Consider the following 72089-nt stretch of genomic DNA (forward strand, 5'->3'; position numbering starts at 1 on the left):
GGTTAATTTTATGTTTTAGAGTACAATTAAAATGAAAAAAATGCAAAACATGCTAAAATTGATAAATTTTAACGTCAGGATAAAATTAAAAGGAGATGGAAGGTCGGAATTTTTAAGGCATTAAGTCATAATTTTTTGTTGTGCCATTTTTTTTATGGTTCCATACCATTTCTTTTCTTTTTTAGCTTTGATCATCGTTCTATAGTTTTTTAGAGTGTTAACGGATGGGATTTTGCATTGGTGATAATAGAATTTCAGACGATGTCCGATGAAATAATTTCTTAAGAGGTCGACTCTGAAATTATTCTGACTATATAGGATTGAACAACTAAATAAATTTTTTCTACTCTCATATGTAAATCTAATTAATTGAATCAATGAATAAAGTGGTCCACAGCATGTATAACAATTTATATACTTTTGATGGCACATTAATTTGTTTGGTATGATTTTAATTTTATATAATTTGGCATTAATCTCGCCTTAGTGTTGTTTTTTATTTTTATTTTTGACCTTCTTGGATTGCATACGTGCACACAAAAGTGCCACAATAAATCATGAATTAAGTAAGAATAATGAATAAAAATTAAAAGACTAGAAAATCCAATATATATACACAAAGAGTTTTTGATTAATGGGAAATTAAATAGCATGTTGATGATTTAATTTTAAACAGGACCCCTTACGTTTTAATGAAACCCATCACATCAATTTCTAACATTACTAACCCTACCTAACATACATAGCTGGCATGTGAGATAATTGCCACCTCCTCTTAAACTTGGAAATTTCATAAACTTCTGTCGATTGAATTTCATTTATGATTAGTCAAAATAATGAAAAATAATTTTTTAATTAAATAACCGGTTTGAATAAAAAAAAATCACTATATTTTGTCTTATGATAAAAAAATATTACTATAAGAATTCAGAAATCCTTATGTCATCATTTTATTTTAATTAAATATCACTAATTAAAATTATATTTATTAATTGCATATAATTTCATTATGCCGCATGTCACGCATTTAATAATGGTATACAATTATACGTGGAGAATTATTGTAGAGAAAAATTATTGTTTTTTTATCCCATAAAAAATTTAATATTAATTAAAAATAAAATTACAAAATTACCCTTGCAGTTTATCATATCAACATTAACTGAATTATAATTTTTATGTGTGGCATTTAAACATATAAAATTCTATTGGATAATATTTATATAGTGGTTTTAATTTTTATAAATTATTAATCGACATTGATTTAATTCAAACAATTAAAAAGAATTTTGAATTTCAATTATAAACAAACTATAAGTAATAAAAGAATATAACCTTATCAATATCTACGACTTTTTATAAGTTATCCAACAGTACTTTTAAAATTTATAAATCTATCATAATTTGATGATTTTACTGTAAATATGTCCACTTTCTTTTTAAATTTAGCGGTATAAATCTTTCATCACCTAAACTCCTAGTTTAAGTTTTAGACTAATTTTTTAATCAGCAGGAATTGTTTTTATAGAATTGTATAATCTAACTCTTAATCCAAAAAATACAAAAATTATAAAAAAGAGTTGATTTCAAAATCTTCATTTTCAAAAGTTAAAGAAATAAAAAGTTTGAATTTTAAAATGGACAGAAAACACAAATGAGTATTATACTAGAATGAGAAATTGACATAATTTAATCGACTGAAAAAAAGATTGGATAAAATTACAATGAACCTGATTTAATTATATAAATCTACAAACTTTAGAAGCTTAGAATAAAAAAATTTAAAAAATTGAGACAAATGTTAGACTTTTTAAATTAAACAATCACCACAAAGGTTATTTCATTAAATCTTATTTGATACGAAATTTGTTATTTTCTTCTCACAACATGAATAGAACACTTGTCTCTCTCTATAGAAACATTTTCTCTCTCTAATACGCTAACTAGATTTTCAGATTTTTTCAGTCAAGAAGCTATAAGTCTGATTTTACTATAGAATCAATGTTACAAAACCATTATAAAATTAAACAAGATGAATTTTACTACAGGTGTATACTGATATGAACAAAGGATCACTTTACCCCCCGAACTTGGCGCAAAGTATCAAAAACGTCCAAATTAGCGAAACCGGATCACTTTTACCCCGAACTTGGCAAAACCGTTTCAAAAACACCCCTATGCTGATGTGGCACCCTAATTGGAGAGTGAGATTCTAAATTTCAAATAATTAACCCTAATTAACTTAATCTAATTAAATATTTAATCTTAATTAATTTAAAATCCATCTTCTTCTACCTCTATCACCACTAGCCCCCACCTCCATCAACCACCACCAAAAATCTAAACACCACCGCCGGAACCCAAAACACCACCGCCGGAACCCAAAACACCACCGCCCGACATCTGAGCCGCCTTTCATCTGTGAGAGACGAAGAGTTCGTCTCTCACAGATGAGAGACGAACTCAGAGTTCGTCTCTCATCTGAGAGACGAACTGAGAGTTCGTCTCTCATCTGAGAGACGAACTGAGAGTTCGTCTCTCATCTGAGAGACGAACTCAGAGTTCGTCTCTCATCTGAGAGACGAACCCAGTTCGCCTCTCAGATGAGAGACGAACTGGGTTCGTCTCTCAGGACGAACCCAGATCTGGGTTCGTCCTGAGAGACGAACCCAGTTCGTCTCTCAGATGAGAGACGAACCTTCGTCTCTCAGATGAGAGATGAGGGTTCGTCTCTCATCTGAGAGACGAACAGAGACGAACTGAGTTCGTCTCGAACTCAGTTCGTCTCTGAAGATGAGCAGCTGCCGGAATCCGGCAGCTGCTCATCAAAATTTTAAAAAAAAAATTAATTTTTTTTATAAAAAGTGCAAAAAGGTTCCTTATGTTTTTAATTAATATAATTTTGATATGTAAAGTTTTAAAATTAAATTATTATTTCTAATTATTATGGACTAATTTATACAATGTTAAAAGAATTAGGATTATTTTAAACCTTTTACCATTAAAAACCACCTATGAGAAAAAAACCACCTCCAAAACCAGAGAGTGTGCCTCACTCTCTTAGGTGAGAGTGGGGAGGGGTGTTTTTGTACCAAATTTGACAAGTTCAGGGTAAAAGTGATCCCGTTTTGCTAATTTGGACGTTTTTGATACTTTGTGCCAAGTTCGGGGGGTAAAATGATCCTTTGTTCATACTGATATTGTTCGAGATATATTTTCGGTTATTTTGCACCGTCAAAATTTTCTTTTATAATCTTTGAATTATTTATTTATTTATTGTTCAGTATATCAAATGTTAGGTTTAATTTGGTGTTTTATATTTTTATACCTTTGATTTACATCAATGTATTTAATTTACCTTAATATAATTTAACTTTCGAAAAAAAGAGTTAAATTTTGACTTTCATTTCAATTTTTGTATATATGTTATATTTGGACCACTAAATTAAATAGAAAGAGTCCAAAATAAAACTAGTAATCAGATTAAATTGAGATGGGGAGGAGTGGTTTCAATTTGCTATTGGAAAATTACGAGCACAGAGTGAAGTAATGAATTGATAATGATACTAAAGATTGGAGTTTAATTGGAGGGCCAATTGCATTCCAAAATCAAAAGGCATGCAATAACTAATATAACATGATTGCTTTAAAGAGCATAGTTATTAATTACTCAATTTTACTCTCTTCTACCACTAGAAAAGCATCATGAAATAAAATAATTAGCTTGATAATTGGTTCAAATAAGTTTCTGAAATTTTATTTATCAAGAAATGTACTAGTATATCAGTAATAAAGTAATACTATATTTTATAAAATTAATTTATTTGCAATTATATATCATAGAAAAAAAATTACCTTTAACACTCTTAGATAGATCATTGAACAAAATTAAGTAAAAAATATTTGGTAAAAAAACAATAGCCCCAAGAAAAATTCTATTTAAGGGTATGACATTAATAGTTGTTAACTCCAGAACTCCAATGGTGAGAAATAGATTTAGTTATTAGAAGAAAAGTGAGAGTTGAAATTAATTTTGTTGTATATTCAAGCTCAATAATTTTATGATCTTTTATCACAACTGAAAAAAAAAGCTACGTTTAATATATTTCTACTACTAGACTATATGTGCAAACAATGGCGGAATCTAGATCTTAATACGGAGTTGAACGATACTTTTTTTAGCTATTTTTAATTTTTTTAAAAGGTCAAACGACATGTTGTTATGTCCAAAAAAAAAACTTGATTCCCTTCATTTTTTAAAATATCAATTTTATTAATTTTTATATAGTATAATTAATTAATTTATTAAATATCAACTCATGAATAATTTTTTTATGATTGAAACTATAACTTTTTGTGTTATTAAGTAGAAAAGATGATATATGTTTAAATTTAAGTGGATTAGATTAAAAATAATCAATAAGGATTCAAAAATACCAATTTAGGATTTTTAAGTTAGGTTTCTCATTTTAAGGGATGAGAAAAAAAATAGGAGCACCAAACTTATTGTTTAGCCAAGGAGCAAGGGAAGCTTGATGTGTGCTCCCTCTGCTAAGGCTAAAATGTCGTTGCTTTGGTTTTTTAACGTTGTTTTCTAGTACTAGTTTCGCATTACGTGGTATGCACGTGCCTCGTAACGTAACTCGTCAATGTACATAGTAAATTTATTATAATTATATCATTTTTTTTATTTATAATTAATATTAAATTAGTTAAGAATTTTTATAAAAGTAAATATAATATATTCGGTTATTAAATTTTTTTCCATACTGAATTTATTCTTTTTTTGGTTTTATAATAAGTATAATTAAATAATTAACTTAATTTTTTTAATAATATCAATAAAAATAGTAAGATAGAAATTTAAATAATAATATATTGATTAAATATAGTATTTTAATTTTGTAGTTAAATCAAACTAAAAGATAGGTATTCCTATTAATTTGGAGATAATTTAGTTGTTTTTTACATACTAAAAACTAAATTGGAGATAATTTAGCTACCTATTCTAATTAGGACTTTAATTACAATAGTAATTAATTAAATAACTAATTAGTAAATGACTATAAAACCTTTATTTAGTAGTGAATTGAAAAGGATTATTCAGTAAATTTGCCTGTCCCTCCCTCCGTGCTTTTATATATAGTATATAGAAGTATAGATAGATAGATATAGATTAATTAATTTATTTATTTTTTAAATCATTTTGGCTCATAATGTAGTTTTAAAAAGGCCAAATGTTGTAAAAAGGCCAAACCTTTTACAAAAATTTCACAAAAGTCCTCACCTTTCAATTTTGTTGATTTTGGCCAAAAATAGATTATTTGGTTTCACAAAAGTCCTGACTTTTCAATTTTATCGATTTTGGCCAAAAATGAATTATTTGGTTTCACAAAAGTCCTGACCTTTCAATATTTGGCATGCCACATAGGCGTCACATAGGTGTCACATAGGCAAATTGATATCAAATTGAGAGTTGGCCACAATTGAAACCAAATAATTTGTTTTTGGCCAAAATCGACAAAATTGAAAGGTCAGGACTTTTGTGAAACTTTTATGAAAGGTTTGTCCTTTTTACAACATTTGGCCTTTTAAAAATAGAACATAGATTTTTTAGGACTCCCCCGCCCCGCCCCACTATAATTGTTATCCTCTGTAGCTGCAAACTCCATCAATAGAAAGGACGACAGACAAAAGAAGTGGTTCGCTTCTGGCATGCAAAAACGAGATAATTTAATTTGAAATGTTAAGAAAATTGTCGATTTTTATAAGGCTTAATTATTTAAAAAAACTCCACCTTAAATTCTTTTTTCGTTTATACCCTGACCTTATAAAAAAATCATTTATACCCAATTTTGGGTTTTTAGGTTTCATCTCTACCCAAAAGTACTAAAATTGTCTCTTTTCACTTGATTTTTTTTTTTTTAAATAATCCTTTGATTTATGTTTATTTACTAACTAGACGTATGATATAACCTTTTATTTAATTGTTTTTAATTTTTCATCCTTTAATTCATTAAATTGTCAATTATATTTTTGTATTAGGTAAAGATGAAACCTAAAAACCCAAAATTGGGTACAAATGACTTTTTTATAAGGTCGGGATATAAACGGAAAAAAATTTAAGGTGGGGATTTTTTAAGTAATTAGGCCCTTTTTATAATGACAAGAATAGAAAACGTAAAATCTTGATTCTCAATTTTAACCCGAAGACATTGTCCTGTTTCCTTAGTGTGTGTTCATTGTGGAGATGAGGAATCGTTAACACATATGTTGTTTTTCTGCCCTTTTGTGCAAAGAGTTTGGTTCGTTTCTCCTTTAAACTTGTTAGCTGTGAATCTACCAACTCTTCCTTTTCCTCAACTTTGGAAACATATTATGCAGGAACTTGCTATTTTGGATAATACACATTATGCATTGGGCTTATGTTCTTATATTTGCTGGTCTCTATGGAAATGTCGTAATCTGCTCCTATTTGATCATGTGGCTCACGGTGAGCAGGAGGTTGTCTCTTTGGCTATTTCTGCATTTGAAGAGTTTTGTTCTTTGCCACCAACTAATCCTACTTCGTTATCAGTAAGCAGCTCAGATTCTATTCAGGTCAGTTGGATTGCTCCACCGTTGGGATTTATTAAGATTAACTTTGATGCTGCTACTTCCTCTTCGCATCATTGCGGTTTCATTGCAGCGGTGGCTAGGGATTCTTCTGGATGTGTTGTTAATAGGTTTCATGCTTGTTACCGACATATTTGGGATCCAGGAATTTTGGAATTCTTAGCATTACGTGAATCACTTAGCTGGGCGATTTCATGTGGTTGGTACCGAGTCATCTTTGAAGGAGACGCTCTTCAGGTTTCACAGGCTGCAAATTCGGGCACTGTTTCGGATTACAAGACTTGGGGAATCTGTCAAGATATTAGTCGACTCCGTCGCTCTTTTACTTCTTGTTCAATATGCTATGTCAGCAGACGTTTCAATATGATGGCTCATGAGTTAGCTAGTTCAACAAAAAGTTTGTATTTGTCACATTTGTAACTGCAATGTTTCTATCAATATACTAAATTATTTGACAAAAAAAAAAACTAAAGCAACATTAGTTATCATAACATCCATTAAAAAGAAATAAGTAAAACAATAAACAAACAAACAAATAATTTTGGCATTAATGATTAACCTCAAAATTCATTTAGCGTACTGAATCTTTATTTTGTTTTTTATTTCTTTTCTTTTTAGGTTCTAAATTTCAAAATTAACGGCTAGCTTATGTTTGTGATGGTGCTTGCTACAAGTCTCCGATGACATTTAGTGACCTTTTTAAATGGCCTTCGAATTAGGCTGCAATTATGACCTTTCACACAAAACTTTTCGATAATTACAAAACTTCGTTTTCAATAATTATGGAATTCCCATCCAATGTGGTAATAATAATAATATCAATAATAATGGGTGGAGATTTTCACACTAATAGCACTCCAATTTCATCTCTTTTACTAGTTGATAATGGCTTTATAACCCTTGATTTATTTTTTCTTTTAATGTTCCATAATTGTTTTCCTTTTAACACAATTTATAATTTTTTTTAACTTTTTAATTTACATAATTTTATTTAATGACCAATTAATAGTTTCAAAAAATTATATTCATCTTTTTCATTTATATTCATATTTTAATCTTATTAATCCATTTACTTTAAATTACCAATTTTATTTTATTTAAATAAATAAGGGTTAATTACATATAAAATCACCACATTTACACGAAACTTCAAAAATTACACGACTTTTTAAACGGACCACCTTTCATTTCTTTTAAAAAACATGGACACATTTTTAATGGCCTTTTTGCCGACGTAGCATCACACGTGACACTCCCATCGGGTGTCCAAGTCAGCAAAATTTTATCTAAAAATATACACCCATGTTTTTGAAATAAATAAAAGGTGATGCCTTGAATTGACACGTTTTAAAGGTCGTGTTATTTTTGTAATTTCGTGTAAAGGTTGTGATTTTATATGTAATTAACCCAATAAATAACTCAATAGTAATGTTTTTTTTTAATAAAAAGACTCATTTTTAGATTGTATACATAGCATCATATGTTTTTAAGATTAAAACAAGAGTTTTAAAAACAAAACCGGTAGCCAAACTGGTGTGGCCATCGATTCCCAATTCAACCGGTTCAACTGTCGACTTGTATGGTTTATGGTCCAACCACAATTCAACCGGTTCAACTGTTGATTCAGTATGTTGCTTTCAGTTCAATCCGGTTGGACCAAATTTCTAAGTCTTTGGATTTGTTGGACTGGACAATTGGACAATTTCCGGTTGAACCGGCACTCTGGTCCGGTTTTTTAATCACTGATTAAAATAAAGCCATCATGATCATGGTCCTACTTAATAATTTCACATTGATTAAATGCTTATCTTAGATAAGTCTTATACTGTCCTTAAGAAGGTCCACCAAGTCCATCACAATCAAAAATTGACCTTTCATTGAATTAGTCATTAATACATATCATATGGCCTGCTGTAGTTGATTAATCTAACTCATCCAATGTTACATTTTTGTTTAAAATCTCAATAATAATCAGATCATAATTGTAGGGTAAGAAATTGATGAGACGTGAAAAATGTCTTCTACAAAGACAATGTTTTTTTGATCTATCATGTGCTTTAATGTAATGGCATCAGAAACACTTACAGTTGCTATTTGAACACCATAGCAGATTCTGATAAGAAAATCTGTACAAAAAACAGCTTCGTCTCTGACACCGACAGCTTCGCATAAATTTATAGCAGCATATGATATGCATTGTCATGATGAGCACCACTTCTTCCCTACATCTTGTTCAGAATAACTACATTGTTGTCGTCGACCATACATTATCCGCGCTGCCTATTTAAAAAACTAAACCAAAAAATTGTGTTTTGATATGAAGAATACACCTGCAAATTGCGGCAGGGTTTGCTTTGAGTGAGCCAGAATCGTTCATTTATAATTCGGACAAACTAATTATATAATTTACCTGCTGATGCATCCCGATGGTCCCGATCTGAGATGCAAGAAATGCTTGGATTTCTGAGAGAGAGTTTGACTATATTGGTTGCATTAATCCAACTTCTTCGTATATAGACCTAAAAAGAACAGTGGGGATATATCTCTCACCAAAGCTCGGAAATATAACCTATTGCATTGAAAGATTAAGATGCCAGTCAGATATAATATCAAGTTGCAAAAAAAATAAAAATAACAAACATGTTTCACATTGCAAATAAACCAGCCATTACACTAAAACAGCCATATATTGATAATTTAACCATGTCTCATTAGAAGATAATTCCTCAAACTTCATATTGAACTCGATATACTTACTGCAATGAGCTTTCCGGTATTCTCAGGCCTTTTAGCTAAACTTATTGCAGCAGCTGCAGCAGCTCCTGACGAAATGCCAACCTAGACAAGAGTGGACGATAAATACATTAAAACAACGGAGTTGTATTGAATTATCATATTAAGATAGGGTCTAAAGCTCACCTGCAGACATATTGCAATAGCTAATACTGATTAAACACTATAGAAGTTTTTTTGGACAGAGGAAAGAGATGAATTTTAAAACGTGTTATAGATTTACTGTCATGTTAGGTCAGTCAGTGACTCAGTATTAAAGCTGAACTAATTCAAAAATGTTAGATGATTATTCAGCCTACATGAAATTTCTTAGCTCACACTTTAAATTGTAAACCATGAACACTCGGAGCTGAGGAAGGTATAAGAAAAATGAATTCAGAACTTAATGCCGTAAGAGCTTAGAAAATTACCAGTAAGCCTTCCTCCAATGCTAACTGCCTTGCCATTTCAACAGCCTCATCATTTGTGATCTACATTTAAGTACTGAATTTTTTCATTTTATCAAAAAACTCAAGAACTCGCTGAGCTAGTAATACTAAAGCATTTAGCCTTGGAAATCGTTTTCAAGCAAAACGGAATTCATTTTCATCACTGATCTTGATTTTTCTGATAGACAAGAATTAGGCAAATAAGATATTTTCGAATTTCTCACCTTGATAACCTCATCAAGCAATTTAACATCCAAGATGCTTGGTATACAACCTGCACCAAGATTCCATTAGCCGTTAAAATCAGGAAACGCAAATATCTGTCATTGGTAGCCAAAAAAAAGTGTAATTAAATGAAGACTAATAGAAGATTCCACCTGGCTTGTCTCCTGAGATCACACTCCTATCAGCAGGCTCCACCCCAACCACCTATATCGCCAAAAAATTAAACATTGAACATGATGTCATAAAAATAGCAGCAACACATTAGTTAAAGTACGGGTTATGAACAAATCCAACCAAATGAATCCCTTGAATTGACAGTTACAAACTGCATGTAATGTAAGACAATTGCCGAAACATGATCTTATTTTGACAATGCAAAATCAAAATGCTTGTCTCATAATGCCAAACGTTATAAACTGAGGACGGAGAGGTATAGTAATAAAAGCATCAAATTGTAAGGACATGTGACCCTTCACACGGACAAGATTGTTGATATGGTAAGTTGATATGGTAAGTGAAGAACTTAAGACTCATGTCATGCAATTGAAGGCGTAATAAAATAGTTCCTGTGGTAGCAGCCTAAACATTACAGGCATTTTCAATTTGTTAGCTGATCTTGAAATGAAAAAGGAAAAGTAATGAACACTCCAGCATCTTCTAGATTTTAAAACAGTAATACAAATCAAGTCAATCCCCGGAGCATGTCTTACAAAGTTGCAAATATAATTCATATTCAAATGACTTAGAGGGTAAGGCATTAAGGCAGCTGTATCAAGTTTATGAGAGTGTGTAAGCCCACTTGTTTCAGCAGGAAAATTCGAAAAGTAACTTAACATGCACAAACAATAGGAACAATTCTCATCAAACAAAAATGTTCACCTTTATTTCTTTGTTCATCAATTTCAAGAAACGACCGGTGCCTGTTACAGTGCCACCTGTTCCAATTCCAGCAACAAGTATGTCGACATTTCCTAGAGTATCCTCCCATATCTCAGGTCCTGTAGTTTCAAAGTGGATCTGTAATTTATGCAAGATAAAAACTTCATTAAGATACCTCCATAAGAGAAAACCTTTAAGTACAAACAATATACTTGTAAGAAGTTATTTGACCTTGTTTGATTTGAAGAGAAAAATACAATTTTAGGTTCATTGATTAGAGGCCATTAAAAGATACTGTTTCTGTTCTAAAAAGGTTTTAGTTATGAACTCCAAAACAGCAACCACACTTGCTTCTAACACTATCTATAAAGTACTAAAATCATAGATTTCAGGCTTGATATCAAACAGATTACAAGTAGTGTGAGAAAAGGCATTAATTACCTTTGTGTTAGCTACATTCTCAAACTGTTGAAACAAATATGCATTTGGTGTTTTGAGAACGATCTCTTCTGCCTTATCAACTGCCCCTTTCAAACCTTTCTCTGGGTCAGTCAAAACAATTTCAGCTCCAAATGCACGCAAAAGGATCCTTCTTTCAAGACCTATGGAAGCCGGCATGGTAACAATGAGTTTGTACCCTTTAGCTGCCGCAACAAAAGCGATACCAAGTCCTGTGTTTCCACTTGTTGGTTCAACTAATATACTCTGCACAAACCAGCTTTGCATGATTATGTTTAAACGATTTCATCATGTCATGACATACATTGCAACAAAAGAGCACACGGCTAACCTTCTCAGGAGAAATCTCTCCACTCTCTTCAGCTTCAGAAATCATACTGTAACCAATTCTGTAATGCCAGCCACGAAAATCAGATATCAGGTAACTAAAATACATCTCTTGTAAGGAACTTGTGAAAACTTTCCCATCACACATGAAGGCCATTCAACATTTCTAAACAAAGAGCCTATCTGCTGACAATATTCTGGTGAACCTGACGAAGTACAAGCTACATTCATCATAAAAAATAAAATACCATGATAACTAACACTTGCTGAAAATATAAGAATAACGGACTCTCCAACAAAAGAAAATGGTTGCAGATTGTCACTTTATTCAAAAGAGAGATGAAAAGTACCTATCTTTAACACTCCGGCAAGGATTCATAGATTCGAGTTTAGCAGCAATATTAGCCACACAGCCCTCTGTAACTTTGTTGAGATATACCATTGGTGTTCTCCCAATCAACTATATATCAATTTTGCACGACTGTTTACAAATCAGTATAGGCTTCCATACATAAGCATTATAAAAATAACAAATTTAGCTACACAAGTAAAGCAACATGCAGCAATTAAAACCTAAATTTCCCAAGAAAGTGGAAATTCAACACTTCCTTTTTTGGTGACTTCACTCTCCCGAGCCGAAGCCCAAAATCACCATCAAACTCCGGTATGTGGACTGCCCGCAAGCCCACATATCTGGCAATTTCGGGCTATAGGCCGGCAGCACAGTCCCAACCACTCCATTTATTGGAAAGGGGGTAACCAGGGTTTGAACCCGTGACCATAGTGGAAAGTGGGTAGCCGGGGTTTGAACCCACGATCATGGCGCCCAGATAGCAGTAATTTGGACAATGGAATCTAACTAACTAACCTCTACATAAAAAGACATAGACTACAGAAAATTATACAAGAAACATACAACAAATATACTAAAATTAGACAAATACATTGACAATCTCAGTTCCTAAACATAATAAAAAAAAAAGCCATTCAAAAATTCATCAAAAACAAGCAAAACCAAAATGAAAAGATCATAATTTCACCTGAGTGACATCCTCTGCTATGTTAACTGAGTCATCTTCTTCCATTTCTTCTTCTTCATCATCCTCTGCATTAACAACATCATGTTCGTGGTCTTCTTCCTCTTCATCTTCTACTAATGCGGTTGTCTGGTAGAGTAAAGGAGATTTTACTTTAGCTTTCTCTTTGGCTTTGGCTTTGGCTTTGGTTTTGGCTTTAGCATAGACGACAATGGAATTATATCGTTCTGAAATTGAAGAGGCAGTCTTGGAATTGAAGCTGGAGGGTTTGAAATGTGAAAAACAGTGTCGTTTTGAGAGGGGAAGAATGGAGAAGAAAGGGGAGTAGTGGAGAAGTGACAGAGAAGAAGCGGGAGCCATGGTGGAGAAGAGTGGTTTATCAGAGGTTTTAATCAAGATAGGTTTTAATATAATTATGGCTAAATGTACAAAAAGACCCTTCAAATTATTCAAATAATCTCTTTTATTTTTTTGCAACTTAAAGCCTTCAATTTTTACATGCTGCAAAAAACCCTTTGATGTTTTTGAAAAGAGCACTTAAGCCCTTTTAGTTTATCATTAAGATATTTAACTCCTTATATTTTTAGTTTTTTTTTTCAAACATGGGGGTTTATTTGTAGTATTTAAAAATATTAAGGACTTAAATGGCCAAAAACAAATTTAAAAAAATTATTTGCTTCTTTTTAATAACTTGAAGAGTTTTTTTTTTACCTTCTGCCAATAATTAAATATTTGAGTTTGTGTGCTTATTTCAAAATTTCAAAGTTTCAATCTTTCCAATTTGGTCCTTATAAAGACTTTAACTTTCATTCCAATTTGGTCCGTACGACTCCCTCTGTCCAGCTCATAACCTTAATTATCACTTGCTGTTACCCTGTTCTAGTTTTTTTTATCTGAAATTACTGAATGTCATCTTTTCTGTATAAATGGAAGCTAAATTACATGAAACTGTGTCTGAAAATAATACATGTTACCCTTTTTACAATAATATCAAAAATCTGCAGTGAGAAAAATATGCAATTCTCACCTAAGAGAATGCTTTACAACTCTCACCTTTCCCCCAGCAGTATTTCTCATGAGTCATGACTCAGATCATTAGCCAATAAAGAATGTTAATTTCACCAAAAATTACTGGGTGCACTTATTTTTCTCAAGTCTCGATTGTTCCGGCTAATAGACCGCGCAAATCTCATCGACCTGTTGATCTTCATTCTGATTGCAGGGACCTTTCTGGCCACAGCCTGCCATATCATTTGAACAGCATCACCTTCCTTCGAAGGGTATCGGAACTCGAAGAGCTGTTCCACCTCTTTTAGTTTACGCCACATTTGAGTCCATTCGTCCTTCCCGATGCCCCTCATTAATTTTATGAGGAATTTTTCTTTGATAGCGTCGGAGGTACGAACAAATATGCAGAACTGAGAGTAGTCAAGAATGTCCTCGTAAGGAAGCTCAATGTCGTCACTGATGATGACAGGAACACAATGGCTGGCAATGGCATCGAATAGTCGATTTGAAGAGGGAGTGTCGCCTGCAATGTTGAGGCAAAATTTCGAGGTGTGCATGCCCTGCGAAGCTTTGCTGATTCCATCTTTTTGAACACTCCCGAACTGAAAATGCACATCTTTTTCGTCTTTTAGAAGGTAAAATAGTTCTTGCCGAGCATAGCCACCCTGATAATTAGAAGTCAATAGCAAAAATCAGGCAGAAACCAAGTTTGGTTGAATGGCATCTGAAATCTAGTGAATGTAAAGAGATATTCATCCTCAATCAAAAAAGAAAATAAATGAAGCGGAGAATATCAGTAGTCTAATCACAAGACCGCATCAACAAATTTCAAAGACCAGAAGCTAACTCCTCCTTCAGAATGTAGTACAAACAAGCATGGATAGTTCATTGAGCAAATTTCTACATACTTCAAAAGGCATCACACTATTTATGCACAATGTAAATAGTGTGATGCACAATGTAGTACAAACAAGCATGGATAGTTCATTGAGCAAATTTCTACATACTTCAAAAGGCATCACACTATTTATGCACAATGTAATACCGCATGCCATTCCATTAACCACCAAATAAGCCTTAAAACTCCAGACCATCTCACAATTTCTCCAAATTCCAAAAGTTTAAGAATCAAACTCCATCTACAAAATATTTGGACCAAACTAGGGGGTTGGAATGACGCTTTACGGGGCACATGACTTTAAGCAAAAACAACACATGTAACAGTAAAACTATCAAAGATTAGCAAGTAGCCTAATTCGATAATTCGAAATATGTACGAAATAAAATTCTGAAAATGAAACAACCAACAGCACATATGTAAAAGTGTAAGAAGACTAACATCTTTTCTGTATATCGCTCCTTGGAAGTAGAGCAATGTAGGGCGGCTGTCAAAGGTAGATGAGTCATCGACGTAGCTTTTAATTACATGTTTGTATGGTGCAATTACATCTTTGTCAACATTTGCTACATTAGGAGGATACCTCCCGAAGTCTGAAAGTATGAATAATGCTGGCCATAACTTCATCCTTGCATCTAACATGCTATTCGGATGATGAGCCATAATGACATGGTCTCTGCCCTTAGACCTCTTCCATTCCCTTTGTGATGTCACATATCTCACCAGCTTCTCTTGCAACACTTTGTTCTTGCTCTTCTTTTCATGCGGATTTACCTTAGAAAACCGGTTATAGCTTAATGACGAAAAGAATGGTACAAAAATAACATCAGCTTCGCTAGAGTTTCGAACTCTTATAGCACTACCAGCTCTAGGAATAGCAGGAATTTCCGAAGCAAGAAGATCCAAAGTAAGCCAATATTCTATACTATGCTGCAAATTTAACCCACCGGGATATCCGGGAATTTTAGTTCTAAGATCAGGCCAAACATTATCCCCCTTAGATTTCCAATCTAAGAGTTCAAAATGAAACTCAGATGGCAAATCATACATGAAAACCTTAAGAGGATCTTTCCTATTCTCATTACGGGTATTGCATTTCACATCCTTCGTGTCAACATTCTCTTCGGGTGTTTCGTCTTCTCTAATATCCTCAAGGGGAACTCGTACTCGAGTTCCCGACGCAGGTATAATGCTATTGTCAATCAAAGATTGGGTACTACTACCATTGTCAATTACAGAATGAAGAGGAACAGGTAACAAACCGTGATCAATAAAGTTCCGACGACTCGTGGAACGCAACACAAAGAACCAAGATAATATAAACAAGGCTAATACAAAGGTGAACAAGCAAATCAAGAATTTCCTAGAAATAACACCAAGTGACGATGAACCATGTTTCTCAGCCATTGCCAAACTAATCCAAACCAAAATAAGGCAAAATCTCCTAACAAAGATTATGCATATTCATATTGAAACTCCATAATAAAGATCTTAAAAACCAGAAGTTCAAGAAAATCTTACATGGGTCATAATCATCAATGTCTCAATCACATTGTCTACAAATTTTCCAAGAAAAAGACATCAACTTTATACAGAGTCTATGAATCAAAGCACCAAAACTCTACCATTAGAATCATATATTTTCTCACCACATTGCCAAGAATGAGAGAAACCCAATTCCAAAATAATGACCAAAGATCAAAAAAACACAAACAAACCTTAACCCACTAACCAATCTGACCAACCCACCAAGAATTCAACACCAAGAAAACACCTTTAAGGTTAAAAATGGCCCAGAAAAGATGAATGAAAACTGGGTTTTTGTTGTTGAGTGAGGTAAAAATAGAGAAGAAAAAGCTTGAAATGTGAAGAATGGTACCGGAGTGGGATGAAAAGAAGCGGAATTGGAGCTGGAATTGGTAATGTTTGGTGTTTGTTTGAGCTGTGAAATTTGTGTAATGGTTAGCGTTTGAGTTTCAGTTATGAGTGCAAAAGTGAGTTAGCGTGGGAATAGGGTCCAATCTGTTGAACCGGACTCTCTATCTTACCTCTGTCTCTCACTCTCTTTATGTCTTTCTTTTAATTTAAGCTTTTATTTCCCTTTAATTGCCTTAATTAATTACTAGTATTTCCTTTTAAAACACTATCTCAGTTCTAAATTAACAGACCGTTTAAAATAAATATAAATATTTAAAAAAAACTACTGTATGAAATAAAAAAATTTATAAAAATATTCACACTTGTCTTTATTTAATGTAGTATTTATTTTATTTTAGTGACTTTTGCCTTTTTGTAATGTGGTATGCCATAATTAACGAGGGTACATATTGCATTTAATCATTTACATGATAAATTTTTGTATATAATTTAGGACAAAAAAATTTAAAATGATATCTATCAATTTGAGACAGGGGTTGTATAATATTAAAAACATTTATCAATAATTATTAAATACTAACATTGGTTATTATTTTTAAGAAGAATTATAGGTTTGTTTTAAAGAAAAGTTAAACTATAGCTCAAATGGTATAAACGCTAGACAACAAACTGCTAGGTCGTGGATTCAATTCTTCTTACAAATACCTCCCGTCTTAAATTATCAAAAGAAAAAAGGTTTGTTTAACAATATTAATTGCTAAAATAATCTATTAGTGTGAGAAGAAAATTTCTCTTTTTTCCGGTAAATTCAACTACTTTTGTTTCATTGTTAAAGTTCGTGTTTATCATTTTTTCGTTTTTAAGACATGAAGATAATTAACCAATAAATGTTAGTTTTGCTCCTCTTACAAAAAATAATAATTAAATTTATAGTTTTAAGTAAAAAAACTCAAAGCTTGTTAATTTTAGATTATCTTACGCCCTAAACTAACATTAGTTTTGATGGTTTAAAGGGTAAAATGATTAACAGGTTGTAAGTATTTTTTATCTAAGATCATAAATTTAATTTTATTCATAAACTACTTTCTTAATGGAAAAAAGACAACATAATTTTGTTTTATTTCTACCTACTCGACATAAATCACATTACTTTTGTTGATGGGTCGTTGTTGTGTAAGATGTTGCAAACAAAATTTATGGGTGTTTCACATCATTTGATTTTATTCTAATTTTTTAAGTCGAGCTCTTTGACATATGGTAAATTTTATTAAGAAACTCTTTCATCTTTTTATTGTTCAAATGCACCACTTATTTTATTTTAACTTGGTAAAAATATTTATGTATTTTATATCTTTAAATACTACTTTACATGCAATAATCCCGTAGTTTTAATTGAGTGATATAGAACAAAATGTATAACAGTATTAAAATTATTGAGTTTTATTTAAACTTAATGATTCAATTTTAAAAAACTTTTATAAATACAGCTACATTTTAACTTGAATAATTTTAGTTTAATAATAGTTTCACCACTTATTGGCATGTGTCTTTTTTTATAGGGGTATTGGCAAAATAAATTTTAACGTTTCACTTTTTTGACAATTTAATGTTTAAAACGTTACGAAAGAAATCTTAACCTTTTCAATCATTGCATTTTGTAGCTTCATCCCGAATTTCAGTAATTTTATCATTTTTTAAGACTATAGAGTGCAAAAATGTAAATATTTGAGATTTTATTTGCAACATTTTAATTCATTAGGATTTAATAACGCCAATAATATGACTGCCACATATGTAAATAATGGCCGGAAAACAATTTGAACTACAAAATGCAAAAATTGGAAAGGTAGTGATTTGTTTCATAACGTATATTGGTGATTGTCTTTATCTATATTTGACGCTATTCATTACTCTTTACTTATTTAAATTTTTCTATAATTTTATTCAAATATTTTAACTTCAATACTGTTATATTAAATGGTGAACTTTTAATTTTTTACTGATCTTTATTTTATATATAAGAAACGTAAAATATTTATTAATAATTTTAATTTGAATATAATATTTAATCTCATTAAAAATTACTAATTAAATATTAAAATATACATTTTTTAAAAAATACTTTAATAAAATACAAATTTTATTTTTAAATTTAAATATAATATAATGAAAATTAAATGTTAAAAATGTTATAAAATTAAAATTATTTTCATTGTTTATATAATATGATATTAATTAATAATTTGAATTATTATTTTTAATAATAATATTTTATTTATTTTATTACTTATTTATTTTACAATATATTCTATTATATTAATATTATTTTTATTATTTATCATTATGTTTAATAATATAAATAATTATACATATTTTTATTAAATAAAAGTTACTAAAATTTAATATTGTTGTAATTTATTAATTTGTAGGTACATTTATGCCGAATAAAATCATTAATAATGATATTTCTATAATTAATTTACATAGATAAAAGAATTCGAATATACTTTTCTTGAAGTCAAGTTTAGCGCGAAATTTAGCATATGCTAAATTTAGCATAAAATACAATATTATATTAGAGTTGTATATTTTATTCTAAATATTAAATTTGACATTGTGAAGTTAATTTAACATAATAATAATAAAGGTGTTCTAATGTAATTAAAAATAACAAATTAAACTTTCAAAAATAATGATTTTTTTTAGATTATTATTTAATCTTCTATCTATTTATGTAAACAATGTTCTTTCAAAATGGTTGTTGGAATTTGGAAGAGTGAGAAAAGAGAGATAGTCCAATTAAAGAATTTAACTGCTGAATTATTGAAAGTAAATTCAGGAATTCAATTAAAGTTTTGAATTATAGTCCTTATAGTGCAAATTTTATTTCAATTTAAGACAGAAAATCTATGAAGTACCGATACGGGTACGGGTATGAATACGAGTACGGGTACGGGTACGGGGAACGGTATTTTAGAAAAAAATAGGACACGGGTACGGCGGAGACACGGCAATTTTTTTATTTTTTTAAAAATATATATTTACTCGTATATAAGGTTTCAATATGAAAAAACAATAAATATTATGTCATAAGACGCGTAAGTAATACGTAAGTTAGTCAAACTAACAATTTCAACATAAAAAAGTGAGTTAGAGTTCTTTTTTTAAGAGAGGGACTGCTGTAATTTTTTTAAAATAGGGCTGCTATATTTTTTTTTAAAATAGGGTCCGCTGTTTTTTTTTAAATAGGGGCTGTTGTTTTGTTTTTTTTTTCTTCTAAAACAGCCTACTGCTTCTTTTTTAAAATAGAGGGCTGTTGTATTTTTCTAAATTAAAAATAGGGTTTGATTTATGTTATTATCTAATTGTATTTGAGTTTGTACCTATTTATTTATTTTTTTTATAAAAAAAATCCATACAAAAAAATCTAAAATTAACTAAAATGCCACTAAAAGTGTCCCCGAAGTATCACCGGCGTGTCCCCCCTTTTGACCAGTCAAAGGTATGGGGACACGCTACGTGGTGTATCGGATACGTATCACGCCGTGTCTCCCGCGTGTCCCCGAGTCGACCCCCTAGATACGGCACTATGACGGAGTGTCGGTGTTTCATAGCAGAAAATCAAAGAAAAAATTGGTTATTAGTACAATTTTGAAAGTGGAATTGATTGCAGCCTAACTCCACGACAGACAGACAGAAAAAAGTTGACCAAAATTTGCCTTAGTACAGTATTTTTGATTCTTTAAGAAAAAAAATTCAAATTTATATCTAATAATAAAAAAAGAAGAGTTAGATTAAAATTGCAGTATTTAACCAGGGATGGATTTTAGGTTGGTAAAAATCAACCTGGAAGTTATTGGAAAAAATAAATATTGTAAGAGAAAATTAATGTGTGGGGTAAATGTAGTGGGGGTTTGTGGAGATGGGACAAACAAATCAAGAGGAATATTGATATTCACATTCATTTTGATATTGACAGATAAGCATGTGGTCCAATTTGAAATTCAAAATATTGCTTGACATTTTATGAATTTCTTCAGCAAATATTTTAAGGTAAAACTCATAAAGAGGTTCCAAAATTCTTACAATATTTATAATTGAATCCTTCATGTTCACTTTTAATTAATTGTATCATTCGTAATTTCCCGATTAGTAAATACAGATGGTACATCAGCACCAAACTCTAACCCTTATAAACTTGCATGGGATTTGAAGTAAATGTCTCGTTCGATCCAAAAGAAAAAAAACAAATGTCTCAATAACAATAGTTTTTTTATTTGATTTATAAGGTAATATTGAGCGGTGATGGGAAGAACATGTGCATTTTGTAAATCCCAAAACAAAGTTTGTTCGTTGTTCCCACCTTCGGAACTTGTTCCTAGATTAAGCTTTCAGTTTCATTTTGCAAGTCCCAGGGCTACCGTCACTTACCTTAACTCTTTCAAAACTTAAGTAGTAACAATGGAGTATACACGTGAATTGAAAATTTATTACTCTCTCCGCTTTTTTTAGTTGTCCTTTTAACTAATTTTATTTATCTATAAATAGTTGTCCATTTAAAAAAACATAATAAAAAATATAAAATCAATATATTTCAACTGATTTATATTTATGGATTTAAAATTAATATTATTTATACAAAATTAAGAAACTAATTAAATATGGATTACTATATAGTTTGACCATTAAATTTGTAGTCTTTTGCCCGTCTAATATCTAAACTTAACGTCTCACATATTAAACTTCTGAACTTGTTAAATAATCTTATTTGATCCTTGAACTTAATAAATAAATACTCTCTCCTTTTCGAGTCTCAAGATCGTTTATATGTTTATCAAGTTCAAGAGTCAAATAAAATTATTTAATAAGTTCAGAAGTTCGATTAAATTTATGGATTAAATAGATAAAAATAGTACAAATTCAGAGGTCAAACTATATATTCACCCATATAGGCATAATATAAGTTTAGGGATATATAATTATATATCAAACATATATCTATCAAATACATCTAAAAAAATATATCAAATACGTCTCATAAATTAATATGTATTTAAAAAAAATGAATTTAAATGCATTTGACATAGATGCACTGATTGGCGCATGACACATGTTATTTTTTTTATTGAGAATACAAATATAAAGAGAAAAAGATACCAAGTGAGATATCTTTAGAAAGTTAGCATTTTTTACAAAATTAAAAGTGTTTAGCATATTTTCAAAAAAGAAGAAGAGTGTTTAGCATTTCTTTTTGTAATTTTTTCTTAATACTCCTTCCATTCTAATAGAGCTATCAACTTTTTCATTATCACACAACTTAAACAACAAACATAATTAATATTATAAAATTTTATAATTTTTTTCTATTTTTCCTACTACACCTTATTTTAACATAATCATTAATTACATATTCATTTTAATAAAAAAAAACATAATCACTTATTCACTTTGTTAGAACAAATAACAATAAATGTTAAACTTATTAATCATTTTGAAATAAAAATAATATAAAAAATAAATTTTATAGAATATTAAAGGGTAATTTTCTTTTTTAAAAAAATAAATGTCATATTAATTATTAACTGGTATAACTTTTATTTAGCAATGATTTTTATTCAGTTATTTCATGCATTATATTCCAAATGAAGATCTTATAATTGAACTCCATTCACCTAAAAAATTGTCCATGAAATAAGAAGTTAGGCAATCATTTTTCTGATATACTCACAAAAAGAAAATGACGAGAAGTGCAGCACTAACACTACATGAAGTCAGTGGCAATCATCTTAATTGACGGAAAATTTTCTCAGAAATTGAAAACAGCGATTGATATTTAAATTTCAATTATTTTCGAGGCTTAATCGATAGTTTTAACTAGAGGCGAGCATCGATCAAGTGATATAAATTGCAGTCTGAACCGAGGCATGTCCAGAAACTTGATAATCAGAACTGGAACTGCATTTCCGGGGAATAACCAAGGGCTTCAAGATTAGCAGCCATCGCCTTGTTCATGGGAGGAGGTCCGCATCTCAGAATCTGCAGGTCACATCATAACAACAATTAACACATCCATATCCGTGTTCCGTCAATTCATTCAATTGAGCAGATAAACATGTTATGAGTTTTGGGGGTACAATTAAATGCCCATATAAACTAAATCAAAATCATACCTGGATGTCGGATGCTGGCGCAGGACAATGCTCTTGAATCATTTCCTTTGTTACAAAGCCATTACCGCCGTTCCATACTTCAGGAGGCTGAGGGAAAGAAAATAAAAAACCGTCGAATCAACTTTTGATAGGACTCATAATATTCAATACGAACACTCATAATAAGTTAACAGATATTTTTAACTGGTTCAACATGAGAGAATTTTAGATAGTTCATCTGAGGCGTAAGATTTGGCATGAAATGCATGACAAAAAACAGATTTTGATTTGATGCAACTAAGCTAGATGAGGAGCTACACTACCATTAATTTTCTAAATAACCAATTCAAAGCAAGTTAAGGAAAAGAAAAAAGAAATGACAAAGCAACACAAAGTGTACGAAAAACTAAAGAATAAGCTGCGGCAGAGGAATTAACCTGATTCAAAACATAGTACACCTTGAATTGATCTGGGTACTTGGCTATAAGGCCATCCAATTCTTCCTGTATAAATATATCAAACGCGTGATTAATCTACTTGTTACGTTGTCCCAAACTATAGTAAGTTTGTAAATTGGTAAACAAATAGCGGAATGAGATAACAGTCAGTCAACTAAACCAAGTAAATGACCAAGAACTCGACTCTAACCGGAAGTCCAGTCCCAAACCAGTGGAATTTGGGTATGGTACTATAGAATATGGCCTGAATATATAAATGATTTACTTGACCAAGAATGCTACCCAAATTTGAAAACGATAAAATGAACAAAATTACTTATTAGAAAAAGGGAATAAAAGTTCAAATCTTCAACAGAGTGAGAGCTATATCATAAGAAAAAGAAGGACAAGAAGCTTACCTTTAGAAGAATATCTTCATATGTGACATTGGCATAAATAAGGTGTAGCTTTGTCTTGTCATTTGGGTTTTCTAATATTGCTCTTGCAACCTAGGTATAAAATAAAGAAACAGCATTAAAAAAGTTAAAGAACATTCAGATCACATAAAAGTGATGATACCAAAAAAAAGGGTCCGGATAGAATACTTGAAACATTGGAGTAATGCCTGAGCCACCAGCAAGCATTCCGAATGCTCTAACTTGGCCAGGTTGATACTTGAAACGACCCTGACACGAAAATAAAATAACAAAATTAACACCATATTCCAAATGAAATATTTCAGTACTAATAAAGCTTTTTGTATAGCAAAGTAAAAGACATTAGCTATTAGTTGCATTCAAGAGTGTTTTCGAAAACAAAAAAAAAAGCCAAGAAATACGATTCAAATGTTTTTTGCGCAACATAGATCACAGCCGATACTCAATGGAAAAAACAATGATATTATAACTTGAAGAGATTTATCAGATAGTAACAATCAAAAGTTACCATATACCTTAGGTCCCTTTACTGAAAGAGAGTCACCAACACGCATCTCTCTAAAATGATGGGACATCCTTCCTTGCGGATACATCTACTCAAAGATAAAAATTCCAAACAACAAACGGTTCAAAGTAGGAAAAATTACCATAATTAAACAACGACAACATATTCAAGTCTACAAAACAGAAATTCACAGCACGGTACCTTAATAACTAACTCAAAATGACCAACATCGGAATCCAATGTAGTCGGCGTATATGGTTTAATCACATCTTCACCTTGGCTATCCTTGCCCCTGTCCAAGATATAAACCGGTTTAAAAAAACGGACTATGAGATCATGAACAACCCATTTGACTGCTTAACAATTTCACAAAAAATGAAGTTTTGCATTTTGTTATCAGATGAATAAAAGAACTACTCCCATCAATCCATTCTCTAGGTAGCAGTACACTTCACTCAATCACCATTTCCCATTTCGGAAATCCATCGGACACTTGGCTTTCGGACACGAAACTTCAATTTTAACATAGGAAACCTTGAACTAAGGCCGTTTCGCCGTGTTCAAGTGTCCGTGCTAGCTAGTGTATTGTGTGTAAAACAGGAAAGAATGAACAAACCTGCAGCTAATATGCTGTCCAATGGGAAGACCCAAAACGGAAGTAGGTGAAGGAAGTTCAAAAGTGAACTTTGCTACATTATGGCTAAGCTGAGTTTTCTTGACAAGTTTAAATTCCTTGAAATTCTCAGGATCCAAACACCCTAAAACCACAAAAACAACAAGTTTACACGAAACATATACAAACAGATAGACAACAAAATGCACATGCATGAGCATAAACTAGATCAGATTACACAGAACAGAATGAACAAATTTCCTTGATCCGATAATCACGAGGTTTCAGCAATTCAATATATTTACACATGCCCACAAAAATCAAATCAGTACCCAGTAATCAAACCACTAAATGCAATGATATAATAATTTAAATCACAAAATAATACCTCTGGATTTGGATTTCTTGGATGAAAGTAGAAAAACAGAACCAATAACAACGGCTAAAACAGCAACTGATGCACCAACAAGAATCTGAACATCAAGCGTTTGCAAGAATTCCAAATCCATAATCTAAAATTTTGTTTATTTTTTCTCTCAACAAGAGATTACGAGTAAACGAGAGAATCAGAAATTGGGTGGTTTTTTCTTTATAAAAAGACCCTCTCTTTATCTATAGTGTTGCTTAAGTGATGCTCTACTTTTTTTATTTTTTGGAGTTTTACTTTTAGCAACGGCTTGAAATAGAAGAGTGAGTCCAAGAATATAATTTGAATAACGACAATGATAATAAAATTATATTATATTATATGATATGATAATAATAAAATGAAAATGGAGAAGAAGTAGTAGGTATGAGCTATGGAAGTGATAGTGGCAATGTGGTAGGGGACATAATATGGTACACCTACCAACCTTCTTGTGGAGAAAAAATCAACGGGTTTAAAACCTTCTTGTGGAGAAAAAAAATCAATGGATAAACCCGTTTATTAGTTCTTTAAACTATACGTTTTCGGATTAACTGATTTTAAATCAAATTGATTTTTTTTAGTCTCATTAAAAAAAATGGATGTCTTTAAGTCCTTATGTTAAGAGTGTGCGATTAATGCTCCAAAAATGACGAACTATTTATCAAAAAAAATGCTACATAACTAATGGAATTTTTAACAAAGATCCAGTTAAGAATTTAGAGACACGTTTTTCTTGAACAAAATTTAATGATTAAAGGATCAAGTCACCTCCTGTACTTGACATGAAATATCAAATGGATTATTTTCGAAGGAAAATGGTCAAACAGACCTGCACCTTGTCGCTTTAGCATCAAAAATACCATTTGACACAAAAACACACAAAAAAAGAGTGAAATTGCCTAATTTTAAATTTTAATCTTAATTTAATATTAATTAAACATAATTAAAATTTTATAACTTAATAACTGAAATTAATTAAAAACATGATAAAACCTATAACCGCGCCACTGGCCCGTTGGACACCCCAATCCCACCGCTAGACACTACCTACTTTGGTAAGAACGTGTTCGTCCTCAAGGGACGAACAAATCGTTTTTCGTCCCCAAGGAGAGGAGGATGCACAGTATTTGTCCTCGAGGATGAAACTTTTTGCCGGAATAGATGGTGGCCGAAGAAGCTTATCTTTTTTAAGTATTTGCAAACTTTCAGGTTATGAGTTAAATTTTGCAAATATTTTTAATTTTTTTAAGTATTTTGCTAAACTTTTCAACAACAAAAAAAATAGATAGCCAACAGTTTTAAGGCAGCACGTGGTCTCAACTCTCTGCCAAATCTGAGGGCGCACGTGACCTTTTCTAACCAACCAAACAGAACAGCCTTCGAAATCTGCTAAATTTTTAGATTAATTTAGCAGGTTCTCACTTCTCAGTTTTGTTTTAAATTAATTGCTGGTCCTAACGCCGTTTATTGCTCTTTTAGGAAGACTTGATCTACAAATAATTAATTTGAACATACCTTACTTATTTTTTGGTCAAACAAAAATACCTTACTTATCACTTCAATTTATGAAAATAAATAGACATTTGTTTGATTGGGCCTAATCACATTAATCAAGTGGAGTTCCAGTAAATCAACTTCACATCAAAATTCTGAATACTACCAATGTTTGCGAGCTTAATCAAATTTAAATTAAAACAAAACCCGAGCAAGTTTAAGTTAAAATTTTAAATTAAGAGCTCAAAACTAATACTAATATTTTATCTCGATTAGTTTTTCAATTGAGACAATTAAGGGTTTAGTTAGTAGTAACCGTAATTTCCACACTCCATGATGGTAAAGTAGTGATTGAATGAGATGTTATGATTGTGTTTTTGATATCAGTTTGGGTATATTAAACACTTTATTGACGAAATAATTGATAATTTATTTTTCATTTACTTAAATAATAGACTAGATAATTTATTTGGTGCTAGATATAATTTCTGTGAGATTGATATTCTACTTACTTTTTATTGTTTATATATGATATTGTAAACCAATAATTTCTTACATTATGATGCGAAAAAAATTCAACTGACACATGATTAGCGTTAGACATACATATAATATATTAGAGGTAGATATAGAAACACATAAGACATGTTTTAATTAGCAAAAAATGAAAGAGGAAGCTCTTATATGAATAATCAGGAGAGTTTTATCATTTTTAATTTTCACTTATCAGTCTCTTTGGATAAAGCTATAATCACATAGAGCTCTTTACCGCAAGACTTGATGCCCATAGGCGCTCTAAATTCTGAATAAACTCTTTTTTTCTTTGAAAAATTACAGAATTATGTGTCGCATTTGGTATGATGTTTAGGTCCGCACGAGGGATTTTCTGCTTAATATAGTAACTGCAATCGACTGGAACATATTTATCACGATCACCTTGCATAATACTGATTTTAGCTCTCGATTCCTTTAGGATTTCCAAATATTCGTCCACGAATTTCGCTCCTCCGTATAGCACATTGTGTGTCGTATGCCAAATCGAATGATGCGTGTGCTTGGTGAAGTCTTTCATTCCATTACTTGGTTCTCTGCAACCAAATCATTAAGCTTCTAAAACCCAAAAATCTATTGGATATAAAAATTTAAACCTTTTCCAACTTTTTTTATGTGTAAAAATATATATTAAAATTTGCAAGTCGTTGAGGAGTAGTGTTACGTACCTATTGCTGAGTAGTTTGAGGAGCTTTTCCCATGTTTGATGATGTCTTAAAATTATAAAATGAAGACTTCGAGAGAGGTGTTCATACCATGAAGCAACTGCGCCAACAAATACCGCCGGTGGCCATATTCTTTGTATTGCTACTCTTTTAAGCACTTCTAAATCTCCTCCGAGTTTATTGTAATGAGGAAAACAAGCCTGAAATTTCAAAATCAACCCGAATTAAGTAAAATCAAAAATTATTAAGTTTCAAAATCAATCAAAATACTCCTTTTTAAACTATGGGGACTTGATTACTATTTTAAAATGAGGAAATTTCTATCACAAATTTGTCATCATAAAATTTTGTGGTAATACTTTCTCTTATAGTTTCGTCATAAATTTTTTAAAAATTGTCACAAGTGTAAGCTAAAATATAGAAAGGCTTAATGGCGTAAAAAAATCATAAACTTTAGCGTGTTTTGCAAATTTAACATAAACTTTCAATTTTGGCAAATTAATACACAAACTTTTGATTTTTTGCAATTTTAGCACCGATCAATTTTCCTTCAAAAAAATAGAGAAAAATGCTGATGTGGACGCCGGAATAGTGGTTATTCTGGTGTACACATCAACATTTTTTTCACGAAAAATTGATCGGTGCTAAAATTGCCAAAAATCAAAAGTTTATGTATTAATTTGCCAAAATTGAAAGTTTATGTTAAATTTGCAAAACACGCTAAAGTTTGTGATTTTTTACGCAATTAAGCCATGTAGAAAATAAGTATTTTTTTTAGACTAAAGAAACAAATGATAACTTTAACTTAATTTTAAATTTACTTACCGGTGCGACGAGGGTGACTGATTTTATGATATTAGAGTATTTGGAAGCGAGAGCTAAAGCAATGATGCAACCCATAGAATGTGCAACCAAATGGAAAGATTGCAATTCATATGGATTTATTACAGAATTCTCTATCATTTCCAGGTTATCTTTCAAAGTGTACAGACAATCCATTGGTTTAGGACTATCCCCGAATCCCAGAAGATCAATAGCAAACAACCTGTAGCTCTGTTTTGTAGTTTCTGACAAATTTGGAAACACTGATTTTGTCCAGAATGATGAAGAGCTAAACAGCCCATGTATGAATATTACATTTTCAATTGGCTTCTCAGTATTGCTGCCTGCACACACACCAAAAGTAGCAACAATTTGGACCGTAAATGAACCGAGTTCGAACTTTAAGGTATTTATGTTCGGCTTATTACATAAATGAGATATTCATATTTGGTTTCTATTCATTTGAGCTTTAAACGAGATGTATATATTCGGTTCATTCAAAGTTTTAAACATTTATGTTCACCTTGTGTTGCTAGTTTGAGAACCTATTATGGAACGAATATACAAGCTAATTCACAAACTCTTTATCGAACTCTTATACGAGCCAGCTCAACGACTTTTAATCGAGATCATATAAAATTCCGTTCACGGACTATTAAATGAATTGTTCGTGAACATAAATGAATTGAACACCAATATGTTCAAATTCATGTCCGTTTAAATAAATTAACATAAAGTTAAATTTGATTCATTTAGAATACGAACAAACACGAATCGATTAGGGGTGTGCAAAAATCGAACCAAATTAAACTGGAAAATTTGGTCCAATTGGATTTAAAATTAATAATATTTAACCAGTCGGGCCTAAAAAAATCAATTTTTTTCAATGCGGTTTTGAAAGTTAAAAAAAAGGGTACATAGTTCAATACCTGTTGAAGGTTGACTTATAACAACATGAAGCTTGTCACTACCATGTTTGGTCCAAGAAATACAAGACTCACAATTGCAATCAGACCACCTATTTCTCACACATTTGCCAACTGAATGATTAATATTATTGTTGCTGTCAATCCATTTTCTTAGAATTCCAAAAAAATACATTTTGGAGAAAATGTTTCTCCTGTCATACAAAGATTCCGACTCCTCCTTAAGCTTTGAGTTTCTTGGATTCTTGTTTCCACAGTAACATGAAGATGATTTTCCTTCAATAAACCTATCAAGAAATCTGTAAACTATACATAGAATTGCTTCAAGAAATTCTAAGAAAAAAAACACAGTCAAACTTAGTGCTTTGTGCAAGTAAATTGGACAGTTTCTTCCCCATTTTTTAGCAGACATAGAAACAGAAAATGAAGAAATTTTATTACCCATTTAGAAATGAGAAGAAACCTAAATGAACAATGGTAGAATATGACTATTATTTGAACTGAAAAATTAGTTTTATGTATCTAATGAATTTTCTGACCTGATCATATGAACATGACTTGCCTGTCTGTCTAGTTGTCACCTTGAATTAAGCTAGCAGGAATATTTTTTATTAATAATTAATTGATACTCGTATCTCCGTGAAAAACGTTAAATACTTTTTTAATTTAAAATGTCAACCATAAAGATTAGGATTATTTTATAATTTGTAGCATCAATTACAAACTAATAAATGTTGATCGAAAGTTAATTTATTGGGTCAGACTTGGTTTTATACTAGCTACTTGGGAGTGAATTGTATATTTGCCCAAAACCTATCCTGACAAGACTGCCAGTGATGCAAGGGTTTACCTTCAGCAAACTATCTATGAAGGCAAAAATTAGAACTTGTAGATTTTTTTTTCAGAATTCATATGTGAACATTGTTGACAATGATACATGACCATTATACATCTTCTATTTTACTTAAAATATGCATCTTGCATTAGCAAATGCATCATAATCCTGCATATACTACAATCGGGGCCGACCGAAATAGGCTCGACCTGTCGGAATATTGAGCTCGAACAGATGCCACATAATTTGACCACAGTGCCTAGATAGGTTTACTCTTTCAAGTTTCAACTACTAGGAACAAAATTTGCAAGGAATAAATGTCAATGACCAATCCAAATAGCTTACTATAGTCTTTGATTGATGCATCAGCTATCATCACTTTCCTTTATTGGATCAGAGTTCACTGTAGGAAGATTTCTTCTGTACTGAGTAGATGTCAACCTTCTCTCCAATGGTGTTTTCCTTTTGCTCACTACAAATCTATTCACACCTTTCCGCATTGGCATTATTGATGGGAAATCTTCATCAGGGATCTGACTTAACTCGGATATGTCGTTGATCTGAGCAACACGTCTGAACCACCTCTCCGCCTTTGCTTCCTCAGACATGTCCAGAGGATCCGGTTCTTTCACTGCCGAACCTTCCAAACTTTTTCCGCTCCAGCCCCCTCTAATGTTTTGACTCTTAGATGGATCAGACGTAGCAGTAGCCCCCATCAAGCTTGCTTCGTCTTTGACATTCTCTTTACCAGCAAATTCGTTGTTCCTGCCATCTTTGCCGCTTGAAAGGGTAGTATAATTTTGCGTAGAACTGCCCGTAAGATTTGATGTACCCCTAATATTCTCTTGTCCATTGCTCCAACTATTAGGCCTGGGATCAGCAGCAATTTGATCTGAATTTCCACTTGTTAATGCCCCATAAGACGCATCTGCCTCAGTTTCTACTGGTGCTGCAGGAGTTGAATTTCCACTTGTAGGAGTATTAGTCGGATTAGCTCCACCAGACTGCTGATCATTTTTTTGAGCAAAGTAGTTTGGTGGAAAGGGAACAAATGGCACGAAGTTCGTATCATTAGCTTGGTCCATGGCCATTTGTCTCTTATACATTGGAGAGGTCAAAGAACGATCTTTCCTTTTGCTGACTACAAATCGATTCTCTCCCTTCCGCATTGGCATGATTTCGGGAAAGTCCTCATCTGAAATTGCACCAGCCAGATCTTTAACATCATGCAGCTCTGCCACTCTCTTTAACCATCTCTCTGATTTGTCAGCTTGCTCTTTTTCTTTTTCATTGATCAATGTCGGGTCCATGAGGTTCTCAGAAGCCTGCCTACTGTCTGATGATTTACTATATTCTCTGCTCCAAGAAGCTGTTTGTTCATTAGCCCTTGAAGCAAGAGACCTGCTTTCCAGCTCCATCTCACCCTCATCCATTTGTGGTTTATCAGTTTTCTTGGCAAACATATCTTCAGGTAAGGGCACAAATGGAACATAACTGCTGCCTCTTGGGGCACTATACTGTGGTGAGGTTGGACTAGAAGTAGAAGTACCTGATACCACATTCTGTCCAATCTTGAGATTCTTGTCATCAGTCTCGGAAGTAGCTGTCTTACGGCCAAGAATCTCATCCAAACTCAAGTTTATTGATTGATCAGGTTTTACATTCACACCTGTGCTTTCAGAACTGCCACTGCTATCCAAGTTTCTGCGATATTCGGCATTGGAAAGCCTCCTTTCAAGTGGTGTCTTCCTTGTGCTGACAACAAATCTGTTGACTCCTTTCCGCAATGGCATGATTTCAGGAAAATCTTCATCTGCTATAGTACTCATGTCCGAATTACTGTCCATCTGAGAAATTTTGCTAAACCATCGTTGTGCTTTCTCTTCATTGGCTGCCAGCCTGCTATCCACATCAGCCCTATTTGCATTGCTCCCATTGCCATATCCCAGCCCTGAGCTAGCATTGGCAGCACCAAAAGAGACCTCTCCAGGTCGCTTACAGTCACACCTCAAGCACACTATGTTCTTTCCATAATTAAAAAAATCACATCTGCAAAAGGGAAAGTTTGTCTATTCATTATCAAATTGAAGAGAGATCAACCACCAAGTCCATCGAAGATAAGAAAAATAAATAAACAATGCTCACTGAGGACACTCCCACTCCCCACCAGTAAGCTGCCTCTTTGGGCGTGCTTCATCACAATCACGGCACCTCATATTTCTTGCAAAGTTCATGAAACTACACCTGCTCAAAAATTCAAAGAGTTGTTTACATGTTTGCTACAATAAAGATATATTAGAATAGAAAGAAGGAAATAGCAGTGATTCCTTTTTAATAAAGAGACAGAGAACCATAAAACAAACAATGAACTTTTACTTACATAGTTACATGACACCAGCAGTTAGTAATAGGGAAAGAAATTGAAGAAATAATATATGATACAAAGAAAAGTAAGGACTCTACCTAGGGCAAATCCAATCACCTCTTTTCATTTCAATGTTTTGTGCGGAAGGCCTTGGTGCTTGCCCATATCTATCAGGTAACTGGTTTTGCACAGATCCAGACAAGTATGTCTGTGGAGTATGGCTCAGCTTTGCTAACTCACCCAAAAGGTGCCGAATAGATGAGTCTATCTCCCCACTAGGCTGATTGTTCTTCTCAGAAGAAACAAGATGGCTCACATGGCTTAATAAAAACCTCACCAAGTCAATTGTGCATGCCCTATCAGTATTTTGCACCTAAAATTTGAAGAGACAGTGTTGAGAATAATGCACATTTAAGAATTCGGCACATAAGGTTAGACCAATAAGATTAATAGTGTTAAATGGATGAATATAGCCATGTACTTAGATATAAAAAGAGAAATAGAAACCCTAGCACATAGATTTAAACCTAACTAAGAAAGCATTCCCTACAGGAGTAACTCTTCGCGAACTAAGTTGAACAAGGGTTAAGTACATAAGTGGGTGGTAGAAGCAAACTGCACGAGTTTTAGAGATATCACTTTACAGGCAGATCTGTAAAAGAGAACTGCAAACACCATATTTACTTTCAGGTTTTTCATAAGTGATGATTAAACATAAAACACAAAGTCTTCCACTTCTAACTTCTGAGTTGTGTTTTTGTTAAGAAACTTGATGACACCACTCATGAGTGACAAATATAAAATTCTAGTTCATATCAAGAGATTATGGTATGTTTAGATATAGACAATACGAGAAGCTTTTAACAAACCTTCATTTGTGACATCTTCAAGAAACAAGCCAAAAGATTTCTCAAAGGCATTCACCTTGGTCTAAGGTAGTGTAAATAATTAAAGATCCCCCAATGGAGTAACACAACAGAGCTCATAATCTTGTTGGACTTTTCGGACGTAAGCAGGTGCTCTGAGGTAGTGAAATTAACATTAGCCTGTGTTATGACAGGCCATTGTTGCCTTAGGAAACGTAGTAGCATTTTAAGAATGGTTTTAAGAAGTTATGTAAGACTGCTAGGACATGTCCTAGCCTCCTTTTGCTCCGTAACACCCCCCCCCCCCCCCACCAACCACCCACAAACCCCCCACCCCCTCCCTCTCCTAAATCTCATTTAGCACTTCTAATGAGTCAACACTACTATACTAAATCATGAAATTAAAGTTCACAACGCTAGCAAAATTCACAAAATATAGTTACTGAATCTGCATGCATGTCAACGAAACCAACCCTTAATTTAACCGATGAAATTCATTCACAACAAATAGTGTATTATCTTCAATTATAATCTTTAACAGCAACTTTAACTGAATATGAATATCAAAAAGTTAAATAAGCTCCTATGTAAGACTTACATTACTACCAGCAATACCCAAGTATGCCATCATTCTCCTTTTTGAATCATCACCACTTTTAAACAAAAAGGGCATTCCTTCATGAACAACTACCTCAATATCTCTCCTTGGAAGCAACCTACACAGCAATAAAATAAAATAATTAAAATTTCAAATCATGATGTAATTATAGCTAAAATAAAAATAAGAACAAGCTAGTTAATTAGTTAAATGGTTAATTAAAAAACTAACCCTAGAAGATGAGGTTTTTCTAGAGCAAATGCAAAGCAAGCACTGACAGCACTAATAAAATCCTGAGGCAAATTTACTCCATCTATTAATTCATCATTAATTCTAATCTGCTTATTAAAATATCCAGACAAGGACAGATTATTGATTAAATTGGACCACTCCGGCCAGGAATGGGCCTCCGTGGCCCGGTCCGCCCGAGGAACGGAGGAGTCTGAGAAATGATTACTGGCGGCGGTGGGGGTGGTGACGGAGGATTGGATGTGGAGTTGGCGAGAGTCTCTGATTTTTATGGGGTTGTGGTGCTGGAGAAAAGAGGGGAGGATTTGGCGGCGGTGGCGGGAGAGGCGGAGGAGAGAAGAGTAGCGGTTGAGAATAAGTGGGGCGGGGGTTGTGGAAGTGGTGAGAAGCATGAGGAATCTGGTGGCGCCGCCCATTTTGGAAGATGGAATTCAGAGGCGGAGGAAATGCATGAGAAGTTAGCGGTGGCGCTAAAACCCTTGCAGTGGTGAGGATTTTAGATTTGGGGATTTTGACCAGTGGAGCGTTCGGCTGTAAAACCAGTGTTGTTGTTGTCAAGCCGGAAACATCTTTAATCTTGGATGATAGGATAATTTTTTTTGGTCAGAAGCAATTTTATTGCTATAGAAAAGAGATACACCCAAAAACTGAGACTGAGCCCTCAGGCCAGTCCAACTACCAACAGCTTCTATGCTGCAATTAAACAACAAACAAAACTACAGACACAAGGCCTATCTATTCTCCCTGTAGCAGCAGATATCCACTGTACTCTTGATTCTGTTAAACACCTGGTTATCAGTAGAGGCCCTATTATTGAATATTAAATCATTTCTGGCTGCCCAGATGTTGTACACTGTAGCACAGAAACTAATTTTTCTAACTTTGGCAATCCTCCACTTCCCTTTTGTTCTTCCGGAAAAGAAACAGACTTCTCTTCTCCAATTATACCCATTCCTGCTAAAATTCAACATCTCAAGCACTTTTCTCCAAATACTAGCTGAAAACTCACACTCATAGAAAATATGCCTTAATGTCTTCTTGCACTGACAGCAAATATCAGTATCGATAATTCCCCACTTCAACAGCTTATCTCTAGTCATGAGCTTGTTATGCATAGCCATCCACGTAATAAAAGAATGCCTTGGCACATTGCCAGAGAACCAGACCATGTGATACCAAGAGACCCTTCTATTGCTGCCCATTAGGTTCTTCCACACACTACTTGTAGAAAACTTTCCATTGCTATTCAATCTCCAAGCAATCTTATCATCATTCTCAGAGATCACCTCATAATTAGCTTTCAAGTGATCCCAAGCATTTCTTGTATACTCATCTAATGGATCAGGAAGATTCCATCTGTTGTTCCTCCAGTATTCCTTTACTTTTGCTGTTTTAGGGATGTCTGAGTCCCTGATGTTTATGTTGGGGAAGTTATCACTCATAGATTTACCATCCATCCAAGGATCATCCCAGAAAGAAAAACTTTGGCCATTGCCAAGTCTATAATAGAACATATGCTTCACAGTTTGTCTGAGATTCAGCAATTGCTTCCAACTCCAAGAGCCATTGCTAGGTTTTAGCATGCCCCAAAAACTCAGCTTTTTGAGGAGGTTAGTTATCACCCATTTTGCCCAAATAGTTGGCTTCTGAGTGACAATCTCCCAAATATGCTTACTGATTGTTGCCATGTTACTCAGCTGAACAGACTTGATACCTAATCCTCCACTGACTTTACTTTGACAGACTATCTTCCAATTAACCAAAGCATTCTTCTTCATAGTCCCTGCACCATGCCAAAGGAAGTTCCTGCAAATAGCTTCCACTCCTTTTATAATGGACTTAGGTAATATGAAAATGGAACACCAATATACATTCATGCTAAGAAGCACTGAGCTAATAAGCTGAAGTCTGCCAGAATAAGAGAGGCTCTTAGAAGTCCACTGGTTAATTCTATTGGTAATCCTTTGAATCAAAATATGACAGTGATTTTTGGTTAATCTAGTGGAGATTAGGGGAATACCAAGGTACTTTATAGGTAAAGACCCTTCCTTAAACCCAATTTCATCCAGCATGGCTTGCTTATTAGGACTAGGACCATTAAAATAAATCTCACTTTTAGATCTATTAGGTCTCAATCCAGAGCAATTAGAGAATTCCTCTAGGGACTTCTTGATACATCTTAAAGAATCCAAATCATTGCCACAGAACATGAACAGATCATCTGCAAAGGAAAGTTGACTCAGATTCATATTCTTGCACTTCTTGTGAAACTTAAAACACCCATTCATTCTAATGTTTCTCACAGTGAGTCTGGAGAAGTACTCCATGCATAAAACAAATATCAAGGGGGACATTGGATCCCCTTGTCTCAACCCTTTTCTGCCTTCAAAATAACCATTTGACTCTCCATTAATCATAATAGAAAACTTAACAGTTCTGATGCAACTCATTATCAGACCTATGAACTTCCTAGGAAATCTGAACCCATTAAGAACTTCTTCAATAAAGTCCCATTCCACAGAGTCATATGCCTTCTGTAAGTCAATTTTCAGAGCACAATTCTTTCCATCTCCTCTGTGATAATTGTTGACAATCTCATGAGCCATTAATATGTTATCTGCAATACTTCTAGCTGGGATGAAGGCAGACTGGATTTCACTAACTAAGCTGCCAACTACTTCTCTAAGCCTGTTTGTGATGATTTTTGAGATGCATTTATACAGAACATTGCAGCAAGCAATAGGTCTGTAATCCCCAATGTTGACAGGATTAGGGATCTTAGGAATGAGAGTAATGGCAGTAGCATTTACCTGATTAAGCATCTTCCCAGTTTTGAAAAAGTCTTCAATGGCCAGAGTGATATCTCCTCCCACTGTGCTCCAACACTTTTTAAAGAAGTTGCTCCCAAACCCATCTGGCCCTGGGGCTTTATCACCATCAATAGAGAACATGGCTTTTCTAATCTCCTCACTAGAAATCTCAGCATCCAGCTTATCTTTATCAATTCCATTAAGAACAGGCCCTTCTAAGAAAACCTCAGCATTGGAGAAACTTCTATTCTTATTGTCTGTACCTAGGAAATCTTGATAGTGACTCAGGATATCCCTCTTGATACTTTCAGGATCTTCACTGAAGCTGCCATCTCTAAAGGTAAGAGATACAATTCTCTTTTTAGCTTGTTTATGCTTAATACTGTTGTGAAAAAAAACTAGTATTCTTGTCTCCCAGTTGAATCCAAACAGCTCTTGATTTTTGTCTTAAAATATCTTCCTCCCATCTTAGCAGGTTGAACAGATGATTGTTGCAAGCTTTCTCTTCTTCATGCAGGAAGATGTTGAAAGGATTATTCACCAGATCATGCTGCAGCTTGCTAAGCATCTCTATGGCTTTAGACACTCTACTAGAGATGTCAGAGAAATCAGTTTTATTCAAGATTCTAAGCTCTTTCCTCACAATCTTTAACTTTTGGTAAACCTGATACATCTTGTGCCCATTAAACTCCACATTCCAAGACTGCCTCACAATGTCTTGAAACTTCTCATGGCTGCACCAAGCATTATAGAATCTAAACACAGATTTCCTCATTGAATCAATAGACTTAAGGGTAACAAAAAGAGCTGCATGATCTGAAACCCCAGGACTACTGACCTCATAATAAGCATTTTCCCACTCCCTATCTCCATCCTTATTAATAAAACACCAGTCAATTTTCCTCCAAATTCTATCTTCCCCCATCTGGTTGTTATTCCAGGTGAAGTTTAAACCCACTTGACTCATCTCCACCACCCCTGATTCATTTGCCCAATTCTGAAATTCTGTAGCAGCTTGGATGTCAATGTCATTGCCACCCATTCTATTACTGTTATTCATAACTGCATTGAAATCTCCAACTATAATCCACCCCTCCCTCATGTTAACACTGATGCCTTTTAGCTCTGTCCACAGCTCTCTTCTCTCATTAGCCACATAAGAGCCATACACAAAAGTACACCAAGCACTATCTCCATGATTATTAACTTTGCAATGAACAAACTGACTATGCACAATATAAGAGATAATATCAATCTCATTCTTATTGTATAACACCCAAATCCTACCCATATCAGAGCAACTATAATTGTGAATCACACCCCAATTAGGTAACCTACTGTTCATTTTCTTCCAAATCTTATCAAAACAGCATTTATTAACTCTCATCTCTATCAAGCCTATCACATTCAGTTTCTTCCTTTTAATCAGAGAAATTACCTCTGACTGCTTTAGAGGGTTATTAATCCCTCTAACATTCCAGGCACAAATCATTAACCAGGGGTGTAGGGTCTGGTAGGATTCCTTCCTCTCCTACCTTCTCCTATAACTCCAACAGCCTTACTCACATTACTCTTCACATTTACTAACTCCACAATATTTCCATCTGTTAATTTCTCAAAAGGATTAGGGCATACCTTAATAGCATCATCCTTGCTATGCTTTGCCTTATCCTCCATAACAATATGATCAACAATAACATCTTCTTGGATCTTTGTTTGTATCTCACTGCATTTAATATCCTTCTTGACTTCTATACCTTCAACACTAGTAGCTGGTTGCTCTTTCATTGGTATCACTCTGCAGTTACTTGCATAGTGCCCCATTCTATTGCACTTGCTACATCTCTGTGGTCTCCATTTATATACTACCTTCTGGCTGAAAGCATTCCCTTTCTCATCCTGTAAAATCACATTCTCTGGGAATTCACCATCAATCTCCATCTCCACAAGAACTCTTGCAAAAGCCAGTTTGACTCTGCTGATGGTACATTGGTCACTGTATAGAGGAGAACCACATATACTACCAATTTTGCTTAGAATTTCTGTTGTCCAGAATTCCCATGGTAAACCTGGCAACTGGATCCAGACAGGGACTGATGTGATCATTGATGGATCCATAACCATCCTTGGATGCCATTTCTTCAACAACAATGGTCTGTGATCAAACGTATATGGTCCAGATCCCAGGATTTTGTTACAGCTCTCTTCACAATCAAATTTAAACATGAACATGGAAGCATTAACCCTCACAACATTGTGAAGACCTTCACTCTCCCATCTATTCTTCACAAAAGCAGAGATCCTTTTCATCTTGGGTGTTAATCCATACACGCAACCTATAATAGCATTCTTCCACCTTGTTTCTTCCTTAGCAACATCAGAGGACATGAAACTAACAATTCGATTCCCATCTTTGAACGATGGTGGGATATATGTATATTTCATCTAAATGTTAATCTACATACCTCAAGTAGTGTGTTATCTGATATATAAATGTCTATGAAATTTAATAACAAGACGATTTTATCTAGAATAATAAATACTCAAATTACTTAGAATTTGTGTGTTGAATGTTATTTCTTTTTGGTTGTCACATCTTTTCCTTTAAAGAACACATTAATAAATACTCAAATTACTTAGAATTTGTGTGTTGAATGTTATTTCTTTTTTCTAGGCTTAATCGTTTTAAAAATTTATAAATTTGAACATATCTAGTAGATTTTAACATAAAGTTCACTTCTAGTAATTTAAACCATGAACTGCTTTTTTAGTTCAAAACACAAAATATTTTTTTTTTAAATATTGATGTGACAACCAAAATGTACATTATTTTGGCGTCAACATCAATAATTTTTTAACTGATGTTGTCCGATGTTTCAAATTGCATAAATTCAAAAATTTATGTCCGACGTTATAAAAAAATTAATTTGTTTTGTTAAATTTTAAAAAGACGCTAAAATTTGTGATTATAAAATAATTAAGCCTTTTTGACATTTTTTTATTTATGGTTGTTGCTATATTAACAGATCAATTCAGCTTGGGCAATGCTAATGCTAATACTAATGCTAATGGTAACATGAAGATAGAAGATTTTGGTCTTTAGAGAAACTGTATAAAAATGTTTATTTTTCATCGAGATCAATTTAATCTAAACCCGAAGATGGGTAAGAAAAATACACGCAATTTCTACATATTAATGTAAGTGGTGAATTTTTCTATTTCTTTGTCTACAAGTTGTTACCATATATGAATGCTTTATTATTCATTTATTTATTTTTTAAGAAAAAATATAAAATTTTATTACAACGCTAAAATAAGTATTATAAATGAAGCACATAATTTTTTGCGAATACATTAAGAAAAAAAAAAGCTGCAACCCTCTTATACAAATCAACGAGATAAAAATTTCTGATGATAGAAATATGAAATGAAAAATTGCAAATTGTATTTAAAGCATCACAATGTCTTCTGCAAGCAACTCATCTGGATTTCGCCAATTGGACATTAGTTTTTCCGGCTTCTTTAGATAAATACCTATAGAAAGTTAAATTTTCTAAAAAATACAATGTCAAAGTTTGTTTTTGAAAAATACAATTTGTAATTTTTTTTACAAAGCTGACTTTTGTTATTTTTAAAAATATTTTTTTTAATCTCAGAAATACGATTTGATTAACCAGTGGTATACTAACATGTGACTAGAGGTATACTAGAAAATAATTTATAAATCATAAAATAAAAAACACAAAATAGCAAAAGACAACGATCAAATATAAAAAATATAAATAAAAAAAATAAAATAAAGGAAAATGAAACCACAGCAAATTAAAATATCGATCGGCGGTGACCTTAAAAAAGAAAAAGAATAGGGTTAGTTTTTTTTTTGGGAGACCACCGGAGGAAAGAATATGGTGTTTTTTATTCATTTATTTAAAGATAGCTATGTTTATTTTTTAACTTTTTCCAATTTATTTGGATGGATAAATTTTGAAATCTTTGTATTTTAAATACAAATATTTTAACTATGACAAAAAATTACACATGCTTTGTTTTTTATACTTATATAATACAGTAAATTGACTTTATGTAAAAGTTTACTTATTTATATTTTATAAATAATTGTAGAACAATTTATTTTAATTGATTATTCATTATTTTTATTATGAATATTATTTATTATTCTTATTATCTTGTTATTGTTTTTCAGTGTATAATGTGCATATTAAATAATAAAATTTTAATTTGTTTACGATAATTTACTTTTAAAAGTTGAACATAATTTTGGCGGCACATATAAAAAATTACTATAAAATAATGTATAATAGTATTTATTAAGTGTTGCAGTAACTATTTATTTATTATTTTATTTTTATAAATATGAAATGGAAGGAGTAATAGTTATATTATTTTTGTAATATTTATCATATTATAATAACCTAAATTTTTGAGGTATTACGTGAAGTATCATAAGGTATAATCGTAACGAGAATATCGGATTAAGATTGGATATTAAGAACTTAAACCGAAGCGGGTCTATTGGAATTATCGTAAAATAATAATTTTAGCTGAAAATTATTATGCGAGCAATTGGATTTAATCAGGATTAAAGGGAATAAAATAAAATAAGTTGCAAAGCTCGAGTTAATAATTTTCACGGCAAAATCCGTGAAAAATATTTTAAAAATTATGGAAAACGTTTCATAAAATGTCAATTAATAGATAGGTTGAGTTAAAATGTAAATTACCCACTTTAATGACTAAAGTGGACTTTTAAGCACAAACTTCCGGAGAAATTTGTGTTTTACTCTATTTTATCAAGATAAGAAAATAATATCGATAAAGTGGTTATCAATGGTCATTAAAATGAAATATTGGACGAAAAAGTGCAAACTAGATCAAAATGGAAATTTGAGCGTTTTTGGCCAAAATTGCCAAAATTATTTATTGAAAAGTGATATTACAAGATATGATACTAATATTATTTATTTGGAAAATAAATAACACGGAATTTACCGAGAATTGAATGATTAAGGGATTGGTGGACTAAATCGAACGAAAGAAAAGTTAAAAAGTGAAGGTTAAAGAGGTGGCAAATTCAAAGATCTAAGTGGACTTTTAACTCACTTATTATCATCATTTATGAATGAATACTCATTCATTTCAAGGATAATTTGCAGCAAGAAGAAGATGGAACCCGTAACCCCTTTTCTCTCAAATCCTCCCAACTTCAAATCTTCATAACTTCTTCGTTTCTCAACAAAATTTAGCAATTCTTGCGGCCAAGGAATGAGGAAACGATTATCTAAAGATCTATAACTTCAATTTGAGGGGCTAATAATCACCCATGGCCCCTCAACTTTAGGGGTACGGGCGCTAAACCCCCTGATATTTAAAAACGGGCGCTAAACCCCCCGAACTTTGTGCCGGCGCTCACAAAAGCCCTTTTGGACAAAAATACCCCTGGCGCCGTCTTTTGTTTGGCGGCTGTCTTTTGAAACAGAAAAAAAAAATTGACAGCACCAAGTGTCAGATGACATGTCATCAAAAGACAAAAAAAAAATGAAAATATCTAAAACACCCCTTAATATAATATTTGATAAAATGAAAAATCCAACCCAAAATCCAACCACCCATTTAAATCTAAACCGCCACTGATCTAACCACCACAGCCACTCCACCACCACCGGAAAATTTTCCGGTCATCTTCTCCGAGTGAATGATGACCGGAAAATTTTCCGATCACCAAAATTTTCATCGCTCTGAGGAACGGATCTGTTCCTCAGAGGAACAGAGCGGCATCTGTTCCTCAGAGGAACAGACCGGCGTCTGTTCCTCTGAGGAACAGACCGTCGCGATCTGTTCCTCAGAGGAACAGATCCGGCGGTCTGTTCCTCAGAGGAACAGATAAAGATGACCGGAAAATTTTCCGGCGGTGGTTGAGTGGAAGGTCGGTTGGGGGGGTGGTGGTTGGGTCGGTTTTTGGGTTGACAGAATGGTTTATATTAAATTGGGTTGGTTTGATTTTTTTCTAAATTAAATTAGGACTATTTTGGGTGTTTGAATTTTTTAAGGTATATTTCTGACGTGTCAGATAATATGACAGTGTCAGATTTTTTTTTAAATGTCAGGTGACTGAAAAAACGGCGCCAGGGGTATTTTCGTCATATTTGGAGCTTTGGGGGTTTTGTGAGCGCCGCCACAAAGTTCAGGGGGTTTAACGCCCGTTTTTAAAAATCAGGGGATTTAGCGCCCCTACCCCTAAAGTTGAGGGGCCATGGGTGATTATTAGCCAATTTGAGGTAATAAAATTAAATTATGATTAGAATTTCAGAGGTTATGTTTCGGTTTTGTTAGGTTAAATGGTGATTGTTGTGTTAGTTTGTTGTATCATGTTTATGAGCTTGGATTAAGAGAATTCACGAAGGTTTTTGATGGTTAAGGTTCGGCCAAGAAGACATCTTTAAGGTGAGGGTTTATATTCTGAAATTTATGAGTTGTTGTTGATAAAAATTTGATGAGAATTGAGTAGGGTTTTGTGATGATTAGTAGTGTTGGTGATTGAATTATAGAATTTGGTTTTGATTGAATTGTTGAGTGATGATGGTGAATTTGAGGGTTGTGATTTGTATGTTGTTGACCCTAAGCTCCGGGTAGGTTCTTTCCAGCCCCTCCCATGCCCCAAATTGGCTTTCGTTAAGTCAGTTTTAATAGACGTTGGTACGGAAACTAGTTAGACGTTTTTGTAGAATCTGTTCCTGCAGAACAACCATGTTACGTGAACCATAGCTCGGGTTTTATAGCTCCGAATCAAGTTCCGTTTGTTGATGTTGATACAGAAACTTTAAGATGTTAACTATAATTTTCTAAGTTTAAGCTTTTTCTGAATCGGACTCTAAGATGGTCATCTATGGCAGAACATTTTTGTGTGCAGTCTGAACTGTTGTTTTGGACAGCTCGAGGTATTAATTCCAAGAGTTTTCGACATCTTTGGGTGCGTTTCATGGTTCAAGACCTAAACGAAAGTCATAAGCGATGTTCTAAAATTTAATAATGTTGATTTCGTTTAGGGGTCGGACTATTTTAGATAAGCGTTATTAACGACTGAAGTAGGTTGATCAAACCAGTTTTAGATGCGTAATCGTAATTAGATTTGCTATTAATTCGTAGCGTTATCGAATTTGCGTAGACTCGACGAAGAGACTATCGATAGGGCTCAAGGCGAACGGATCGAGATGTCTTCGTGTTTGTTTGAAGAATTTGGATAGCAAGTAGTGAGTACACTTTAAATTACTCGTCAATATTCATAAAGCGACGTATTTTAATACGAATGCTATATGAATATATATATTTGAAATGTATGTTTTAAAATGTATTATGTATGTATGTTTTGAAAATGATTGCTTAGTGAAATATGATGTTTTAAATAATAACATGATTTATATGAAAAGAACACAAATGTTAAAGTACCGGAGAGGATAAAATAACATGATACGAAGTCAAATATCAAATAGTATACGAGAAATACATAGTACATTTCTATATGTACTATTAATCGAATATCGATAAAGGATAAACCAAGCATAATACATGGTATCAAATATCGAATAATATATAAGTAAGGAAACATAATACGTTCCTGTACGTACTACTAATTATAATGAATGCACATACATGCGTGTATTATAGTTGTGTGCTTCTAGATTGTAATGTGCATGTCATGGTCCAAAAAGGATCAATACAACAGAGCGTAAAATATAGGATCAATTAATAAACGTAAAAGGAGAATTGTACCACGGTACACCCAATAATAAGAACCGAGATACGAGGTTGAATTCGGTAGAACTATCTCGTGACCTGTATCTCATCCATTCTCGATAATAGTCCTCATGCCTCATAAGAAAATAAAAGGCAAGCATAATACATCAAGAATCTATATAAAATAAAATCGAGAAACAATACAAACAAACTTTCCTATTAGACGACAATAAGAACTTTATGAATCGACAGTTAAGCTCAAAAGACCTGCAGGGTGCAGAGTCCGAATACAGACACGAGGTTGAACTCAGTTGAATTATCTCGGGACCCGTGTTTAAGGAGTTAACTCGGTTGAATTATCTCGGGAATCCTATCGATCGATCGTTTGGGATTGAGAAATTGTACTAGTTAACTCAGTTGAATTATCTCCGGACTGTATAATATGGTTGTGGTTAAGTCGGTCGAACTATCTCGGGACCCAACCATAAGGATCAAGTCACAAAAGACTTGTCAATGATTTAACTCAATTTAGAATCATGATGATATAACTAATATTTCTGATTCGGTCTAAAACTAACGCAACAAAATAAGAAAAGAAATCAAAGATGTCAATACGTATAATCTTTAAATTTATGAAATAAACAAAGAGTTAGGATGGAAAGTAAAGAAGGTATGCAATATGATTTGAAAAGAGTATTTTCTATATATAAAGGTTTTTCAACGGTTTTAACCCATTGCGTGATATTGCGTATAATTTGGTGAACTCACTCAATTTTATATTGACCCCATTGTTCATCCTATTTTTCAGGGATAGTATGATATGATTTGAAGAGTCAAGCTTCCGAAGTTTTAATTTTCGGAAGCCATTTGCACAAAAAGTGAAAGAAAGTCATCATTCTAGCGGTCCGTAATAGTCTAAATGTTTTTGTCTATGTATTTGTATAACGCATTTTAACTCGGTTGTTTATGTAAAATGGGATCACATGTATTTTGATATATGAAATATGATTTGATTTGCGAAAAATTTATACAGGTTTTTAGGCTTGCTATGGGTTTCGGAGCTAACACTCCTATTCTCTAGCGCCGGTCGCGACTTATAAATTTGGGTCGTGACACATATGTTGTTTAATTTCGGCAAAAGACTCACTTTGACCCTCTTTGGTCAGACAGAAAATATTAATAAGACTTTAAGATTGAATGTGACTCACTTTGGCTCCTGATGTTGTCTAAAATAGTTCATATTACACCGAAAATTTGACACCATTATTTTTTCTGTCAAGTGATAACATGACATGTATAAAAAAAATTCAAAAGTATCCTTAATGTTTAATATACTTACCAATTTTATATTATACAATTTTTTTAACCATTTTCATCCTCTTCTTCATTTAAATATGAGTTAATTTCTAAAAAAAATCACAAACTTTACACGAAGTTTCATTTTAATCATGACCTTTAAAGTTGCCATTTAAAAGCACGAATTTTCATATTATTTCAAATTCATCATTTCAGTGTATTTTTATCGACTAAATTCTTCACTAAACCATTAATTAAAGACCCAAGTTATTAATTAACATCAAATCTTATTACTATCTTTCAGTTAGAGTATCTAGGATTAGGAATTTTTAGTCAAATAAAATACACCGAATTTTACTTTAGTGACAGATTTGAAATAAAATGAAAGTTCGTGCCTTTAAATGACAACTTTTAAATGTCATAATTAAAATGAAACTTCGTATAAAGTTCGTGATTTTTTTAGGAATTAACCCTTTAAATATCAATAATTAATTATTATTTTGATCATATTTAAATTAAGAAAAGGAAATTATAAATATAAATCGGTAAGTATTTTAAATATTAAGAATGTTAAACTTTTTTAATGACAGAAAAAGTAACGGTCAGTGTGATGTAAACTATTTTGGACAACATCAGAATTCAAAGTGAGCCATCCTCAATCTTAAAATTTTGGCACCGTTTGGATTAATGGATTCTAAACGATAGATTCTAAACAATCCATGGATTTCGACAAAATCTATCGTTTGCCTAAAAAAAAAATTAATAGAATTCATGGATTTATGAATTCCCTCATTTTCTACAATACATCATTTTTGAGGGTTTTGATTTCCCACCTATTTATAGATGATGGATTGTTATACTATTTATTATTTTCCATAAATAATATTAAAAAGGCTTAATGGCGTAAAAAATCATAAACTTTAACGTGTTTTGCAAATTTAACATAAACTTTCAATTTTGGCAAATTAATACACAAACTTTTGATTTTTTGCAATTTTAGCACCGATCAATTTTTCTTCAAAAAAATAGAAAAAAATGCTGATGTGGACGCCAGAATAGTGGTTATTCCGGTGTACACATCAGCATTTTTTTCACAAAAAATTGATCGGTGCTAAAATTGCCAAAAATCAAAAGTTTGTGTATTAATTTGCCAAAATTGAAAGTTTATGTTAAATTTGCAAAACACGCTAAAGTTTATGATTTTTTACGCAATTAAGCCTATTAAAAATCCATTGATTTTATATTCAATCCAAACGATAGAATTTTAAAATCTATGGATTTAAATTCCATTAATTTAAAATCCATCGATTTTACTAAAATCTATTGATTTTAAAAACCCTCAATCCAAACGGTGCCTTTATTAATTTTTTTGATCTGATTACAGGAGTTAAAGTGAGCCTTATGCCTTTAATTTCACTCGACATTTTTGTGAGTTGAAAATAGTGTCTTTGAAATTTTCTTTTATTCAGTTTTTCTCTTCTTTTAACTTTTCTCAACCTGTCCACTGTATCCACCATCTTCTCACTCAAACTCTTAAAACTATTCTCCTTCAATACCGTCCTTTCTCTCTTGATTCATACCTTTTCTTTTTCAGTTGCATTTGTACCTTTCATTTTATCAATATATATATATATATATATATATATATATATATATATATATATATATATATATATATATATATGATATTAAAAATATTTCCAGAAAACGTGATATTATATAATTAACAAAGAAAAATTAATAAGCAAAAGAAATACCATTGGCTGACAATTACAATTTACGAATCAATTAACTGCTAATTAAATATATTTACAAAGCTAAAACTTTTTACATGATTATCTAATTACAATGAAATAAAATATCATTTCCAATAATAATTAATAAGATATACATACAATAACTAACACTTAAGTATTTCCAATAATAGTAACAAACAATTTGTTAAAATAATAATAATAATACAAACAATTAATTATATTTATATATATTATTCTTTTCTCTTTATAATAAAATTAAAATAAATTTAATAATAACTAATTTTCCGAGTTAATGTTATTGATTATGAAATAAAATATCAAACAAACATTTATGTCAAAAGTTACTATAAACATCATAAAAAGTGTTAAATAAATAAAAAGATGGTTACAATAGATGATTATTTTTAATGATATTTATCAAATTGTTCAGTATTTTTATTATCAAAACAACATTTTGTGATAAGACAAAATGATATTATATATCCATAATTTTAACTGTTTTAACAAATAAATTCTTAAAAAGTTCATTAATATTGATCCGTTAATTTTGCAAATCGGAATAGTTATATCTAAAATTTATATAGTCCGACGCGGAGTCGGTTTACTTGACTCGTTCAACTAGAAAATTAAAGTTCCATAACTTGATTGATTATAGGTATGAATATAATCATCCAAATTCGCTAATATCGGTTTACCATAGTGTTTTTTTTTATATATAGATATTATCCCTAAGAAGATCAATTGTGTTGTTGTGTGTTGTTCAAGTCGTCATGTCGACACCTAAATTTTACCTCGCAACCTCTTTCCCAACGATGAATCGGATGCATATGCTTACACCATTTGTAATTATTCCAAGGACCACAAGCTCCGCTAGTGATAGCTCCATAATCTATAGAACGAACCTTATTATCGTTATCATTTCCAGCGGAAGGCGATCTTTCATGAAATCCTCTTCTTGGACGCCTTGCAAAATATCGAGCTGCATCTATTTCTTCCACCAAAAATATATTCATAGTTATCAATAACACGAAAAAGAAAACAATAATACTTTCTTTTGTCATTGCCATTACTGTTAGTTAGATGAAGATGATAAAATGAAGAAGAGTAAATTGCATATGTATAGTGATATATTTACTTTAATTAGATATTGTTTGTTTAACTTTCAATTATCTTTTTAGTTTTTACTATTTATATTTTCTTTTCCCCGCTCATTTCTTATATGGTTATATTATTTGTTGATGTAATAAGAATGTTTTGTTGTGTAGTTTTAAAAGTCTTGAGCTTTCGAGCTTTTAGAGCTAGTATCGTAATTTTGGGATAAACAATACATACATATGGAAGATTGTTAAAAGTTTCACCTATATCTTCATCAAACCTTAATAAATCAAAAAATGCGACTTATCCACAATGTAAACATTTTACAAATTGAAATGATAAAAAATTAAAAAACTAATAATCATTAAACCGGACCTTAATAAATTATCTATTGACACTATTTAATTTATATTAATGCTAAATATATATTTGCATTAATTTGTAGATTTATAAGATATTTAAACCGTATAATTGATATCTTTTAAAAAGTTATATTTGTATATGAACTTTTTCATATTTACCTTATAGTGTTTGACGTATTTTTTTAGTCAAATCAATTATTGAATTTTTAAATAGTATATATAGCAACATAGTGCTTCTGGCATATGGCCAATTGAATCTCACGGGATTAATTGATTGTACAAAATTGTGCCACAAAGAGGTTTAATTGGCCTTAAGCATATAACGGGTTATTAGCCAAAATGATAACTAACCTTTACACCTTGTATCAAAATGGTACCCAATCTTTAATTTGTATCAAAATGATACCCTCCTTCTAATGTTTGTATCAAAATGGTTTTTTTAACATTTTCCGGTCACTTTTGATGACGTGGCAATCAGAAAAATAATTTTTTTATTGATGTAAAATAAGAGTTTGTTTTAATTTTTTAAATTATATAAAATTTTATTTGTCATGGGATGTGGCAAAAATATAAAAAATTAGTTTTCCGGTTGCCCCGTCATCAAAAGTGACCAGAGATTGTTTAAAAAACCATTTTGATGCAAACATTAGAAGATTGGGTACCATTTTGATACAAATTAAAGGTTGGGTACTATTTTGATACAAACGAAGGTTGGGTAACATTTTAGTTAATAATCCGCATATAACTTTGGATTTCATTATTGTAAAAATACATTTTGAAACTTAATTTTGAAATTTCTTTATATATTGTCGGCATTATTCTTACGAGATTAAATCGATTAGAAGCATTATTATTAATTTATTATAGTATTTTTTGATAATCAACAATAAATTATTTGATAAAAAATAATTTAAATTCTAGTCTCTAGATATAATAGTTTTGGAAGGTTAAAGTTTTGAATGCAATTAATTGTTTATTTATACTTATGCGAATGAAAGCATTGACTTTTTATTCTCACTATCAGTATACTTCAGAACTTGATGGGTTATTCATCAAAAAAATTATTTATACATCAAAAACAAAATTATATGTCATTTTTAATAATTTAAAATAAAAATATAATTTATCGTCAATAAATATGTATAGTTATCATTATTTTGTATATATACCAATGTAGAATAAATGTCTTTTTATGTACCAATATAAGATAAAGTAAAGTAGTCAACATATTTGCCCATCAACGGAATCAACTAAAATTATCAAATTATATCCAAAATATTGACTAGTAGATTACAGTCAATTTTGCCATCAATTTTAGATCCTTGCCAGAATGCATTTGTCAAAGGAAGGTCCATTTCTGACAATATTTTAACTGTTTATGAAATTCTTCATTACCTTAAATCCAAGAAGACTGGCAAAACTAGATCTTTAGCACTTAAGCTTGATATTTTTTTGGTAAGCCCATCCGGTTTTTAAGGCTTCGCCCTGACTAATTCGGATTCGACCCGCGTTGCGCACCTGTTATGGTGGGTGAGTCTGCCAGTGAGAATTTTCTGCATTCATAAGGACTCAAACTCGAGACCTTACTTAAGCGGTAACAAGCCGCTTACCACTTGAACCAACCCCCATTGTTAGCTCTTAAGCTTGATATTAATAAAGCATATGATCGCCTTGAATGGAATTATATTGCTTTTATTTTGCGGGCATGGGGCTTTCATGATACATTCATTTCTTGGATTATGAATTATATCACCACTGTCACTTACTCTATCCAGATTAATGGTCAGGTGCATGGCTATTTTCATCCAACTCGTGGAATTAGACAAGGGGATCCTTTGTCCCCTTTAATTTGTGTATTGTGTGCTGAAGGCCTTTCGTATACAAATGAATAGTTATAGTCCAAATCTGACACATTTTTTTTTTGCGGATGATTCTATTTTATTCATGACAGCAACTGAAGCTCAAATTGATCTTACTCTCAGCATTTTACAAGAATATGTAGCTTTTAGTGGGCAACTTATAAACTATGACAAATCAGCTGTATTTTTTAGCAACAATATTCATCCTCTTTAGAGAGAACATTTGGCATCCAGATTGAGAGTTCGTATTAATAATTTTAAAGGTACATACCTTGGTCTTCCTTCAACTATTTTACCTTCCAAAAAACAGACGTTTGCTCCTTTACTTCCTAAAATCACATCTAAACTTAATGGGTGGAAGGAACTGTTTTTGACCATGGGTGGCAAAGAGGTTTTACTTAAAGCTGTCATTGAAGCAATCCTTGTTTATCACATGATGTGTTTTAAACTTTCAGTTTCTTTCTGTGATAGAGTAAATAGCCTTAGTTCACAATTTTGGTGGGTCAAACACAAGATGAATATCGTTATCACTGGATCTCTTGGTCCAAAATGTGTTACAGCAAATCCACTGGTGGTTTGGGCTTCAAGGATTTACATTCTTTTAACCAGGCTTTATTAGTTAAACAAGTTTGGAGACTTCTGCAATATCCTTCTTCTTTGGTATTTTAAGTTTATGAGTCTCGTTATTTCCCTAATGCAAGTTTATTTAATGCATGTATTGGTAGCAGACCTTCATGGGGCTGGCGAAGTTTGAAATATAGATCTCTTTTACTGCAAGAAGGTACTCGCTGGCAAGTCAACTCAGGTAATCTTATCCATTGCTTAACTGACCCCCCGGCTCCCATCATCTTACCCTTTTATACCCACACTTAAATCAGGAGTAGCTTCAACTTTGGCTCCTCCTTTAGTTTCAGATTTAATGTTACTTAGGAGTTGTTCTTGGAATGGTCCTCTTTTTAGATCTTTATTTATTCCTGACGATGTCCAATTAATTTATCTATACCCCTCAATTTATTCCCTTACCCAGATAGATTGATTCGGCATCATCATGTTAATGGAATTTATACAGTCAAATCAGATTATCATTTCATTTATCACAAGCTTCATACAAACACTATGCCTTCTGTTCAGCTTTGCTCTAGTCAAGATTGGAAGATTCCGTGGCATGCACCTATTCCTCCAAAAATTCGTCTTTTCATTTGGCGTTGTCTTCATAATGTTCTACCTACTGGGGAATTGCTTTTACAGCGTTTCAATGTTACCTCCTCTTGCCCTCATTGTATGGAGAAGGAAACTCTGGTACATATGCTTTTTACTTGCCCCTTTGTCCAACATATACGGTTTATCTCCACTTTATCATTACGAAGTGCATGTTTCTCAGATTCTTCTTTTCCTCAACTTTGGCTTCGTCTTTCTGCTCAGCTAATAAATATGGAACCTTCTATGGAGTCATTTGCATTATTCTGTTTCACCTTGTGGCATATCTAGAAGACTCGTAATGCAATTATTTTTTGACAAGAATACTACTCTATAGAAGATACTGTATTGCTTTCTTCTAAAGTTTATGCTGAATATATCCTGGTGTTATCACTGGAACAGCAGACAAACATCAATACAAATTCTACACTGACAGCTCCTCATCCTTTTACTTCTCTCCCTAGCGGGTGTATTAAACTTAGTGTGGATGCTGTTACTGATAAACAACACAAATTTGGGGTAATTGCAGCTATTGCCAGGAATTCCTCAGGTTCAATAATTGCCCAATTTTCTACTGTTTTTCGTGCTATATGGGATTCAGGAATTTTGGAGTTTCTGGATGTCCGTGAGGCTTTGAATTGGGCTATATCACATCGATGGTTTTTTATTTTGCTGGAAGGAGATGCACTTCAATTCATTCAATCATTGCAGACATCTACAATACAATTATCAGGTGCTTGGGAGATTTGTTGTGAGATTCTACATCTCCAGACTTTGTTCCAGTCATTTTCTTTTCATTATGTTTCTAGGGTGGCAGTGGGTGGCAGGCAAGTGAAAGGAACAAGACTATGGCGAAAATTGTATTGAAGAAGATGGCTAAGCTCTAGGGATTTCTAAAATTAGGAGAAGATTCAAAAGTACACTAATAGAATAAAGTCTAGGAAAATCTTCTTAACCTAAAATAGAGATAAGGATGTTTTTATAGTAACTACAAAAGAGGGAAAAAGACAAACATTTATTACACATGTGTTGGGCCCAAAATGTCAAATTAATCAAGCCTTGATGCATCTTGAAATCAGATTTCCCCTTTCCAGCAAGCCCATGCTCGAATCGAGCTCCCTTGGTTAAATGAGGAGCTCGATTCGAGCTGCCTTTTTCTGCTCTGGATCGCGATCTTCAAACCTTCGTAACTCGGTGTAGAAATGTCTGATTGAGTCGATTTTTGAACCGTTGGAAAGCTTAGGACGTGTACTTTAACTTTCATGAAGAACACAAATTCATTTGAAGCTTCTAGCTGGTTCCAATTTTCCAATTAGTGCAGCGGGGTCGGCTTTTCAGACTTGTAAATGAGCTTTCACATCTCTTTTGTCGACTTTTCCAACTTTTGCACCAAAATGCTTCCGCAATGCTCCTAAGTACCTGAAATACTAAAACACGTAATAAGGCATTCGGAATACCATAAAACCGTGATAAAACATAATAAAAGCATGCGGAAACGACACTCTAAATAAGAGTAAAATACTCCTATCAGAACCGCAGACAAACATCAATACAAATTCTACACTGACAGCTCATCATCCTTTTACTTCTCTCCCTAGCGGGTGTATTAAACTCAGTGTGGATGCTGTTACTGATAAACAACACAAATTTGGGGTAGTTGCAATTATTGCCAGGAATTCCTCAGGTTCAATAATTGCCCAATTTTCTACTGTTTTTCGTGCTATATGGGATCCAGGAATTTTGGAGTTTCTGGATGTCCGTGAGGCTTTAAATTGGGATATATCACATCGGTGGTCTTTTATTTTGCTGGAAGGAGATGCACTTCAAGTCATTCAATCATTGCAGACATCTAAAATACAATTATCAGGTGCTTGGGAGATTTGTTGTGAGATTCTACATCTCCAGACTTTGTTCCAGTCATGTTCTTTTCATTATGTTTCTAGGGTTTTTAATTTTTTAGCTCATAATTTGGTACAATCTTGTAAACTGTCTGTGCTACACGTTTAGCTATTACTCTACCTTGTATTCCTCTTCTGAATTAATATACCTGCCTTTGACAAACAAAAAATTAAAATCTTTGAGCATTTGTACGAGGAGACATGGGAATTGGCAAAAATAACACTTTAAACTTATTATCCAACAGTGGTTATCCTGAAGCTATTATTAAAGTGTAGGTTTTTCAGTAAATTGAATCCAAAACATTGTTTAAAGTACAATGTTTTGTGTTCAACTTTATACTTAGTTATATAGATTGGAGAGTAGCTTCCCTCAAATTTTTATTTTCTCCATTTGCTTCCATTCCACCATTGGATGAATTACACTTCATTAAAAAATATTCAATGGTCTAAATTTTATTTTAAAAATTAAAAATAAAATTCATTTACATTTGTTTAAATAATAATATTCTTAGATGATTATAAGAATTACAAGCTTTTTAACCTAAGTAAAAATACATTAAAAAATAAAAATAATTGAACAAACGAAAACAAATAATAGCTATTAAAAATTAATATTGAGCTTTATTTTTTTGATAAATGGTAATTATATTAGCACTACCATAAGATCTGATAGGCGAGAAAAACGAGAACTAGAATCTTGAGAAGAATTCTAGGCAACGGAATACATCATTACCACCAAAAATAAAATACGGGTTGTGATATCTATTGTCAATCACACCCTTAATAATACATTGAAAAATCAAATCATTGTATCTCGAAGCTTCATTGCGAAAAACCATCTTACTTCTAGCCTTCCATATTTTCCAAATGCTGAAAAACCAAATTGTTGCCTAAAGATCTTTGTAATCTGAATTTGCCAAATCCATCCACTGATAATAAAGCTTGCTATATCTCCCGGCATCGTCCAAACCACAATACCAATCTTGTTAAGAAGATCCGACCAAAACCTCCAAGCTAACGGACAAAAAATCAGAATATGTAACACTGTTTCTATCTCAGAACAATGAATGCAGTAACACTGCTCTTGTCCAAGAACTCGACGCTAAACAAGAAAATCCTTCGATGTTATTCGCCCCCAATGAACAAGCCTTGTAAATAATTGCAGCCTTGGAGGAATGTTATGCTTCCAAACTTTCATCAAGAAGTAGTCTCGGTGCATACCTGAAGCTGCGAACAGCTTATTAAAACCTGCTGCTGTATAAACAGCTTTAGCGCACTAGAAAACAGTATCTTTCTGGTTGCAGAAAGCAACAGATTGAAGTAGCTGAGTGAAAAGCTCAAGGGACTCTGACTCGCCTATTCTTAACCTTCGTTTCCAGCTGAAGTTCCATGGAGCAGACCTGAAGTGTCTGTTGTTACCAAATTCAAAACAGTTGCAGTAGGTTGACAGATAATCTGAACAATTTTGAAAATCCATGCAAAGAGGGTTCACTTGATTGTTAAGCCATACGTCCCTCCAAAAAAGAATATTTGAACCATTCCCAACATTAAAACTGATACGAGCTGAAAATAAATTCCAAATCTCGACGTTAGAGACGCAAAGCTTCCGAACAACTTTTCAAAGTGACGACAAATGTTGATTACTTGGGTCTAAAAAATCGTTTACTGCTAAGTTAATTTTTTTATAAGAATTTGAAAGGAGCTACTCCCCTCAATCAGAGTTAGTCATGGGTCGGGTCAGTCCGTGAACCAGTCCGGAACCGGTCTGGTCAAATCCGGCCGGAACCGGACTAAAACCGGCACGAAACCGTAGAAAGGACGGTTCCGACCGGTTTCAAATTTGTTGAACCATGAACCGGCGGTTCTAGGTCTGAAACGGCGGTTTAAGTGTCGAACCTGTTGATAAAAAAATATATATTATATATTTAAATTATATATTATATCTTTATCATATAATATATTTATTTTTATAATAAAATATATGTTATATTTGTTTTAGTTAAATTTTTGGTTAGTATTTTACTTTCAATTTTTTTTATATTCTTGTAATACTATCTCCGTGAGTTATTTTATTGTTAAATTATATTTTTTAATAATTAAATTTTATTTTTAATTTTAATTTTTCTTTGAACGGTCCTAAACTGGAACCGGAACCGTCAGGTTCCGAACCGTCATGGAACCGTCTTTTAGGCAGTTCTGGGCCGGTTCCACTTTTTCTTGAACCGCGAACCGGCGGTTCCGAACCGGAACCGCCGGATTATGAACCGTGACCCTCAATTTGCTAATCGTCATTTGTTCCGGTATTATTTTTGAACTTTTCATAATTATGTACATTCTGTACTGCTAGTACATGGTTTGGGTTGCTTATAACGGATTGACCAGAACACAATTATACATATGAATTTGCATTAGAAAGTGCAACTCTAAAATGTGAATGAAAAATTATACTCCCTCCGTCCCAATAGAGTTGTCAATTTTACCTTTATCACACAGTTTAAGAAAACATAATTATCGTTATAGATTTTATAAATTTTATAAATTTTTCTATACTTTTTTTATCATACCCCTGTTTTATGTTGAGTCCAATTTCAATTTACTTCATTAGTGGATTTTAAATAGGGGTAGTATAGGAAGATTGAGTTTGAAAATTATTACTTTTTAGAAGTAGACAAGAGTTTTGGGATAAAAAAATTTCTCAAAGTAGACAACTCTATTGGAGCGGAGGGAGTATGTTTTATTGCACTCATTTATATATATATATATATATATATATATATATATATATATATATATATATATATATATATATATTACACAAGGTAGTTAATTGTAAGTATTTTTCATAGTAAAACTACTTAAAATTTAGTGCTATAATTAATTAAATTTGTAAAATCGACAAATATCTTTAAAGCGATTTTATTTTATTTTCACATAATCCAACGTGTACCTCTAATACTATTATTAGTTAGACATTTAATTTATACACCTATTTATTTAACATTATTTTCTTTGTCTGAACATCTGTTTGTTTAATTTTATTTTGAGAAATAAAATTGATTGAATATCTAGTTCTAATTACCCTTACTAACTTTGAATCAGTGCCGAACTGGTGGTTAAATCGATGTGGCTATAAATTTTCTATTCTACCGCTAATTGAACCGGTTAATAAAAAAATATAGAATTAGAATCATGTATCTAATGACAATTTGTCCGTCGCTAATTTCCTATATTTGGTTCAAATGACTGTATAATCAGACCAGCCATAGATTTGGTTCGATTCTCTCGCCCATTTTGGTCAGACTAAATTTTGGTTTTCAATTTAAACAGCCGACTGATTTTTGGTTCAACCAACCAATTTGGTCAAGTTCTTCAATCATTGCTTTAAATAACTTATTGCTTTGAGACACTTCATCCTCTCCTATAAAATTATTAATGTTTTCATAAGATAAATTTGTTAGGTTCTGTAGTGCCAAAGAGCCAAATGTTTAACATACAACCCGCATTTGAGTTGGTAAGATGATGTTTTTATTTAAATGATATTGCAAATTTGAACCGTATTTGCAGCTGTTTAAAATTTCGTGTCAAAGTCTATCTTTCTTAAAAAAAACTTACACTTTTCGAATCGGGATTAGTTTGAAAGTGAAAGGTTTAAAGGTATCATTTTATAGTTGAGATCCGCTCAGGAAATTTTATCGACCATATACCAAAAAAGGTCAATTTGCTTTTAAAAAAAATCTATGTAAAATTTTCAAATGTTATGAACTTAAATTTTACAAATTTATTGAAAATGTATTCAATTTTTTATAATTAATTTAATTGTACTTACATGGTAATTGAATGAGTAATTTTAAAAAAATTATCAAGTGGAATGTCATATAATTCAAATAAATCAATTTAAAAAGAGATTATATCATTGTAAAAAATTAGATAGATTTTTAAAATAATATTGTGATGGAAATATAATTTTTAAAAAATTTGGATATTTAAAAATAAAAAATAAAAAATTCTTTTTGGCACAATTAATTATTGCTTCGATTAACTTGTGGCGTTATATATTGAATTATTTAAAATTGTTGGTCCTTGTAATCAACTTTCTAAAAATAAAAGGTTTAATCATTCAAAAGTTCTTCACTTTTAATTTTTTTTCAATTGCACCCAAACGTAGGAAAATCCTCTCAAAACCCCTCCACCTTTAGATTCTTTTTCAATTGTACCCCAAAATATTAAATTGACCTGTTTTTATATGAAAAAAAATTAAAATAATCTTTCATTTTTAATATATATTCTAATTAAATACTAATATTATTAATAATGTAAAAAATCATTATTTCTAAAATTATATCTAATAATTTTTTAAAATCAAAATTATAATTTTTTTTTAATTTAGGGTTGAATTGAAAAAAAAAATCTAAACGTGGGGAGATTTTGAGAGGATTTTCCTACGTTAGGATGCAATTGTAATGGAATTTAAAGGTGAGAGGATTTTGAGAGAGTTTTTCAATATCAGGATTTTCTGGTGAAAGGCTTTTGAGTGATTTGGCCTAAATAAAATTGATCCCTCGGATCTCACCAATTTATATTCATTTAATATTTTATAATATGATGCTAAGGATAAAGCTAGTCTCCTTAAAATCTATAACTTTGACTAGTAATGGTCATAAATGGGACCTTCGTCTTTTGGTTGCACGACGATTTTATAAGATAAAGTTAAAGAATAGTAGTCATTCTAGTACAACGACAAGAAATCATGGCAAATGCATTTGACAAAAATGTACCAGCCCAGCCACCAACATAAGACATCGTTTATTATATATTTAGGTTACATAACTTCTAAATACATGTCTCCACCTTCTTTCCACAATTCTTCATCTTCTAGCCATTTTCTCAATACAATCACAAAAGTTAATAGAGCTATAATAACAAAACCATGGTCTTAACTTCTCAAAATGAGCTTCCATTTAATGAGAACGACTCACAAGATATGGTGATATACCATATGATAAATGACACAACTACCCCCAGCAATAATTGTAATATTTCAAGCATGCCACCAAGAACCCAAATTACTTCTTCATCAAGCAAATTCTTGCAGCCAGCCAACAAAACCATAGCCAATAAGCACTATAGAGGCGTGAGAAGAAGGCCGTGGGGCAAATACGCAGCCGAAATTCGCGATTCGACACGACATGGTGCGCGTATATGGCTCGGTACTTTTATGACAGCCGAAGAGGCTGCGTTGGCTTACGATAGAGCTGCTTTTCGGATGCGTGGCGCTAAGGCACTACTCAATTTTCCATCTCAAGTTGTGGCAGCTTCAAGCTCAGGGCATTTGGTTAGTGATCCGAATTTGAGCTCATCGTTAAGCAGCAACAATAATCTGGAATCAAGTGGCAGTACTTCAAATTCGGAATGTGCTTGAAAATTTATTTTTCTTGTTTTCGATTTTTTTTGTTTTTTTTTTTAATAAATTGTCTTTTTGTTAGGTTTATTGTGATTATGTGAGTATATACTTAAGGTTAGTTTCTGATAGAGAACATTATTTTATTTCAATCATTCTGAGAGACATTTCCCTCACATTTTGAGAAAGGGCCAAAGTTTTATATAATCTATTTTACAATTATTTTTTAAAAAATTAATAATGTTAAAAAGTTAAATTTTTTTAATTTTTTAAAAATATATTCAAATGTTTTTAAGTTAGAAATCTATGTTAACGTGACCAGTTCGTTGAAAATTTATCTAATTTTTCAAAATTTATATATATTTTTCAAAATTGATTTACCAAAAACATGTGACATTCAATTGACAACTTTCTCTTTAAATTACACGTTTAACTGTTATGTAGGTACAATTAAATTAATTTTAAAAAATTTAATAAACTTTCAGTAAATTGATCAAATTAATATACATTTTGTAACTTTTAAGATATTCGGATATTTTTTTAAAAAAATAGTACCATTAAATATTTTTTAACAAATAAGTTCCTTTTACTTTAAATGTGTGCAATTAGAGTGAAAACACTTTTAAAATTAAAATTATATGCAGAAAATTCAGATAATGAAAGGCAAAAAAAAACAGAAGAATGAAAAGACATATATTTCTCTAATTGAGAAACTTAGTTTATTTTATATTTTACAAAGTAAAGATTACTATGTCCAATTTTGTTGGATGATAAATTATAGTGACAAATTGTAGAGTAAATTACTCAAAGATTCTCCATATATATATTAATAAGAAAATAACAAAATTGCCAAAAACAATGGGCTCCAATTAGCAAAAACGTCCAAATTAGCAAAATCGGATACTTTTACCCTGAATTTAGCAAAATCGTTTTAAAAACACCCCTACGCTGATGTGGCATCTTAATTGTAGAGTGAGATTCTAAGTTTAAAATAATTAACCTAATCTAATTAAATATTTAATCCTAATTAATTTAAAATTCATCTTCCTCCACCACCACTATCCCTATTCCTACACCACCGACCACCACCTAAAATTCATAATTTACCGTCCAAACCCATCCGACACCGCCGGTACCGGCAGCTGCTCATTAGAAATTAAAAAAAAAAAACGATTTTTTTTGCAAAATATACAGAGAGGTCCTTTATATTTTTAGTTAATATAATTTTGGTATATAAGGTTTTAAAATTAAATTGTTTTTTTTTTTAATTATTAGGGACCAATTTATACAATATTGAAAAAATTAGGATCATTTTTAAATATTTCACCATTAAAAACCACCTAGGAAAAAAAACCACCTCTAAAACCAGAGGGTGTGCCTTACTCTCTTAGGTGAGAGTGGGGAGGGGGGGGGTTTGTAACAAATTTGACAAGTTTAAGGTAAAAGTGATCCCGTTTTGCTAATTTGGACGTTTTTGATACTTTGTGCCAAGTTCAGGGGGTAAAGTGATCATTTGTTCTTTTACATTCATACTAGAAAACAATAAAACTTTACATTCATGTCATCCCAATAGGATCTTGACACTCGGAACAGAATCAGCAATTAATAGCTGAAGATAGCATCACGGGATCCACGCAACAGAATCAGCAAATCATGAAGAAGAACAAATCAGCTAATGACACGTGACAATTTCAATATTCCTCTTCTAATATCACGCGTTTGTTTCCCTTTTAATAGCCAAACAAATCAAAACAGGTTGTTGTTTCTCTTTTAAACATTATATTCAAAAAATATACACGAAAAATATAGACAGCTTGAGGAAGATGATAGTAGCTCCTTCCACATGAATTATTACCATTATTGAAGAATTAGAAGGTAATATTTCAAGAATATTAATTTTTATTTATAGCAGACATGTAGCTTCTGTGTATCTGTATCATAATTTATTTAATTTTGTACAGATATGGAATCTATTCCTATTATATGATACAACACAAAGACAAATGGATAGATTCAAATAAATATGAAGGTTTTGAAGTCATTGGTGTACTGATACCTGAAGATTCAACATATATGAGTTTTCTAACTCAATTTTTTTAATTAAACAAGTATAATCATACAACAAATTTCTAAAATAACCGTAAATCTTAATTCAACAAATAAAAATTAATAAATTATATATATTATATGAGTAATATTTGGTCACATATAATTTAATTAATTAATAAGATTAATAAATAGATTTAAACGTGTCTTTGGCGGATATAACCTGTTTAACCGGCTATTTAACTACGTCATAAATGGGTTGACTCGTTTATAACTCAAACCCATATAAGCTCAACTCGAACCCTCTTAACTTCGTGTCGCGTCGTGTAAGAAATTGCCAGCTCTACATGAAAGCTTCCACATAAGCTAGTTCAACAGTATAAAACTTTCTCACAAAGTTGTTGTATTAAGAAAAAATTACTATGACATCCCTCATATTTGACATTATTCGCACTTTAATCCCTCCTGTTTGAAAATTGAACTATATGGCCCCTCACTTTTATTTCCGTCAACAGTTCAGACCCTCTGTCCATTTATGATGTTAGTCAACGAACTCAAATGACTTAGGAGTATATTAACTTTCAAATATGAGGGGCGAAATCGTTGACAAAAACAAAAGTGAGGGACTAAAACGTTGACAAAAATAAAAATGGGGGACCATATAGTTTCGTTGACTTTGTTGACTAACACCAAAAATGGATGGAAGGACAAATTGTTGACAGAAACAAAAATGAGTAACCATAGCGTTTGATTTTTAAATAAAAGGAATTAAAATGTGAATTATGTCAAAAATGTGAGGGGTGTCATAATAATTTAATTTTATATTAATGTTGTAATTGACTGTCTTTTGATAACGCTGTTAAGAGTCCTTTTGTGAAGGTATGGATTTTTGTCAAGCTAGCGAGATAGAGTTGGCCATGAACCGGCCTGAAACCGGCATGGTCAAACCCGAAACCGGACTAAAACCAGCTCGGAGTCGTCGAAAGACCAGTTTCGGGTCGGTTTTAAAGTTTTTAAACCGTGAATCGATGGTTTCAAGTCGGAACCAGAAATTGAAGGGTCGAACCCGTTGATAAAATTTATTTAATTTTAATATACTTATATATATTACCATTTTGTGGCAAAACTGACAGCCATTGTGTTAGAAGAGTCACCGAGTTACTCTCATTTTCTCTATTTATCAAGCACATTCTAGATACTACTAAGATAACAAACTAAAAGAAATGTTTAGAAAATAGAAGGGTGGATTAGGAAATTGCTAGAAGATTATTCCACCGACTTATGGTGCCTATATATATGGATAGGTGCCTATACTTTGTATACATGCATAAAAAATAAGAAAGCAAAAGTGAGTGGTGCAAGGGTGAGTGACGTGTACATGAGAGAAATAGGAAGTGAGTGTTGTACTAATTACTATTTAGTATAAATAAATAAAAGTTGTTTCAGTTTAGTCCTCCAATTTCCTACACATAGTACATTTTGTCTAGATTCGTGTTATTTTTTTTTTTGTCTTTTGAATTCGAGATTCATAGCAATTTAAACAGCCATTCATGTGTATACTAAATGACGGCCTGTAAATGTATATTTTCTGTGGCCTTTTACGCATAAGGGCAGTGAGCTGTACCCCTTATGAAGAAATTGCAAATGGGCACTCACCGCACGTGAGGGTAGTTTTGCGAATAAGTGGAACTGCATGTGAGGGTGTAAATGACATCTAGGGTAGTTAGGATAAGAATAAGAAATAAAGCATATGGAGGACATAATTGTACTAAAAATGTGAAAAGACCTTGAGGGCCAGAATTTGAAAGTTATAACTTATAACAGAATTTGCGTTTAACTTAAAACAACTATTATCAAAATGCATATTTGATTTTAATTTCATAACATGTAAGTTTATTTTAAAAGTACATCTTTATTTTTAGTAAAAAATAAGTTCATATATCTTTTTTTTAATTAAAAATAAGTCTTTCGAATGCAATTATGAAATTTAATATTGTTCATTTAATTAAAATAAATATGTATATCACTTATTTAGTAATCACATTCGTTAATATAAAACTAAAATAGTATAGAAATAATACATATACAATTAACATTATGGATTATGGATTATGGATTATGGATTATACAATTAAGATCTTTTTGATCTAAAAATGAAATTAATTAAATATATTTAACTTATTTAAAGTAATTTTAATTAAAAAAATATAGATAAATTCATTGAACGTTTTATTACTATAATCCATAATTTATATGATAGACGAAAATTACTTAATTCAAAAATATATTCAAAAATTCTAAATCTTTTTAATTTAGCTGTGAGATTTTAAAAAAATTGAGATAAAAAATTAATTGATTAATTTAACCAATAAATTATATCTCAAGTGGTATAGGAATTGGATATCAAACGAGTAGGTGACAAGTTAAATTTCTGACATGAGCATTTCTCCATCTCTAATTATCAGGAAAAAAATAAAAAATTTAATCATCTAAAAACAAAATTTCTTAGATTAATTTAAATATTTTTAATTTATTCATCAAAAGAAATATTCTTAGTTTAAAATGACATCATTAGTATCTACCTTGATAGACAGATTTATTTTTGTATCAGTAGAATTTTACTTTGAAGAATCAAGATACTGGTCTTAATACTAAAATGTACTGATAATTAAGAAGTCAAATATGTATTTTGTCAAAAAGTTTCTAATTCAATCAAAATGGTTGGCGGGTACATTAAAGAAGAGAAAAATAGACAAAGAAGCTGTAAGGGCAATATTGTCTAACTTAAGAAATCATGGAGTACAAACTTCAAATCCAAATTTGTATATCCAGACACAATCTTAAAAAAATTCCAACTGACCTAAAATTTATTATAAACAATATTAAAAGTTTAATAACGGAAGAACCTACCAAAATTATTATAATATTAAAAGCAAATGACAAAAATGCCACTTAGGCATTTTATTAAAAAGAACACCAGTTACTTTAGCCGAATCCAAACTCGCCAGAGTTGAACTCTAGATGTGTATGGATTCATCTCAGGCAAACCCATATACGTTTAGGTGTCTAAACAAATGGATTCGATTAAGTTTAAAAAATTATTTCTTTAAATTTGGCTAAACCAAAAAAAACAAAACCTAAAACTGAACCGACAAAAAAACTGAAAAAAAAGTTGATTTTAACCCTTTGAATGGTTCGATTAATTTTGATTTTTAATATTCAAAAACCAGACCGAACAAAAATGAAACCGATGGTAAAACAAATCAAAACCGAGCTTAACCAAAAAACGGTCGCATTTAAAAAAAAAATCAATAGGTTCAGTTTAAAACGCCAATTATAAAAATTATAAAAACCAAAACCGGACAGTCCTGTTAATTCCGGTTATCAAAATTCAAAATGAAAATAAAAAGGTAAACAACCAAAATCAAAATAAATTTGTTTTTAAAAAACAAATACAATTTGGAGCACCTTAAAATGCATTAAACTATGAAAATGAACAGTTCACTGTTCTAAAATTTGATCTCTCTTCACCCCTAACTCAGGAACAGTCTAAGGCAACAACAGGATCATGCCACCCACTAACAGCCTACGGCACAGGGCAAAACCAACAAAACATAACCGTTGAGGTTCTCACATATCAACAAGTTAGATTGGACCTCAACTAGATGAAAATTAAAAATATACCCTAAATGTATTTATTTACATTATGAAATCTGAATAAGACCTTCCTCACTTGAACTTGCAATCACTGCAGCTACCTCCAATTGCACACATCACTGAGGGAAAATCAGAACCCTAATTAGTTCAAAATAATCAACACGAATTTTATTCTAATTAATAGATTAGAATCAGAAGCCTAATTACAAAAACATGCTTAATAAACAAATAGAGTGGGCAGAAATCAACGCAATAAAGAAAAAAGAAAAGCAAATAAAAAAAACCAATGAAATTAAGCATGATTAATAAATGCAATAAAGAAAAATATAAACAAATATAGTTGGTCAGAAATCAAGAACAGAAAAACAACGCAATAAAGATTAAAGAAAATCAAATAAAAAAACCAATAATTAATAAATGCAATAAAGAAAAATATAAACAAATATCAGAAATCAACAATAAAGAAACAACGCAATAAAGATTCAAGAAAAGCGAATAATCATTACTCTTGTCATCTTTTTCGGCAGTTTATAGATCAGAGTCGCCTTCCTAAACATCTATATAGGACAAAAAGAGAAGAGAAATTAGAAAAAGGCAGAAATTAAAAAAGAAAAAACCATAAATTAAAATAAAAAATGGACTAAACTAAACCTACCTTTGGCTTAGCATTTTTGGTGGGTTTCGTAGTGGTGGGATGTTCAGCGCGATGTTCTGTCAGGAGCAGGTGGCTGATGAGCAGATGATTGCATTGCTTGCACAATCAGCCACCGCTTCCCGTCGGTTTTGCGGCGGTGACACACTTGGGCTTAGTCTTAGGAGGCATGGTGGAAAATGACAGAAGAAATTTAGTAAAAAAAAATAGAAGGAAATGCACAGAGAAAAGGTGAGTTTAATTCAATAAGGAAATGCACTGAGAAAAGGTGAGTTTAATTCAACTGGGAAAAACTAATTCAATTGGGAAAGGAACTGAGAAAAAATTCAGGTGGCCGGGTGGGTTAAATAGTAGTAAATTAATCGGAAAAATTACCATTTCACTATTTTATTTTTTTGAAGTGTACGTTGTTTCCCGGGGTAATTAAGACAAAATCGATTTGAAATCCAACACAATTATTAGCAATCGGAAAAATTACCATTTCACTATTTTATTTTAGGCCAAATCTATACTATATATAAAAGAACGGATGGGGGGACAGACACTTTTACCTAATAGCCCTTCTTAATTTATTATAATGTATTACTAAATTAGAGGTTTTATGGTAATTACTCAATTAGTTATATCTATCTATATAATAGGCTAATAGCTAAATATGTGGGAAGGAAGGGATAAGTAAAATTAAGTCAATAATATTTAGTACAATTCTAATTTTAATAATAATCATCACAATCCTAATGCAATTATGATTCTGAAAAACTAAATGAATTATCATGTGTGCATTAGTATCATATATTATTAGAACTGTATGTTGTAGTCACGTTAATATTTTATTTTTATGATAAAAACCCTTGGAAAATAAAACCTTTCCTAGCCACCAATTTCTTAATTTTTCTTTATGTTGCAAGTTTGATTTGTGAGGGAACAATAGAGACTTTCAGTGAGAATAAAAGCATTTTTTCACGGAAAATAAAATTTAAAACTAATTTCAATTAAAATAAAATTTAATTTATTATTATTTACAATAGTTTATTTAAAACTAAATTTTATATTTGATAGTTTAATTAATAATTAATATAAATATAATGGGTCATATAAATCAAATGCTATAATTTCAATTTAAATAAAAAATAATTTATTGTTAAATTATTTTTAAATTTTTATAATAAATAATTAATGAGTAATAAAATAAAATTTGACAAGTCACATTACGAGCCACGTGTGAAACACGTAAAACGACACTAGTGTTGTAAAAAGGCCAAACCTTTCATAAAAGTTTCATAAAAGTTCTGACCTTTCAATTTTATCGATTTTGGCCAAAAACATATTATTTGGTTTCAATTGTGGCCAACCCTCAATTTGATTTCAATTTGCCTATGTGATACCTATGTGGCGCCTATGTGGCATGTCAAATATTGAAAGGTCAGGACTTTTATGAAACCAAATAATCCATTTTTGGCCAAAATCGACCAAATTGAAAGATCGGGACTTTTGTGAAACCAAATAATCAGTTTTTGGCCAAAATCGACAAAATTGAAAGGTCAGGACTTTTGTGAAACTTTTGTAAAAGATTTGGCATTTTTATAACATTTGGCCTTTATTTTATTTGAAGTGTACGTTGTTTCCCAGGGTAAGACAGTAATTAAGACAAAATCGATTTGAAACCAGAAATTAAACACAATTATTAGCAATCGGAAAAAATTATCACGGGGTAAAACGTTAATCAAGTAACCGGGAACGAGTAATCATCAAGTGTAAACTAACCTTTTTCTGCAGTATCGGATTTCTTCGGACCTCAGGGCCTTTTCCTTTTTCCTAGACTCAGATCCGCCGGAAAAAGGTACAGATGAAGGGTTAAAACTGTGTGATGGAGAACATAAGACATGGCGACTGCAAAAGTTAAAGAGAGAAAAAAGTTACAAAGAATGAAGACGGAAGCTGTTTAGGGTTTGGCTTCTCATTTTCGTGCTTATTTTGTACCCCAACTCTACTGGGCCTCATTTTACAATAAATGTACATGGAGGAGGCCCAGCCTAGCCCACTAGTGGTTTATATTTATAATACCATTTTTTATGTTTTTTTTTTCTATAAATAATACCAATAGTATATTTCTCGTAGTCTGCGCTTTTTAGTTATACAAATAAGTTCCCTTCACCCTTATTTTATACGTATATATTCTTTTAATCTTATATATAATTCGAATATAATATCAATAATATTTTATTTAAAAATAATAATTTAAAAGTTGTCGTAGCTGTTATCTTCTTCGTGGTATGAAGAAAATAAAATAAACTTTAAACAAAAAACAATTTCTAATCAAGAGTTAGGTTTTGCAAATCCTATAAAATTTTGAATCAAATTTCAAAATCTGATTTCACGCTATTTCATATCTACTTTCATTAGTCATTTAGGGATAACAAGCGGCAACAACATGGAAGATTTACGAGATATCAAAAGTGATCATTTAACCCCTCAATTTGGCACAAAATTTTAAAAAAGTTCAAGTTTGTGAAACTGGGTTACTTTTATCCTGTACTTAGCAAAATCATATTAAATCCCCACTCCCACCCCCGAGAGTGAAGCACACTCTCTGTTATAAATGGTAAAAAGTATAAAATAATGTAGACGCTTATTTTTCGGACATGTAAAAAGTGGTAAGGAACTACGGTGTCCAATGATGAATTTCAGTTAAATTTCTCCGGATGCCGAGTTATCGATCCTTTTTTTTTTGAATTCAAGCAAGTTGGATTAGAGCACAGTTGTAAAATAGAAGGATTGAAACGTAATTAGCCGCAAATAGCATATAAAAATCCAAAGAGATTATGATCTAAGTATGAGAAATTTGACTAATTGTAATTTCTTAGAAGTTATGTACCAATTTGCAAGTTTGACGGGCTAAATCGACCATACACAAACAATTAGGGTCCTAATAACCATTTTTAATACTTTCGAATACAAAAATGAATTTTTAAACCATTTTTGCTTAGCATGCAAGACTTGGCATGAAATTAAATTGTAAAATCATAAAGATAAATGTAAAAACTAATCCTAATCGCCCGCACGGGTTTTCTCTAGTGGTCTAACTCTCAGCCATTTAGGCGCCAAAGATCGTGTGTTCGAACTCCGGCTACGCCCTTTCTTAATATGGAGTGGTTGAGGTTGGATTGTTGGCCATTATAGCCCAGATTTACCAGGTATATGGGCTTGCGGGCGGTCCACATCCCGGCGTTTGACAATAATATTGAGTTTCGGCTCAGTATAGTGAGTCCTCGTCACCAAAAAAAAACTAATCCTAATCCTAAAAGGCTATGACTTCACATACTTTCACAACCCTTGTTCATCTTTAACTCTCACTAACGGACTTTGAACCTAACTTAGACTCTAGATATATCTAACCCTAACCTAACCTCTATAAATAAGAATGTTAATTAACCTAGCTAGAGGGTGGCACCAGTGCGTATAAAAATGAATACAAAAACCCTAACTTTTTTAGTGTTGGCCGAACCACACTCCCCCCCCCCCCCCCCCCCAAACACTAGTCAATTCTAGTCAATCCAACATGCTTTTACGCTTCAACCAGTTAATAACACACTACTGAACATCAATCCAAAGCTGGATTTCACAACCATTGGATTTTTCACTTATCATTGGGATAGGGGATAGTTTTTGGTGTCCAGCCAATACCCTTTGACTGTGGTTTGACAAACTTTTGTCAGAAGGAAGTCTACATCACAGAGATGCTCAGTTTTGTGCAAAGATGAAGGGGAAACACTTAAAACAACACAAGTATTTTAAAAATTCAATAAAAGAAAGAGAAGTTGGTTGTAAAACAACAAACGACATTGTCGTTTGCGCTACATGGCGGTGAGGCACATAACATTTTTGTTCGCATTATAGATCATCCATAATCCATTTCTATATATTTCAGTATTTATTTAAGCATAAAAAATGCTAAAGGATTTGGTTGTAATAAACCATCAAAAATGCTAAAGGATTCTGAGTCGGAATTTAAGCAATACATGTTTATAACATAAATACATTATCGATTTCAATTATGGTTACTTGAATATTGGATTTTAAAGATAGTAATTAAGTATTAGCGGGTTAAGGAATCGTGTTAAGAACAAGAGCTGTCAACCCAAGTTCGTAACTTAGGATTTTAATATTTGAATTTATGAATAATAGTATATATGGTTTGAATATGTGACAAACACATCGACAAGTTACGAGGTTGACGGATTTGGCTTAGCAGGTTCGGTCAATATATAAATATCATATTTAATTGGATAGCGATTTTTGTGAGTTATACTTTACTCTTGCGAATCATTATATAAAAGTTATTTGATATAGTATAATTATGGCTAATAGGCTGAAAAAACCGCGAACTTTGTTTTAGTTTTCAATTCCACCTCAACCTAGCAATTTTTTCAATTATACCCTAGTTTGTATTTTTAGTTTTCAATTGCACCCTGGTGTATTAAATTGAACTCTTTTCATTTGGTTAATATTCAAAATAAGTCCTTCATTTTTATTAAAAAACTTAAAAATTCTTTAATGTTATAAATTATACCAAAAAACCATCTTATCTATAAATAAAATAAATAAATTTAAATTAATTAAAAAAAATAAAAAATATTTTTGAAAATTTGCGGAAGAGGAGCAGCTGCTCCTCCTCCGGCAGCTCCTCAACGAGGAGCAGCACTCCTCAACGAGGAGCAGATGCTCCTGGCCTGAGGAGCAGCAGCTCCTCAGGCCAAGAGCTGATTGAGGAGGAGCAGCTCCTCCTCCTCCGGAAACTAAAAAAAATAAAAAAATAAAAATTTATCTTTATTTTTAGGATTGATTTGAATTTTATTTAAATATAAGGATTTGTTTGAATTTCACCAAATGGAAAAAAATATGAACTGATCCTTAAATGTATTTGTTTTATATATTTTAGTACTTATAATAATAAATTCATTTAATGTTTATAATTCAGGGTGCAATTGAAAACTGAAAATGAAAAATAGGGTATAATTGAAAAAATTAGTAGGTCGGGGTGGAATTGAAAATTAAAATAAAGGTCAGGGTTTTTTCAATCTATTAGCCTATAATTATTAGTATAAAATTCATCACATATTATATGATTTGTTTGTATCGTATATTGTTTTGTTGATTGTTATGAAATAGAAAAACTAGTATACGATCCGAGAAAACAAGCAGTCATGTTGTGGAGCAGTCATTCTGGTATAGAACACGAGGTTGAACTCAGTGTAACTATCTCGAGACCTGTATCTAGTGAGTTAAACTCGGTCGAACTATCTCGAGACTCACACCTCGATCATTTAGTTATAAGTAATGGTACCGGTTTAGCTCGGTCAAAAATAAATGGAAAAACAGAGTTATCTACTCACACTTTTATATTATTGTCAAATATACCACAATTTTTATTATCCAGTTTAATATATTACTTTTTAAAAAATTGCCAAACACATACACGACTCATTTATATGTGTCATAATGTAAAGTTGTATATATTATGTAGGATAAATTGTGTACATGTAGAGGAACAATTTTGCGCCACATCAGCTCCAAACGTGTTATAGCTCTATTTGGCAAAAATCGAAAAGATGGCGGATCAAAATGACGAGATTTAAAAGTTGTGGTATATTTGGTAAAAACACTAAAACATTGTGGGTGAAAAAAGTGGCGCATTTTCTAAAATGGCAGAAAAAGCGTGATCTCCTCGACGACGAAGAATGTGTAAATGTAATCATATATTTTCATTTATTAATGTTGATAAGATGCAGAAGCTGCAGAGGTAAACTGTGAGTAATTTTGGTTGATTTGTTTTTAAAGTAG

General features: G+C 32.0%; 7 protein-coding genes and 1 long non-coding RNA gene across 12 annotated transcripts in view; 3 read left to right on the forward strand and 5 right to left on the reverse strand.

The window, feature by feature from the left end:
• The first annotated feature begins 6213 nt into the window (after window positions 1–6213).
• Window positions 6214–7060, forward strand: LOC126675010 (uncharacterized). Its single transcript, XM_050369576.1, has 2 exons — window positions 6214–6493; window positions 6578–7060. The coding sequence occupies exons 1-2, from the start codon at window positions 6271–6273 to the stop codon at window positions 7033–7035; spliced, it is 681 nt and encodes a 226-aa protein (XP_050225533.1). The 5' UTR covers window positions 6214–6270; the 3' UTR covers window positions 7036–7060.
• Window positions 7061–8468: 1408 nt separating this feature from the next.
• On the reverse strand, window positions 8469–13153 carry LOC126675347 (cysteine synthase). The gene is made up of 11 exons (XM_050369979.2): window positions 12767–13153; window positions 12077–12186; window positions 11731–11788; window positions 11382–11645; window positions 10941–11078; window positions 10214–10265; window positions 10061–10110; window positions 9819–9878; window positions 9373–9453; window positions 9026–9184; window positions 8469–8945 (listed from the first exon to the last, which is right to left on the reverse strand). The coding sequence occupies exons 1-10, from the start codon at window positions 13121–13123 to the stop codon at window positions 9095–9097; spliced, it is 1260 nt and encodes a 419-aa protein (XP_050225936.1). The 5' UTR covers window positions 13124–13153; the 3' UTR covers window positions 8469–8945; window positions 9026–9094.
• A 509-nt stretch (window positions 13154–13662) lies between these two features.
• Window positions 13663–16733, reverse strand: LOC126673392 (probable arabinosyltransferase ARAD1). Its single transcript, XM_050367522.2, has 2 exons — window positions 15111–16733; window positions 13663–14436 (listed from the first exon to the last, which is right to left on the reverse strand). Exons 1-2 carry the CDS (start codon window positions 16074–16076, stop codon window positions 13882–13884), a joined length of 1521 nt encoding a protein of 506 aa, XP_050223479.1. The 5' UTR covers window positions 16077–16733; the 3' UTR covers window positions 13663–13881.
• A 5580-nt stretch (window positions 16734–22313) lies between these two features.
• LOC126673394 (NADH--cytochrome b5 reductase 1) lies at window positions 22314–25355 on the reverse strand. The gene is made up of 9 exons (XM_050367523.2): window positions 25077–25355; window positions 24692–24833; window positions 24277–24367; window positions 24086–24163; window positions 23739–23819; window positions 23553–23642; window positions 23134–23199; window positions 22718–22804; window positions 22314–22583 (listed from the first exon to the last, which is right to left on the reverse strand). Exons 1-9 carry the CDS (start codon window positions 25195–25197, stop codon window positions 22491–22493), a joined length of 849 nt encoding a protein of 282 aa, XP_050223480.1. The 5' UTR covers window positions 25198–25355; the 3' UTR covers window positions 22314–22490.
• Window positions 25356–27220: 1865 nt separating this feature from the next.
• LOC126672146 (probable lysophospholipase BODYGUARD 4) lies at window positions 27221–30339 on the reverse strand. Its single transcript, XM_050366091.2, has 4 exons — window positions 29560–30339; window positions 28634–28974; window positions 27812–28008; window positions 27221–27679 (listed from the first exon to the last, which is right to left on the reverse strand). Exons 1-4 carry the CDS (start codon window positions 29999–30001, stop codon window positions 27343–27345), a joined length of 1317 nt encoding a protein of 438 aa, XP_050222048.1. The 5' UTR covers window positions 30002–30339; the 3' UTR covers window positions 27221–27342.
• Window positions 30340–30423: 84 nt separating this feature from the next.
• LOC126672145 (zinc finger protein VAR3, chloroplastic) lies at window positions 30424–35065 on the reverse strand. The gene is made up of 5 exons (XM_050366090.2): window positions 34452–35065; window positions 34221–34338; window positions 32855–33129; window positions 32537–32635; window positions 30424–32440 (listed from the first exon to the last, which is right to left on the reverse strand). Exons 1-5 carry the CDS (start codon window positions 34883–34885, stop codon window positions 30757–30759), a joined length of 2610 nt encoding a protein of 869 aa, XP_050222047.1. The 5' UTR covers window positions 34886–35065; the 3' UTR covers window positions 30424–30756.
• A 24259-nt stretch (window positions 35066–59324) lies between these two features.
• LOC126674427 (pathogenesis-related genes transcriptional activator PTI5-like) lies at window positions 59325–60158 on the forward strand. The gene has a single exon (XM_050368870.1). It carries the CDS (start codon window positions 59423–59425, stop codon window positions 59912–59914), a length of 492 nt encoding a protein of 163 aa, XP_050224827.1. The 5' UTR covers window positions 59325–59422; the 3' UTR covers window positions 59915–60158.
• An 11706-nt stretch (window positions 60159–71864) lies between these two features.
• LOC130015335 (uncharacterized) overlaps window positions 71865–72089 on the forward strand; it is a 9361-nt gene continuing 9136 nt past the window's right edge. Inside the window, exon 1 of one of the 5 annotated variants that reach the window (XR_008790413.1) lies at window positions 71865–72048. This is a non-coding gene — a long non-coding RNA (uncharacterized LOC130015335). Of the gene's footprint in view, window positions 72056–72089 lie in introns of all 5 variants that reach the window. The other 4 variants (XR_008790411.1, XR_008790412.1, XR_008790415.1 and 1 more) reach the window with 4 other exon arrangements.

Source organism: Mercurialis annua, linkage group LG3, assembly GCF_937616625.2.
Source record: "Mercurialis annua linkage group LG3, ddMerAnnu1.2, whole genome shotgun sequence".
NCBI lineage: Eukaryota > Viridiplantae > Streptophyta > Magnoliopsida > Malpighiales > Euphorbiaceae > Mercurialis > Mercurialis annua.

Excerpts from the sequence above, each read along its gene's own strand:
- LOC126675010 (XM_050369576.1), top strand. The coding sequence starts at position 6,271 with ATGTTGTTTTTCTGCCCTTTTGTGCAAAGAGTTTGGTTCGTTTCTCCT. Across the intron at positions 6,494-6,577 it reads ATTTGATCATGTGGCTCACG|TAAGCAGCTCAGATTCTATT; the intron begins GTGAGCAGGAGG and ends CTTCGTTATCAG.
- LOC126675347 (XM_050369979.2), bottom strand. The coding sequence starts at position 13,123 with ATGGCTCCCGCTTCTTCTCTGTCACTTCTCCACTACTCCCCTTTCTTC. Across the intron at positions 12,187-12,766 it reads TAGCAGAGGATGTCACTCAG|TTGATTGGGAGAACACCAAT; the intron begins GTGAAATTATGA and ends ATTGATATATAG. Across the intron at positions 9,879-10,060 it reads TGCTTGATGAGGTTATCAAG|ATCACAAATGATGAGGCTGT; the intron begins GTGAGAAATTCG and ends ACTTAAATGTAG.
- LOC126673392 (XM_050367522.2), bottom strand. The coding sequence starts at position 16,076 with ATGGCTGAGAAACATGGTTCATCGTCACTTGGTGTTATTTCTAGGAAA. Across the intron at positions 14,437-15,110 it reads GAGCGATATACAGAAAAGAT|GGTGGCTATGCTCGGCAAGA; the intron begins GTTAGTCTTCTT and ends TCTAATTATCAG.
- LOC126673394 (XM_050367523.2), bottom strand. The coding sequence starts at position 25,197 with ATGGATTTGGAATTCTTGCAAACGCTTGATGTTCAGATTCTTGTTGGT. Across the intron at positions 24,834-25,076 it reads CAAGAAATCCAAATCCAGAG|GGTGTTTGGATCCTGAGAAT; the intron begins GTATTATTTTGT and ends TTGTGGTTTTAG. Across the intron at positions 22,584-22,717 it reads CGCCAGCATCCGACATCCAG|ATTCTGAGATGCGGACCTCC; the intron begins GTATGATTTTGA and ends TGTGACCTGCAG.
- LOC126672146 (XM_050366091.2), bottom strand. The coding sequence starts at position 30,001 with ATGGGTAATAAAATTTCTTCATTTTCTGTTTCTATGTCTGCTAAAAAA. Across the intron at positions 28,975-29,559 it reads TATAAGTCAACCTTCAACAG|GCAGCAATACTGAGAAGCCA; the intron begins GTATTGAACTAT and ends GTGTGTGTGCAG. Across the intron at positions 28,009-28,633 it reads CAGTCACCCTCGTCGCACCG|GCTTGTTTTCCTCATTACAA; the intron begins GTAAGTAAATTT and ends TTGAAATTTCAG.
- LOC126672145 (XM_050366090.2), bottom strand. The coding sequence starts at position 34,885 with ATGGGCGGCGCCACCAGATTCCTCATGCTTCTCACCACTTCCACAACC. Across the intron at positions 33,130-34,220 it reads TGGGTATTGCTGGTAGTAAT|GTGCAAAATACTGATAGGGC; the intron begins GTAAGTCTTACA and ends TTCAAATTTTAG. Across the intron at positions 32,441-32,536 it reads GGGGAGTGGGAGTGTCCTCA|ATGTGATTTTTTTAATTATG; the intron begins GTGAGCATTGTT and ends TCCCTTTTGCAG.
- LOC126674427 (XM_050368870.1), top strand. The coding sequence starts at position 59,423 with ATGGTCTTAACTTCTCAAAATGAGCTTCCATTTAATGAGAACGACTCA.